Raw genomic sequence first — 64502 nt, forward strand, 5'->3', positions numbered from 1 at the left:
GGTCAGGGGCCTGGGCCCAACGTACCCCGCGAAGCAGTGCGCCGCGGTGAGCACCCAGGACGCCGCCACCAGGACGCCGCCGCACAGAGGCTGCCCTCCGAGCTGCAGCCGCACCAGCCAGGGCCAGGCCCCCGGCGGTGCAGCGCTACCCCCAACAATGCGGCCGTGGGCCCGCGTCACGTTGACGGCGCTCGGGCGCCTCTCCCCACACGGCCCTAGAAAGGTGGCATCGGCGTCACAAGGGACGAGTCCTGGCCGCCCTCCCCATCGAGGCCCCTCCAGGGTTCACCCTGCCCTCCTCGGCCCTGCCCCCTCGAGCCCTTTCGGCCTCACCTGGCTCAGCTGGATCCTGGAGGAGGGGGGCCTGAGGCCTGGGACGCCCGGGGCCTGCTGAGACACGCACGTCTGAGCCTCCCGGCTAGCCCCCCACCCTTCCTGCACCCCAGGCAGAGCCTGGGCCCTCTCTCTGCCCTACCGCTGCCCTCTTACACCACCCCCCCACCCCAACCCCCAGCAGTCGGGGTCGATTTCAGCAGCCATGCACCTCTCCCTGTTCACCCAATGAGCCCAGACTCTTCTTCCTGCCCTCCGCCTTTGCACAGGCTGTGCCCCCTGCCTGGCGTGCCCTTTCCACTTGGCGAGACCTTCATCAGCATTGTCTCCGTGGCAGCCCCACTTAGTTTCTGTCCCCAAGAGGGAGTCAAGCGTGAAGGGAAGGGTTGGGGTGGACGGGAGACCCGGCCCAGGGTAGCCAGGGCAATCTCACCGGGGCATGGGATGGTGTGGTTGGCACAGCCTCTGCACTCATGCAGCCTGTGCTGGATCTCCATCGCCACTCGAGTAACTGCCCACTGGGCGCTCCTCTGGGCTGCCTGCAATGCTTTCGTGCCCTGGGCTGACAGAGCTGCTGGGACATGGGGCACAAGTCACGCACGGCTGGGAAGAAGCTCAGGCTCCAGCCCTGAGCCTGCCTTGGGAGACAGGGGAAAGCAGGTGGGGCTCCAGGAGCGCCAGCGCAGATTGGGGAGGGGAGAGAGCCCCAGGGCCCGAGGGCCCAGCACTCAAAGCAGATGGCCCCAGATTCTCAACCCAAGAGCTCTCTAATTCAACTGAGCTGGGCTGGAATCTTTGAAAGGGGACTTTCCTTAAAAACCTTGAAGGAAAAACAGCACCCCAAAGGTAGAGACGTCACAAAACTCGGGCTTCTTGACAGAATAACGGTGGTCAAGCCGAGGAGATGCCACCCTGGACCCCGTCCTCCCGCTAAACCCAGAACCTTCCCGCAAGCACACCCTCTGGCGATGCGTGCCAGGTCCCCTTCCCTCTGCACCCTTGTCCACCCCCTTCCTCGCCCCCCTGTGCCTCAGTTCCTGGCCCCCCTCACCCGACAGGGGGGCTAAAGGTCCCCATGAGTGCGGGGGGCAAGGTCATGCTTCCCTGCCCCGGGACCCACTTCCTCTGTGCCCCTCCCACCCCGGCCGCCCCCTCAGACGAGCCCGGGCTCACCTTGCAGGGTGCTGGGGGGCAGGCGCGCGTACGGCGGGTGCCCATGCACAGACCACGGGTCTGGGAAGGGCAGTAACAGCAGCACGACGGGCAGCAGCATGATGGCCAGGAGCCGGGCCGCCCCCCCCCAACCCGGGACCCTGTCCTCCTTCCCCCTCAGGGTCCACCCTCCAGGTACTTATCCTTCGGTGTCTGCCTCCCACTGCCTCCTGCCTCCGGGCGCTGAATTCTTGTCCCCCAAATCACCTGACTGCTCTCTTACATCAAAATCACCCACTTCCCTCAGGCAGCCTCTCACCTGGCCCTTAACTCCCGGGAGCCCACAAGGGAACGGGGCTTGGGGGGCTATATAGAGGACAGACTGGGGGGGTACTCGGGAGGGGGGCCAGGGTTGGGGGAGGGATCGGGGTAGTGGGCTCGACCCTCACCTTTGAAGTTTCACGGTCCCGGCTCTGAGGCCCCCCTTCTGTCAAAGGAGCCCTTGTTCCTGCGGCTCCATCAAAGGGGGCTGGACAGGCCAGAAGAGCTGACGGTTGGGCTGGGGGCCAGGCAGAGGGGGGCCGGTGGGTAGGGGCCGGCCCCGTCTCCAGGGCTCGGATGGGGGGGTTCCCATCCGCCTTTACTCCCTGAGGAGTTTATGGCCATTCTGGGGACAGATCCTCCTGGAGGGAGGAGGGCAGGGGGTGTCTGAGGGTCCTCGGCAACCCCACCCCCTGAGGAGGTGCCCGAGCTCCCAGCCCCTCTGCCCCTAATTGCTTGGCAGTGTCTCTCCCCCATGTAGCCATTTCTAAAGATGATCAAAGCGCCCTAATTAGCGCGTAATTGCCGCACTGGGGGTAGTGGGGTGGGAAGAGGCAAAGGCAGGCCCCGAGAGGCAGGCGGACATGAAAGGCCCCCCCAGTGGCCCAGTTTGGGTCGGCCAGGCCCCAGCAGCTTCTGACGCTCTCCCAGACCCCCTGCCCCTATGCAGTGCTCGCTCGGCCTGTCCAGCATTGTTCTCAGTTGTTATGACCCTGATCTGGCAAGAGGGAATCTTCTGGAGTCTCACGGGAAGGGCCACAAATGAGCAGCTCTCCTGGGACCAAGCTCCCACCTGGGGCACAGAGGAGGTGCCCTTCTGCCCCACAGAATGTCCTGGGGCCAAAAAAAAAATAAAAAGAGAATCTTGGCACCCCAATTCATGCTGGTGATCCAGGGTGGCTTTGGCAGGCCTGGTGCCTTCCCAGAGTGGATTCTGTCATGATGTCGCCCCTATAACATGTTGTCCTTTCTTCTCCAGCCCTTTCTCTTTCTGCGCAAGTGGACGAGCCTCTGATGGGAACATGCCCCCCTTCATAAGACAGAGCCCCAGGCCTGCAGAGGTAGCCTTGAGCCAAGGGTCCTAGGGGTGATGGGTGAGTTGTGGGGAGCGGGGGGTGGGGGGCAGCCAAATCCAGCAGCTTCTCCAGCCTTTTCCTTCTATGCCACTGGGTAGCAGGGAGGGTGCATGACCTCTTTTTCCTCCCTGAAACTCTCTTCCCCCTTGATCACAGATGTCCCATCATTTTGGTTCTTCCCCGCCTCTCTGGGCACTGGCCACAAAGAGATTTCTGGAACTCCTGGAACTCCACTGGAGGTTGCCCCCCACCCAGTGGTGTGCTGGAGTCAGATCATCCTGGCTCCTGAGAGCTGAAGATTGGCATCTCTTCCCAAGTCTGCACTGGGTGACATCACATTGGTAGCTTGAAAGCAACCACAGTGGGAGTATTTACAACACGGAAATCACCACACACTATAAATCAGAGCCCCCCTGCCTTTCGCCCCCCAAAACCCAGCTCAACATCCCCCCAGCACACCACTGTATATGCCCCCTTTCCTCTCCCTGGTTACCACCGCCCCTCATGAAGATAATACCTCTGGTTCAGGCATGCCACGAAATAGTGTCTGAGTAAGGGTCACTGTGAGTGACTATTGTGAAGCTGGAAATTACTTGGATTCATCAGAATATCTATCCCTCCAGATAGGATGTATATCTAGATAGGGTAAATCTATCTTTTTATGCATGATCTCAGATTCTTGGTGGGGAGGGTGTTCACTCCACACGACCTGGACCTGAAGCATAAACACGCTTGAGAAAATGTCCAAAGGAAATTATTCGTGGTTCCAAGAAAGAGCCAGCAGGGTAGGGGACCCAGAAAGCAGAGAAGGTGGGTGGAAAGCCTCACAGGCCTCTGGCTGGAGAGGCCAACACTGCAGGCCGTCCGTGGAGCAGGCGTCCAAGCCGAAAGGGATTAAGGCCTGGAGCAGGCCCCTGTGGCCGCTTCCCGGGGCGCATGCCTCAAGGAGGAGCGCACTTCCTGCACGTTGGGCACCTCAGTCCCTCGGCTGCTCGGATCCTGCCGGAGCCAGGTGGGCCAGGCCGGAGCCTCTGAGCTGCCTTCCCCCGCCTTCGGCCTCCGCAGGTCGTCAAGGCATGCCGTGGAAGGAGTAAAAAGACCCGGAGCTGCTGGTCTGTCTCCTGCCCCTCCTGCCCCGGGTCCCCTCAGGGTGAGAACCCCATTACCGCCAAGGAGAATCAGGGGCCTTACAGCAGATTGTGAGTCATTCAACCCCTACCCCCCCTTTCCTCCCGTGACCAGGGCCAGCCGGGGCTTCTCCACCCCTGCACACACGCCCCACCGCAAGTCCGGTCAGCTTCATCCACTTCCTCAGGTCACCCCTTAAGAACCGGGTGTAAATCCACGTTTCGTGAAGCTATTTTATTTATTATTGGTGATTGGTAGTCTTGCTCTCTGTTGGCCTCTTCCTGTTCCAGCAGCTCCTCTTCCTCTTGGCCACATCCACTCTGGCACCTTCTTCAGTCCAGTCGCTTCTCTGTCGTAGGCTGTCTGGTGGGGTCTTGCCGGTTCCAAGGGGCTCAGGCTCCCACAGGCTGGTTGAGTGGCAGCGCCCCCAGACCTCCTTCCCCCCACAGGGCTCACTGCCGGGCCCACATCCCCCCCACAGGCCCTCCCTGGCGTGGAGAGGCGGAAAGGCTGGGGTGGGGGTGGGGGCGAGAAGCTGGGGGGGGGGCGCGTAGAGCTGTTGGCGAGAGCATCTTCCCTCACTTCTGTAGCAGAGCTAGAAGGAGAGGCAGGGTCCCCAGAGGGATGAAGGAATCCCTTGCCCAGGAATCAAGGGAGCCGGCAGGAGGGAGAGGATAGCATTTCTGTGTCCCACTGGGGCTCGGCTTCGCTAGAGGACTCACTGACCCGCCGGGGACTCCCGAAGGGACCGTGGGGTGGGGGCTGCTGAGGGAGAAGGGGCTCATACCCCCACCCTGAGGTTCCTGGTCCCTCAGAATTTACCGAGGGCAATCTCACATGAGCCCACAGGCTGGAGAGTTGGCCCCGAGTGCGGATGAGTCTGTGGCTTCAGGCTTTTGGGGACTGTGGCAGCACCGGGGGCAAAGTGGGGTGCGACATGATGCTATCAGCTGCACGCTGCTATAACATGCATGTCGGGCAGGCGGGACCAACTGTGGAATTTGCAGGGGTCCCAGTGCAAAACGAGAATGCAGGGCGCCGTGTTCAACGGTTATTAAGAATATCCAGACCAAGGCAGCAGCACATTAAGGCAAGTGGGGGTCCTTGCTGAGTACAGGGCCCTGTGCCCAGACGGGTGCCCCAAGTGAACGATCCATTGGCGGGCAAGTCAGACCCCCCCCCCCGGTGCTGTTCATCGAAAAGGCACTGTGGTTTGGGGGCTCTGTGGCCCAGTCACGTCAGGAGCAGGTGCCCCTTTCCCTCTCCCTACCCAACAGTGGAGAAGTGAGAGGGAGGGGAGCCCTCCGCCCACCCTCCCACCCCCACAGAGTTTCTGAAGCTCCACCTGAGCTCAGGGAGGCGAGAAGAATTTTGCATCAAGCGAGAAACCAAGAAACTGGAGTTTCGTGGGACACTGCCCAGCAAGAGAAGGTTCGAGCCTGGCAGGTGGAGAAGGCTCCGAATCTGGCCAGATGTTGGGCAGGGAGCTGCCCCTTGCTGTGGGGAGAGCAGCCTCCGCCCAGCACAGCCAAGGCAGTGCCTGGAGAAGTGAAATCATTTCAAACTATTTCCCCATGGGTCACAGCTGCCCCACCTTGACCCCTCCTGCAGGTGCGGGCAAGGCCACAGCCCCAACCTCCCACTTCAAGAAAAGGGAGGGTGGGGCGCATGGGTGGCTCAGTTGTTAAGCGTCTGCCTTCGGCTCAGGTCATGGTCCCAGGGTCCTGGGAGCGAGCCCCGCATCAGGCTCCCTGCTCAGTGGGAAGCCTGCTTTTCCCTCGCACACTCTCCCTGCTTGCGTTCCCTCTCTCTGCCAAATAAATAAAATCTTAAAAAAGAAGAAGAAGAAGAAGAAGAAGAAGAAGAAGAAGAAGAAGAAGAAGAAGAAGAAGGAGGGAGGGAAAGAACCTTGGGCCTCTTTGTTGATATCTCTGGAAAACTCCAGCAGGTTCATGTCTGGAGGCTCCAGCCCTGCAGCCTCCGCACCCCCCCCCCACCACAGAGCCTTCTTTTGTGTTCTGAGGACGACGATGGGGGGATCCTGGGCCTCTGGAAATGGGAAGGAGAGACCTGGGCACTTGCTGCCCTAGGGTCTGTACACTTGTCTTCTGGGGAGGACCTTCGTCTTCCTCCTCCTTCAGGACCCTCCTGCCACGACGTGCTCACCCCTCCCTCCATCCCAAACCACGCTGACCTCTTGAGCCCTGCCAGGGGAGTGGGCAGAAGGGCAGTGGGAGGGAGACTCAGCCAACAGCTGAGCAGGCCACCTTTGGGGGCAGGGTCTCTGGACAGGCTAGTGGGACCCACAACTATGCCAGCTCTCGGGACCAAAAGTGGCCTGTGAGGGACAAAGGTGGCCACGAGCCAGATTCCCATGCACTGAGGAGCGAGCGGAAGGCCGCAGTCCGGGTCTTCTCAGGATGAGAGGCTGCCCAGGCTATGATTCAGAGCTCAGGCCTGGGGTTCTGATTGCTTGTCCGGTGACCTGGGGTGAGTCACTTCCTGTCATGGGTTGAATTGTGTCCCCCCCAAAAGGTGTGTTGATATCCTAATACCCAGTACCTCAGAATGTGATCCTATTTGGAAAAAGAGTTGTTGCAGATGCAGTTCAAGGTGAGGTCACACTGGAGTACCGTCCCCACGGAAGAGCAGGGACACCTGCGGAGTGCCGGGTGCCTGGGAGCACAGACCGGGATCACGCAGCTTCGAGCTGGGAACTGCTGGCCGCACCAGAAGAATGGGAAAGCCATGCAACAGTTCTCCCACAGACTTTGAGAGAGTGTGACCCTGCCAACACCTTGGTTTTGGACATCTAGCCTCTAGAACGGGGAGCGAACCAATGTCTGTTGTCTTAAGCCAGTCTGTGGTAATCTGTGATGAGAGCCCCAGGAAACGAACACCCTTTGCCCTCTCTCAACCTCAGGCTTCGATCTGTGAAATGGGACGCCAACAGCCACCTGGCAGGGAGAAGTAAAGAACACCTGTGAGGCCTCCTGCGAAGGGCTGGCCCGGGTTGTCACACCATTGTTCTCGATCGGCTCCAGGCGACCGCGCGGGGAATGGATAAGATGCTATTTCCCTGCATGGATATGGTGACGGCAGCAAGGGCCTGATCCCGTGGGGCAGCAAGGGAGATGTGGGAGCCCAGAGAACAAGGGAGAAGGGGATACAGGGCAGCAGTGGGGGTGGGGCTCCCCAGGCTGTGTGTGTCCTGACGCTCAGATGGTGTCTGTGTAGGGGGCTCCTTCCTCTTGGATTGCTGTCTCCTTCAGCTTGTCAGCTTTGCTCGCTGCTGTGTGACCTTTCCCTTCCTCTGGGCTGATCTTGACTTTAAGAGGGAGAGGGTGCTGAGGCAGGGGCTGCCCCCTACAGGTTGAATGGGTCTCTGAGAATGGGGGGAGTCCTGGAACCTGCATCTAGGGCTCTCAGAGGTTGGGAGACCCCTGGCCTCCTGGCTCACTTTTCACCCAATATTCTGGGCAGGAGCACAGAACATGGATGCATCCAGTCTCCCCCCCCGCCCCCCACTTTCAGAACACATCCCACAGTCTCCCTGGGCTCCATCCCTTCCCACCACACTTACCTGTCAGCCTCTTCTGAAGTGCTTGGGAGGGGAAGGGGATCATCCCCACCACTCTCCCCTTCTCCAGGCCAGACAACCTTCTCCAGTGGGGCCACTCCCCCTACCTTGGCCGCAGGGATCCTTTGGGGGGGGGGGCTCTGCTTTTCTGTTTTAATCAGAGACCCCCAACTTCTTTTCTTTTCATTTAGTGAGAAAAGTTGGAGAGTTCAAAGGAATTTTGCTAAAATTTCCAGGAAAACAGAAAGAGAAAATACGACAGCGCAAGTGCACCTGAGTTTATAGAGCGTGCAGTGTTCGTTAGAACACTCCAGGGTGGGCACTGCTGCGGGCGGCTGGGGGCTGGGCGGCTCACCCCTCAGGCTGAACCAGATGAACTCGCCATTCTGTCCATCGAAAGGGTCAGGTACATTCAGAAAAGACCTGTAACAGTTTTATTTAAAAATGTCGATATTAGGGGCGCCCGGGTAGCTCAGTGGGTTAAGCCTCTGCTTTTGGCTCAGGTCATGATCTCAGGGGCCTGTGATCAGGCTCCCCGCTCAGCGGAGAGTCTGCTTCTCCCTCTGCCTCTCCATCCCCCTGTTTCTGCTCCCTGTCTCTCAGATCAATAAATAAAATCTTTTAAAAAATAATAAAAATGTCGATATTTACAACATGCTAGAAATCATTTTTTTTTTACCATTTAAACATGATGGAAACCTTTAGAGAAGGAGGGTGTTGAGGCAAAATTCTCTAAGTTGAAAAGATGCAAAATTTTGCATCCCACTGCTCAACCTCTTGATGAACAGGATGCAAACCCCTTCTCAGTTCTGCCTGGGCCCCCTCGCTTTCCGTGCCTATTGTCTTTTCCTGTGGTCTCTCTCCTAGGCTTCCCTTCCCTTTTCTCAGTCATGCTATCATTTGTGTTTCTTTGAAACTCGCTGATTGAACACCCTCAGTTTCGACTGTAATATGCATCTTTCTCCTCCTCTTACATGATAGATCCTCCCTGATCAATAATTTTTATTCTTATTGCTTCCAAATCTTTTTGTTACCACGAGATGATCATTTTAGAAAACACTATCTCTCTGACGAAGAGACATTTACTGGAGTCATGTGGTTCTCTTCAGTGTTCCTTCTGTTTATTTTCTTTTGTTATGATAAACCAAAATTAGATTTAATAAAGTATATTTAAAATATTCAATCAGATCCCTTTATAGCAATCCTTCTATCAATTTATCTCTCTAAACCTCTTATCCGCATCAACACAAAAAGAGGTTTCTGGAAATGGTGGTTATTCATTAATTACAGCTATTTCTGATAGGGAGATTTATTCTTATTTTGTTGTGCTTTTTCCTTTTTCCTTTGTGCTCTCTGCCTCGCTTGAATTCTCTAAAACCAGCAGGTAGCCTTTATACAAATGCAAAACATGAAGAGCATGAAAGAAAAGTAGGGACACCAGGAGGAAACTTATCAATGATACAAAGTTTGTGGCTGCAGTATTTCACCCAACAAATTTTAAAGTCAAAAGTCTGTTGGACATAGGTAATTTCATGTGGTTCAATGTATTACAATGACTTTTATCATGTTTGAGGCAAGTGTGATCAGACTCATTTTACAGGCAAGACCACTGAGGCTCAGAGAAGGTGAGTGGCCTGCCCAAGACCCCACCACTAGAAACTAGAGGAGCAGAGATGAAAATCGGTCCTGCTGGCTATGGAGGGCCACGCCCTTGACCGCAGCCCAGCCTTGCCTCCAGAGTCCACAGGTGCCTCCCGAATATGCTGACCTGCCAGGGTTTGCCCAGGGTTCAACACAAAGGTGGAAGGCTCTTCTTGAAGGGGTGGAGGGTTTGCCTCCCCCTACAGGAAGGGACGCCTGGCTGTGCTGGGGGGGGGCAGGAGCAGCTGTGATGACACCGGGGGGGGGGAGGGGGGGGGGGGTCTGGGAATGGCAGACAAAGCAGCCGGCAGAGACCAGGGGCCAGGAGGACTTGGAGCATGGAGGAAGAGAACTGAAGGCCGTGGATGCCTGCCACCAAGGTCCTTCCAGCAGCCACCTTGCATCCCCAGGGCCCCTAAGGTCTGGAAGGCCCTGTCAGGGGGGTCTTAGCCACTCTCCTCTTTCTGAGTCTAGCTGCCAGGTGAGGGCTCGGAGGGGAGCACGCAAACACCAGGGACCCTCCGCACCCAGGCCCCCTTGCACGGAGCCCCAGGCCCCATCCCTGGGGTTCAGCGGAAGCTGCCAGCCAGGGACCAGAGGCTGGGGAGGGGGGAAGGGGCCTGTGGAGGGGGGAGCCAATAAATCTCCTGAGGAAATTATGGAGGTAAGGCGTAAACAAGGCGCTTTGCCTGCTGCAGCCGCCCCCTCTCCTGAACACACACACACACACACACACACACACACACACACACACACACGCTAAAGCGCAGCCCATTTGCAGGGTAATGGCTTTGCGACAGCAAGAATTAGCAGCATTAGAGGCAGCCAGGCCTGGTGGGGTGGGGCAGGCAGGAGCCAGGGTGGGCCTCAGGGATACCAAAGGGAGGAAGCAGGTGCCCAGCCGCAGGGGTGGGAGGGCAGGGGTGGGGGCTGCAAAGGGCTTGGTGAAGGCCAGGGCCAGGTGGACGGCCCCTACGTCTGCTGCCCATGGTCCTTTCCTTTCTGCTTCCAAGGCTGGTAAGTGGACAGACAAGCAGGGGCACTAACTCAGCACCTGAAATCATGACCAAGCAGCCCCCTGCCCCTGTTCCGGCCTCGGCCTCGGGGCTACTCAGCCCCAGACTCCTGTCTCCTGCTGACAACCTACAGAAAGAGGCCAAGAGTGGCCAAAGGGAACCCCAGGAGGGAGGACGCGTGATGTAGGAGTGACGACAGGGGTGGCAGGCTTGGTGTTCGCTGGTCGGTTCCCTCTGTGATTGTCGTAGGAAGTGGGGCTAGGTGGCCCAGCGGTGCCAGGGAGGAGGGGGTTTCAGGAGGGAGGACCCTTCCCTTCCCCAGATCAGGAACCTGAAAAGAGCTACCACCTGGGTTCTAAGAGAAGGCCTCCGAATGCCTGTTTCAGGGTGAGGATATTGGGGGCTAATCTCCTGTCCCCCTTTAGCCAGCTGGCCTTGGTGGGGGCAGCAAAGCCCCAGGAAAGAAAGTGGGGCAAGCTGACTCTTCCAGGCTGCTTGGGATCCTGAGGTCATGGCGATGGGGGGGGGGGTGGGCTGGTCCTTGGGTCCCTCAAGTCCCAGCCCAGGGCTCAACCCAGCCTGCGGTCCGACGTGGGGGTGTTGGTGACCCCGCCTGCCAGCCTGACAATGAAGCCAGGGCTCCGTGAGTCTGGTGGCAGCAGAGCATCCTGCCCACCTGCGGGCACACCCAGATTGCATTTGCTGAAATAAATTGCTGGAGAAAATAAATCCTGCACACATGATTAATGGGAGGCAGGGAGGCAGGCAGCCGCCGCCAAGAGCCGCTGGGGAACAGAGTGACAGTCGGGCACAAAGCCAGCGCAGCCGTGGGGCCTCAGAGCAGGGGCTCTGGTGGCTGCACAGTCACGGGGGTCATCGTAGCCCTGGCACTGCCCCCGAACAGGGGGTCTGAGCCTGCAGGAGGACGAGGCCCCCAGGGGCTCAGGCCAGGCCCCGGCATTGCTCTCTGTCATTGCAGGTGGTGTGGAGGGGGCTGATCCTGAGCTTGGAGCTACCCTGACCTCGGTCCGACTGCTCCTGGCCACTGGGGGTCCCCAGGGACCAGAGTAGGGGAAAAGCAAAGCTAGGGTCTCCGGAGGAGGGACAAGGGCTGAGGAGAAGGGACTTCCCTACCGGCCAGTTGGGAGTTCTGGAGCAAATCACTTTCCGTCTGGGCCTCAGTCTCCTGGTCTGCTCAATGGACCTAGTACCTGTGCCTCCAGGGGGCCGTCCCGGCCAACAGAAGGGTATGCAGCATCATCTCTGATGGGCACACATTGTGCTGGGGACTGGGGTACAGTCTCTGCCGGCAGGGAGCTTAGAGGCAAACATTGAAAATCATCATCATCATAATGACATAATATGGAAGTCATTTCAAACGCACAAGGTGCTGTGAAAGGAGAAGGCCTGAGTACGCAGGGTGGGGGTGGGGAATAGGGTTACGGTCTGGAGGTCAAGGTAGGCTTCCTGGGAGCACTGAACACAAGAGACTTTGTGGCACAAATGCAAAAGTTTGGCAGTACGCTCTCTTGGCGAAGCTGCTGGGAAACAGTCTTGTCCCTGCCTGGGGAGGGCCGGATGGGACAAGCTCCAGGTAGGGCAGCAGGAAGTACCTGCTCAAACCCCTACCTGAATTACAGACGCTCTTATTCCGTAACTAGCTCTTCGCCGAGGGCATTTTATCCCACAGACATGTGCAAAAGCACATTTATGTAATGATGGATGTACGCAGATGTTCACTGCATGGTTGTTAGTGAGAGCAAAAAAGTAACAACCCAGGGCGCCTGGGTGGCTCAGTCGGTTGGGCGTCTGCCTTTGACGCAGGTGATGATCTCTGAGTCCTGGGATGGAGTCCTACATGGGGCTTTCTGCTCACCCGGGAGCCCGCTTCTTCCTCTGCCCCTCCCCCTGCTTGTGCGCGCGCGCTCTCTCTCTGACAAATAAATAAATAAATCTTTAAAAAAAAGTAACAACCCAGGTACTCATTGGAAAAGGACAGCGTCAGCACCACACAGTGGAATATTATGCAGCTATAAAAAGGGACAAGGAATCTATCGTTAGGGAAAGAATGTCAAGATAGATTTAGTGAAAAAGATACCCAGAACAGTGTACACGGTATGCTTCCTTTTGTATAAGAAAGGAGGAAAATGAGAACATAGATTTTTATTTTCCTCAGAAGACCACACAAGAAATTATAAAAGTAGCCACCGGGGTTATGTGGGAGGAGACCAGGTGCATGGGGACGGCGTGGCAGGGAGGCTTTTTACTTCGTATTGCTTCGATTTTTGAAGCTACTGGATGTATTATCTACTGCAAAAAATGTATTTTTAAAATAGTATTTTAAGGACTTTGTTTCTTCCTGGAGGGCATCGCAGTATCTCGAGACGCCGGAGGAGGGAGCTAGTTGGTTTTCCTGGGTCGGGCCCGCCCTCAAGCTGGGACGGCCCGCGACGGAGTCAGTACCGGAGCGCTGGCCTATTCTGAACGAACCAGGTTTGGCAACGGTTCGTTCGCACAACCAGCCTTCAGGGGATCTGAGGCTCAGCACGTGGGGCCCCCACAGGCCGGGACTCTCGGCCCGGTGCTCGCAGGACGGCCCGGGACTCCGCGGGCGGGGTCTGGAAGAGTGACCGGAGCAGGGGACCGCGGACGGAGCGGGGGCAGCACCGGGAAGTGTCTGGCGGGACACCCGGCCCCCCGATGGGGCTTCAGGAGACAGGGCGCACGGCTTTGCGAGGACCCGCGGGCTCCGGGGCGGCCCGCCCGGCTCTAGGCGGCGCGCTCCCCCGACCCCAGCCCGGGAGGAAGCCCCTCCTCCGGACGGGATCGGGCCCGGCGCCCCGGGCTCAGGAGGGCCGAGCGGGTGCGGGGCGCCTCCTGGTGGCGCTCCGTGAGAGCCGCAGGCCTCGAAGGACAGAGAAGCCCGGGACCAGGTTCCAGCACCCCAGGGAGGCGTGGGGGGCTAAGGAAAACCAAGGCGTCGCACAGCTGGGACAAGGGATTCGAACGCAGGCTTCAGGGAGAGATCTTCGGGCAACCGAAGGAAGATCTCCGTGACTGCGGCTGTCCCCAGTAGACCCCCAGCCGATGGGCCGATGGACTGTGGGAGCTGGTTTTGGAAGCACTGACCCATAGCCACGGCCTCCCTCCCGCCGCACCTCCCCCCCCGCCCTCTCTCAGGCCTACCCATCAGAAGGGCACAGCTGCTCTGCCTGGCGTTCTTCTGGGGAGCAGGGAGGCGAACCTCCTGCGTCTTCTGCCCTTCCATGATCTCTCTGCCTTGCCCCCCACCCCTTTTCCCAAGGCAGCACCTCTCTGTTTCCTGAATCACCCTCCCTGCTCAAGCCATAGCCCTGGGCAGCTCTGCCCACCTGTGTAATCCCTCGGGAGCATAATGGAGGATGAGCTGCATAATTTGCTGGGCCCCTTGTTTAACAATTATTAAGAATTTCAAAATGGTGATGCCAGAGCACTGAACCAATGGGGCATCTGAGTGCAGCCTCTGTGAAGCTGAGTGGGACTGGAAGCCAGGGCTGCTGGTGAAGGTGGTGTTGTAAGGGCGGGGTGCAGAGGGGCTTCCTACCTCTAATCCCTGGCACACGGGCTCCTAGGCCTGGGCTTGGTGGCTCCTCCTCACCTCATCCTTGTGTCTGAACACCTCCCAGATCTTCCCCGCTCCCCACCCATGTGCACACACATACATGCACACTGGGTCAGGGAGGTCCTCAGAGCAGAAGGCTGACCCATCTGAACCAGGCTGCTGTGGGCTTTATTAAAGTGCTTATGTGCACTAGCCCCACTAAGCCCAAGGTATACCCATTTTGCAGATGAACAAACTGAGACATAGGTTGATGGCTTACAAAGTCGAGTCAGAATCCCCAGGTCTGGGCATGGAGCACTGGGGAGACCCCTCTGAGGAATTAAAGGGGGTGTAGGGACTTGCCCTAGGTATCGTCTTGCTTGCACAGTCCTGGCTTGGGGGAAATAAAACAACAGTCATCTGTGAAGTTTGACGAACCATTAGCATGTGCCAGGTTCCGTTCTAGGCATCCTACAGGTCCTGACTCAGGGATCCCTCACAGAGCTTCCTGCAGAGGGGGCCATAATCACCCCCACTTTACAGACAGGGACTGTGTGAGCCACAGTCGGGTCACACACCCTGCTGGGGGTCACACAACAGAAAGGGTAGAGGCAGGATTTGAATCCAGGCAGGCAAGGTCTCCTGTCTGGGCCGGTACACGGCACACCTCTGAGGGTGCCAGGTGAGGCTGAACGTGACAGAGGGACAGGCTGCCCCATGGTCTCTCTGGGGTCCATCTCTGCCCCGTTGTGCTCTTTCTCGGTCCCTCAGCTCTGAGGTCAGCTCTGGACCTGGCTCCATCTTCTCCTCCAGGGGTCCCCGAAATCCCAAGCCCTGCGTCATTGGACCCACGCTGTGGGGAATGTGGGGTTTGACGAGGGAGGGGCTCCTCAAGCAGTGCCGGGGCTTGGAGGTGGAACCCTGGGGTCTGGTCCCCTCTCCCCCAAGAAGCAGGTTGCCCGGGGATGGGGTGCTATCCACGTGGCCAGAGCCCCTGCCCCTCAGCCTGAGCCAGTTCCGACAGGGCCTCTATTCACCCCCGCCCCCGGCCACGTCGCCATCTCCCACCAGCGCCTTCCCAGCCCAGGAGGCTCAGGATCAAGTAGAAGGATCTTAAAGACTTGAAGCCATATGGCACCCTTGCCCCGTATGAGTCAGACATCTCACCTCTCTGTCTGCCCTCCCCGAGTCCTTGTCTGTCTGTCTATCCTTGCCCCCCTCTGTCCCTCAGTGAGTCTGGGTCTCTCTCTATCACAGTCTCTAACACCCCAGCCCCTGTCTCTCTGACTCCCTCCTCCTCCCCCGCCTCTTCTGTCTCTGCTGTGTATCTGTGTCTCTCGTTCTTTCTCTGTGTGCCCCCACCCCCACTTCCCAAATCCTCTCTGGAACCACCCCCAGCAGCCCCCAGGCTTCCCAGGGCTCCGTTCTCAGGAATCCTCCTCCCCTCACCAAGCTCTCTTCCCAACCGTGTTGGGGCGGCGGGGGGGGGGCGGGGGTAGGAGCACATTTCTGCTCGGCCAGGCCTAATATCTTAATGCAAGGCCATTACTCACCCGGAGTCCAGGCAGGGCAGGCCTCTCCCCTCCTCGTTTGTCATCCAGAGTGAAGCCTCTGCGTTGTTCCTCGGGGATCAGATTAAGGCACTGACAGTCAGGATGAACAAATTTAGCTGCCGGTGCCGCCTCCTGACTCCCTCCCACCCCAGCCTCCCGGACAGGTCCCTGAACTTTGAGTAGGGGAGGTCTGGGGCCCCCAGAGAGTCCTGTTTCTCGCTTCTGCTCCTCAGAGTGCTTGGCAAGGGAGAAGAGGTTTTAGTAGGAGCTTTTCTCCTGAGAAAGGAAGAGAAAAAAAAAGGCTTTTACCTGGATTCACTCCTGTAATCCTTACAACAACCCTGTGTGAGGTAGGTACAATTATTATCCCCATTTTACAGAGACTCAGAGAGGCTAAGTGACTTGCCCAATGCCACACAGCCAGTGAAGTCTGTCAGTCATGGTGCTTTGTATTTTTGTTAATGTTCTCAACACAGTGTCTGTGGGAAAGGGACTAATGTCATCCCCCCTGTGTCCAGGTCTAGAGCACGTGGGCACGGCTCTGTTGCCCACCATGGTCCTGCCCTCCCTCCCTCTGGTCTCCCAGGGACAGGCTCAGCTCTGCACTGCTGTCTGCAGAGCAGGTCTGACTGTAGCCATGTGGGGGAAGCAAGAGTGGGAGGCTCCCTGGCCTGGCCTGTCTGCCCCTCAGTTCCATCTCTGGGACCCTGATCCTCCACCAGGGCTCTGGGTTTGCAGGGGCAGCGTCGAGGAGAGAGTCACCCGTTGTCATCACACCAATCTCTCTCAGGCCTCGTCATGAGCACCTTGCTGCCTGGAAGCCAGACTCCAGAGCTGAAAGCCAAGAGCTGCCTTCAGGGGAGGGGCAGGGAAGGGGCTGTGGAGCCCACCTGGAACCTTCCCACTGCTGCCTGAACACCAACTCTTTCCACTTTCCACATCTGCCAGGTTCCCATAGTAACCACTGGCTTGTTGTCTCCTAGCAACTGAGTGGTCCTCAGAGGGGGAGGCAGAGCAGTGGAGAGTGGCTGACATTTGAGGCCAGAGAACTCAGGTTCACATTTTGGCTCTGTGATGTCAGAGCTATGAGGTCTTTGGCAAGTTGCTTAAACTCTCTGAGACTTCGCTTTCCCTTCTGTGAAATGGAGGTGATACTGCTCAGGGATGAAGCATTAGGGACAAAGCTGACAATCCGCGAAAACCAAAGGGTTATGCAAAGGTGTGGAATTAATGAGAGAGGGCCAGTGGGGCACTGTTGGGCCTGGGTGCGAGCCGAGGGAGGCGAAGCCTGGGTCCTGGTGGGCCTGCGCCTCTGCATCATGAAGGACCCCCCCTTGCCCGGCTGGCACCCCCACCCAGACTCCTTGGCCCTAGAGATCACCACAGGTCTCGGTGTGGTGTCCCCAGAGACTCCGGGAGAAACCACACCCTGGTGATAGTCCCGCCTTGTCCCCTTATCAACTCCGAGGCGCTGGCTGCCAGAGTCGGATATGTTCTATGCCCTTGACACCTCACCTACAGCTTCATTTTACCCCCCGTCCCGGGCTAGGTTCGTTTGTTATTGTGGGGTGTCAGTTGTGGAACCGGGGGCTCAGAGAGGTTACGTTCTGTGCTCACTTTGGGCTCACGACAGGCAGGGCTGGGACTGGAGCCCCGACTCTGAGAGCCAGATTCTGGACACCTCTTCCTTTCTGTCTCGCGTGTCCAGGAAGGAACTAGTGTGAGAGGGAGGGGGGTGCGCGGGGAGGGAGGGAGACCCCGGGACAGGCCCGAGGCACCTGAGGTCGGGGACACGGGGCCCGGGGACACGATGGAAATCCTCCGGGCGCTTAACCGGCGCGGACAAACTGCCCGGCGGCTGCTCGTCCCGAGCCGCCCCCAAATGCGCTCTCGGGAGGGCGGGGTGACGGGGGCCGCCGCGCCGGGCTCGGGAATCGGCCGCGTTTCTCGGTACCCGCGGGCGGAGGCGAGGGTCGAAGGGAGGGGTCAAGCCCGAGAGGCGGGTGCGAGGAGAAGGGGAGCCTGCGGCCCGAGTGTCCTGGGCCGGGGGCGGCCTTCGGGAGCGAGAGAGACCCCTCTGCCCCGTGCCCAGAGGCCCGGGCCCCACCCAGCCTGTCAGCTCCGCCGGCTGGCGCCAGGCCCTCGGTCCCTGTCCTCTCCGGGTTGGGGCAGAGGCTGAGCCGGACCTCGACCAATAGTCCCGTCGGAGCTCCAGATCCCCGCCGCAGGCTGGGGAGGCCCCCTCCCCCACGCCGCCCTCCAAGCTGAGCCTTCCCCGCCGCCCCGCCCCGCTCCCCAGCTCAGCCCCAGGGCCGAGGTCGCCGCGGCAGCTCGGGCCGCTTGATTCAATTAACTAATTCCCGACAAGACAGATGTGCAATTCCCCGCCGCCTGCCGTTGGGGGGAGATGGAGCTCCCCGCGGGCGGGGGCGGGGCGATGACGTCACGCCCTGCTGCTGACGTCATGGGCTCCCAGCCAGGAGTCCCGCAGCGACCCGGCCCTCCCCCGGCCTCTGCAGTGAGCGCTTGCTTGCGCGTGTGGTGTGCACACCTGTATCTCCATGCGCCACCCCTCAGGGGGACGCCCCGGGGCTCAGAGGTCTCCACGGGGTCCATGGTTTCGTCCAACTAGGCTGACTCCTAAGGGTGCGACGCCCTCCCACCCCGCCCTTCTCCTCTTTGCCCTCTGAATTGGCCACCCTCCCCTGGCCCTGTCCCCATGTCTCTTACCTTGGTGGAGCTTTCTGGTGAGTGCGTGCACAGTGAGGTCCACGCGTGTGCATGCACACCCAGGCATGCACACCCGAGTGCACACCGAGCCTACCTGGACACACACAGCATGCTTCCGGACAGGCACACAGTAATACCCAAGTGCACACGCAGAGACACGGGGAGCCACACATGCCCACACATGCCCACACATGTGCCCACACATGCACGCCCTGCAGGCCCCCCAGTCCCTTAGCCCCTGGCCTCTGCCCCTACTCAGGCTCTTGGGCCTCCTGCGGGGGTTGAGGAAGGGGCAGCAGAGGGGGAAGGGAGGCCTTGTCAAGGACACCAGCAAGGAAAGGGAAAAAAAAAAATGAAGTGGAAGAAATAAAATCAAAAGGCTTTTAAGGCTGCTCTCCCCAAGTAGTTGATGTCTTGGCTGCGACTGCCGGCAATGAAATATTGTGCTCTATGATCGCTTAATGCACAGAGCCCAGCAACCCTCCGCCTGCTCAGAGGCAGTCCCCTCCCCTGCCCCTCCACTCCCCTCCGGTCTTGATCCTCCCTGGCAGATCTGCCTCCCTGTTCCCAAAGGGCCCAGAGTGTGTGGTGGAGGGGACAGCTGCTGCTCGCTTCCAGCCTGGCATTGACCCCAGGAGGGGCTCCAGAAGCCACAGCTGGTATGGGGACCTGAGCCCACCACCTGGGCAGGAGGGGGAGCTCAGCTCTGGGCTGGGACTCCTGCCCATGCCTGGCAGTTGTGGTGCTCAGGGCTTTCCCTGCTGAGAGGCTGGGTCTGGGGGCCTTGAAGCTGAGGCACCCTCAGCCAGGAGGGGAAGGTCATAGGATCCATGTGTGTCTCATAGGGATCTTTATCAGCCTGGAGAGGCTGAGACTCTTGGAGACTCTGTGTGTGTGTGTGTGTGTGTGTGTGTGTGTGTGTGTGTGTTGGGGGTGGGTGGATGGGGGGTGGAAAGGTGTCCTGGCCTAATTCTCAGCATTTAGCTAAAAGCTGATCCCAGTCATGGTTAAAAGCCCTGGCTTTCAGCCTCAGCTCACATTCAGCTCCATCACTTCCTGGCTCTGTGACCTTGGGCAAGCTCTGAGCCTGAGTTCCACACCGGGAATGATGGAGGGAATCATAGAGCTGGCCTCATAGGGTTATTGGAGGATTAAAAGAAAATATATGCAAAGTGCTTAGCACGGGGCCTGCGCAGGGGCAGGAGGGGAAGAGGGCCATAGCGGGGCTAATTACATAACTGCCCACTGGCTCCACCCCACTGGCCCGGGACTTGGAGGGGCCCGGCTGGGAGCAGCCTCAGTGGTCCCTTCCCCTGCCCAAGCTCTCTCCTCCCTGACCCTCGCTTCTACACCCCACCCCGCCCCCAGGCAACTGTTCACTCTCAGTGCCTTTCTGTCAGGGCTGCCAAATTGGCCAAATCTCCGTAATGCTAAAAAATTGGCCCATTAGCCGGCAGGGAACATTGACAGGAGGGGGGAGCAGTGTGCATTGCTGCTACAGATATGCCAAGGGGCCAGAGGGAGGGGGCTGCAGGGCTCCCCAGGCAAACCAGCAATACCCAGGGAACGGTCCATTGCCAGGTGTGTGTGTGTGTGTGTGTGTGTGTGTGTGTCTGGGGCCCCACTCTGTGCCAGAGAGTGGGGGCTTGCACGCCATCACTTCATATAAACACCCCACAACGGCACTGAGAGCTGGGCCCTGTCATTATTCCCAGGTGGGACAGATGAACAAGATGAGACTCAGAGACAAAAGGGCTGGAGCAAGGTTGCTCAGGAGAGGACTTCGCCCCGGTCTGAAATTCCACTGGCCTCCAAGCAGACCCCTTCCCGGGTGTCCCAGTGACCCCCAAATACCCCAGAGGCCTTGCTCCTGAAGTGTCTGCCCTCTGTCCCACCTCCTGGTTCTGCCCCCCTCGGGGTGTCCCACTGCGCTGGGCTAGCTGGCCAGGAAGTTGATCTTGTCGGGGATCAGCTACGCCCAGCTGCTCCATGGTGGAGAGAAATGAAGTGTGTGGAGGGGGTCACCAGGTGCCTGAAGGAGGATGGGGGAGGGAGGCTTGGGGCCTCTGGCTGGCCCCTACCCTCCGTGCTGGGGGTGCTTAGACAGGGGCTGCCCACCTGAGTCAATTCCCAGGCTCTTCCCTGACCTCCTTGTTCAGGATCTCAGATAGCCCCATTGTTCCCATTCTCGGGTAAGAAAACTGAGGCTTGAGGAGGCCCAGTACCTGTTCACAGCTGGGAAATGGTGGCTCTGGTTTTTAATCCAGATCAGTGTGACACCAGAGCCTGAGGTTTTAATCCTATTGCTCTAGTGATGGGGAGCGACCTCATTGGTGTCATGTCCTATTAGGGGACAGTTTTAATCCTGAAGATGTTTTCATTCATTCTTTCATCCCTGAAATGTTAAGCACCTCCCAATGCCAGCACTATGCACTGAGGTCACAAGATAAATAAGACCCATCCCTAGCCAGGCCCTGGTTGCTCCATGCAGTAGAGATCAGCCCTGCCTCACTCCGCAGACCCCTAACCTGGGCCTCTGCCTACCCTCCCCCCCTCTTTCTGCATCTACTGGCTTATAGATGTCACTGCGCTGAGCTACGTGGACATGGGGGTCTCCATGCCTGCCCTTGAGAAGCTGAGACACCTGCGAGTGGTCTTGGGGTCCCTCTGGTCCTTCCTCTGTAGTTCCCGACATCCCATCCCCCACTCCCAACAGAACTCAGGCAGGGTGGCAGGTACCTGATGATGCTGATGGTGGTGCTGATGGTGCTCAGGAGGTGGACATGGGGGTGATGAAAAGGATGGGGTGATGCAAGTCCAGGCCCAAATGAAGGGAAAAAACAGGCAGAGGGAAAGGGGGTGCATGCAGAGAGGTGCTGCTCAGTGACCTTTCACCTGTCCCACACAGCGAGGCCCCACTGCTGCTGGCCCATTTCCCCAGCCAGCTCAGGGGAAGGCAGAGGCCTTGCTCCTTTCCAGCCGGGGTCTGGCCGTGGCTCCTTGGCCCTGTCAGCACCTGGTGCATGTGCATAGGTTCCCAACAGACAGGGTGACCCCCAGCTCTCCTGGCCCAGGGGCCGGTCAGCAGGGGACCACGGGGTCCAGAGCGGCAGGCATGGTACTGGTGCATGGGCTGTGGGCAAGGGTCCCAAGGCTGTGGCCCTTCCCTCCTCTGAGGAGGGCGGAGGCAGAGTGTGGAGCAAGGCAGGCTCTGCAGGAAGGGACGGGTATGTGGGCTGGCGTGGGCAGGCTGACACAGTGTTTCTGAGTTTGGGGTCAGACTCCTTCAAATCCAGGCCCACTGCCGACAGGCTGGGGGGCTCCCTGTTTCTTGATCTCTCGGAGTCTCAGCTTCATCACTGTCCCGACACATGGATGATAATGCTCTCTACTTGGTCGTCGTGATTTTTGCAACAATTCTGCAAGTTGGAGGCTCAGCAAAATGCCTGGCATGGAGGAGGCGCTCTGGAGACGTCACTGACTTCACTCTTACGGCCTTTGCTGGCTCCTGCGGGCCGGGCAGATCCTGGCCAGCAGCAGCCTCCAGGTGCTCACGGCTGGGCAAGGGGCTGGGCTGGGGACTCCCGCCACTGGGCCTCTTGGCAGGCGGGCTGGGCTGGCAGGCTGGGCTCCGATGGCCCACCTCCCTGTCCCCTTCCTGTGCCAGGCGGCCCAACCCTCCACTGCCCCCACCTCCTGGCCTCCCCCTGTGCCCTCTCCACAGGCTGGTGAGGGCTCTGACGTGTGAAATAAAAAGGGATTTTAATTACCTCTCAGCAAAACAGCAATTAGAGAGAATCACAGCCCAACAGCAGTCCCCTCCTCCACTGCCCCCGCCAGATCTTTCTCCCCTTTTTCTCCAGCCCCCACCCCGATTCTGAGGCTGGATGGAATGGGAAGTCCTCTGATTCAGCTCAGGACCCCTGTGCCCCAGGTCTGGGGATGAGGAGCCAAAGGACATGAGTTGGTCTGTGCTAGGGACATGGCAGAGCGGGAGCAAAGGGCTGCACAGGGAAGCCCCCCAACGGCTGGGGGCTGGTCACTCGAGTGGGGCCTCCCCGTGCATCTGTACCTTGGAGACAGCCAGTACCCGTATCTTTGGGGTCCGCCTGTAGCCTGATACATGCCCATCCCTGCGTGTGTGTGTGTGTGTGTGTGTGTGTGTGTGGCCCGGGCGTGTGACCGCTCGTGTGTGCATGCAAGCGTGTCAGCACTCCGGGGCAGTGCAGCCCACAGGATGAGCCCTCTGCGCTGGGGAAGCAGGCACAGTTTTCAACAGGCTTTTAAAATAATTGCCTGTGACCCTGAGCTGCAGCTCTCTGTCCACGGGCCACCCCTGGCCCAGGCCTCCGCTGCCTGGGGTCACTTCTTGGTCCATCTGCATGGCCTGCAGCACCTGGGCTGCATTTGGGGAGGGGGCCGGGGAGGGCGGAGTGGGGTGTGCCCACAGGTGGCTTGAGGCTGGGGGCGGCGATGGTGGGGGGCTGATTGAAGAGGTAATTGCAGACAGCAGGCCCTAGCTAATGCATGTTATGATTAAGCCCCATTACCGAGGGAGGCCGCTCAAGCATGGGGGTTGGGGGCGGGGGGGCGGGGAGGCTGATTCTCGGGGGGGCCTGTGCCAAGGCTGACTGATAGCCTTTCTCATGGGGTGGGGGGAGCAGGCTGCCACTGCGGCCTCTGCGGTCCCCTCCCCCTCCAGAGCTGTCGCCAACGGGAGCCTGCCCAGCTGAGAGGGGAGAGCCAGAGTTTAGAGGTGGGAGAGGCACTCCCCCAGGACACACACTCAGCCCTGGGCAAAGGTCTGAAAGCCCTCATTCGGTGCTCTAAGGGGCCCAACCCGCTCGGGTGAGCAGCAATTTCCTGGCCATTAATCTCGGGGTTCCTGTGGCTGTCAGGGGCCCCCTGGCAACTATAAGTCTCAGTGCCAAGGGATATGTCACTGGGTCGCAGAAGCCAGAATGGCTGTAATTAGGCGGCTGACATCAGAGACCCCAGCCCCACACCATTTCATTGGGTGCCATAGGTGCCAATCAGGTGCCCCTCCTGCCCATCGGCTGAGGATGGGCCAGGCCAGAGCACCCTGATCCCCTGATTCCAGGGCAGGGTGGGCCCTGGAAGTGGGCTTACCTGTCCATGGGCCTCAGAACCTTTCATTTCACAGAAAGCCAGAGAAGTTATACACTTCCTCGAGAACGCACAGTAAGGGCTGGATCAGCCCCTGAATTACCCTAGTAACCTCGCTTGGCCGCTTATCAGCTGTGGGACTTTGTGAGTGTCCCCTAACTTCCCAGGGCCTCAGTTTTTGCCTCTGAGAAATGGGGGTAATAGTAGCATCTACTCCTAGAATTGTTGTGAGGATTTAAATGAGACAAATTAGCACTTAAAGCCCAAGATCTTTTCCAGAAGTCAGCTACCAGTAGTTTTTAGCATGGCCTCTGCTCTTTGAGCTGTATCCTTTGTGGTAGGCAGAATTCTAAGAGGCCCCCCAAGATTCCTGCCCCTGGTGTACACACACACACACACACACACACACACTCTCCCCATTTTTGTTCAATCAAACACAAGTCTGGGGTACCATTATAAAGGGATTTTGTAGTTGTAATTAAGATTCTGAATTAGTTGAACTTAAGATAGGAAGCTTTATTAGACCTAATTACTTGGGCCCTTTAAAGGCAGTTTCTCTGGCTGGTTGATGAGAGGAAGATAGATTCAAAGCGTGACACGGATTCAGTGCCAAGGAGATTGTCCACTGATGACTCTGGAGCTGGAAGGGCCACCAGGCAAGGGGTGCAGGTGACTTCCAGTTGCTGAGAGCAGCCCCTGGTTGACAGCCAGCCAAGAACAGACACCTTGATTCTGCACCAAAGGAATTGGATTCCAGCCCAACCAGTGAGCTTGGGAGAGAAGCCTGAGCCCCAGGGAGAGAGCCCAGCCCCCACCCACCCTGACTTCAGCCCCGTGAGGCCCTCAGCAGAGACCCCAGCCCTGTGCAGCCTGGACTTCTGACCCACAGAAGCTGAGATCATAACCGTGCTGTTTTAAGTTGCTGCACTTGTGAAAATTTGTTACACGGCAGTAGAAAACTAACCCTCTTCGGTAGTTCTGAGGGAAGGCGGGGGTGGGGGACATCCTGCCTGGAGGGGAGCTCGGCGCTGGGCTGAGGGCAGCCCCAGGCGAGGCCAGCACTCTCAGACGTGTGGATGGACACGGCTGCTGGAACCTCTGGGCAGCGGGGGAGGAAGGCAGAGATTGGCAGCCAGGCTTCCCGCTGGGGGGGGGGGGGGGGCAGTGCGGGGCTGGGGCCTCTGGTATTCTGCTGGCTGTCCTCAAATCTGACCTGTCATCCGCAGGATGTCTGTGGGGGCCCCTCGCCATCTGCCGCCTCAGCCCACACCCCTGGGTGGCTGGCCGTAGGTGAGGTGGACATGGATGATCCCGGTGACACACAGGTGTTCAGTGGGAACTCTGATTCTGGCACTATTGTCCTCTATGCCACGGTTCCTCTTCAGGGAGTCTCTGACAGTGCCCCCCTCCAAAACACACAGTCTAGAGGGAGGTCCCCCCCAGGGCCAGGGCCCTAAGCCTGGCCCCCTGAGGCCCTCTGAGGCCCTCTGTCTCCTCCCCGCCACAGCCCTGCTCTGCTCTAAGGGGCAATTAGTGGCCTCCATTTTAATTAGCTAACGATCCCCTTCAGCTCCAATCACTTGAAATGATGATGGAGTGCAGGGGGGAGGGGACCTCGGGTCCAGTGACCCTGTGAGGCAAGGAAGGGGCCCTTCAGGTCAGGTCCTGCTGGTTTCTCTGGGCTCTGCCCACCCCCCCCCCCCCCCCCCCCCCCCCCCCCGCTTCTTGCAGTCTCAGGCAACGGGCCCTAGGGATCCTGACAGGAACTGCCCCAGGCTCTGGGGTCCACCTTTCTATATCCCCACAAACACCCCTGGCTTTATCTGCATCTTGTAGTAGGAGCTGAGCTCCCCGTCATGGCCGGTGCATCAGACAATAAACCCAAGGGGCGTGGTTGTCAGAACTGGAGACCCACAGCCGTCAGCCTCTCTACTGCCTCCCTGCCCCCCACTTCTACCACCCTGTTTTGACTGCCAATCTGGCCTCCACCCCCAGTTGCACTGTGGTCAAGGCCTTGACACTCAGGCTCGGCAAGGGCAGGGTGATGGGAAAATCTGGGGTCCCCACAGAGCTAAGGAAGAGAGACCAGGAGAATGCCAAGTCACCAGATAGTGTCAGGTGGGGACAAATGCTGTACAAGATGTGCCCACGGTAACAGACAGAAAACAACTGGGTGCTTCAGACGAGGAGATCCAGAAAGAGCCCTTGGAGGTGGGGCCATCGGGAAGGGAGGCCAAGGCCTGGCTGCAGGTCTCTGAGGTCTCTGGGCAAAGCCACCTCGGCACGTGCCCGGTCCCGCAGGGTCAGCACTTCCCACCCGACACAGTTCCTGGGCTGAGACCACGGCTGGGCCCCTGGCTGTGTCACCTTCACCTGGGTTCCGCGTGCCCTGCCTGTCCCCTACAGAGCCGTCGCTTCATCCCCGGGCCCGTAGTGTACGTGCCCCCAAGACGCTGAAGGCAGCAGACGGGTTTAAAGCTCAGCTTCAGGGCTCGGGAGCTGGGTGAATGGGGGCAGCTTGCTTTCCTTCTCCGGGCTCCGTTTGCCTGCGTGTAAATTGGGGCCAATGCCAGGGGCCCCTCCTGGGGTTTCTAAGGCTCAGTGTGGGGCAGCAGGGAGAAGGCCTGCACAGAGCATGGCACTTAGGACGTGCTCCACACGTTTTATTATGGGGTTCCACCCACAGCTGTGGGAGGCCCACGCAGACGGGGGGCAGGGGCCTGCTTTCTTTAGCCCCGTCCATGCACCGGGTTCCAGGCTGGGCACGGAGGGGCACAGATCTCTCCTGCAAGGAGAGGCCCTCAGGGAGGGACCTGCCCAGCCAGGGGGACCGTCAGGACACTGCAGAAGCTGAGAGGGAACAGGAGAAGGACTGGAGGGCTGGGCATGAGGCTCTCGGGCTGAGGGGATGGTGACAACAAAGGCACAGAGACAGGGGTCCTGTGCTCTTGAAGAGGAGGGACGTTTAGGGGAGCATGATCCAGGAGGCTGGAAGGGGGTCTGAGGCCAGACTGAGGAGGCCCCGGGAAGCCACGACGGGGGGTCACAGAGGGTGTGGGGCAGGAACGGGCAGGATGCAGCAGCACCTGGGTGAGCGAGCGGAATGAAGACACCACCTTCCTCCAGCAAGGAAGGGGGAACGAAGGGCCAGAACGGAGACAGGATGGATGCGAAGGAGATGAGGAAGTAAGAGACCGGGGGCTGGGCCCTGAGGCAGCCAATGAGGAAGAGGCGGGAAGGTAGAGGTGAGCTGGGTTGTGGCAGCGCAGTGAGCCTCTGGGGCCCCCGGCAGGGGCAGGGGCGGTCCGAGGGCCTGGGAGCCGCCAGCCAGGCACAGCCTCCAGGGGATGGAGAGCAGCTGGAACCAGGGAGGGCTGGGCAGGGTGGGCCGGGAGGGAGGGCGGAGAGGCAGGGAGGACGTCTGTGCGGGAAATGTTGCTGTGGGCCCATGGGTACAGGGCACTCAGCCACACATTTTGGGGCGCCTGGGTGGCTCAGTCGTTAAGCGTCTGCCTTCGGCTCAGGTCATGGTTCCAGGGGCCTGGGATCGAGCCCCGCGTCGGGCTCCCTGCTCAGTCGGAAGCCTGCTTCTCCCTCTCCCACTCCCCCTGCTTGTGTTCCCTCTCTCGCTGTGTCTCTCTCTGTCAAATAAATAAAATCTTGAAATAAAAAACTGACCCGGAGGTTGGTAGGTGATCCGAGAGAAGAGCCTGTGCACAGCAGGATGGAAGCCTACCACACAGTAGGATAGAAGTGAGGGGACCATGGCAGGGGAGGAACAGCCCCCTCTGGTCGTCTGATGGGTCCCAGGGCTGAGGAGAAGCATGTGTAGGATCTGAGAGCCTGGGCAGGTTTGGGGGGCGTGTGTGTGTGTGTGTGTGTGTGTGTGTGTGTGTGGTGCTGTGCCTGGTGTGAGGCTTGGTAGGGGGAGGAGGGATCCTGCGAGCTGACCACAGCTGTGTGAGATCTTTCCATTTCTACCAGCTGTGTCACCTGTGCTGGGCTCTGGGCTCCACAGCAGAGTAAGATGTAGGCAGTATGGTTGGGGCTCAGGGGGGCAGGCCCCCAGCCCATCAGGGCACCTGACCAGACAAGAGAGGGTGACATCCCAAGGAGGATGAGTGACAATTGGGCAGTCTAAGAGGCGATGGGAGAAGGATGCTTCAGCAGCAGCAGAACAGCAAGTGCTAAGGCCCTGAGGTGCATGAGAGGCAGCTAAGTTCTGGGAAATGAAACTAGATCAGAGTGACCAGAAGAAGAGAGGTAGGAGGTGGGGAGACAGAGCGGGAAGGGCAGAGGTTGGGAAGAGGTCGCTGCCTCACGGGCACACTAGGTGTGGGTTTTTTTTTTTTTTAAAGATTTTGTTTATTTATTTGACAGAGAGAGACACAGCACGAGAGAGAACACAAGCAGGGGGAGCGGGAGAGGGAGAAGCAAGCTTCCCGTGGAGCAGGGAGCCCGATGCGGGGCTTGATCCCAGGACCCTGGAATCGACCTGAGCCGAAGGCAGACGCTTAACGCCTGAGCCACCCAGGAGCCCCTAGGTGTGGGGGTTCTATCATGAGAGGTGAGGAGGGGCGCCGGGAGCCCGGGGCCAGTGGGGAGGCTGGGGCAGCGGTCCAGGTTGGAGCGAGCACACCATGGGGTTGGGAGCTAGCAGAGGAGCTCAAGAGAGGGGCCTGCCCAGGGGAGGTTCTTGAGTCCAGCTCAGTGAGGGCCAGGCAGTTTGGGGAGGAGATGCACCTCCCTCAAGGAGGCCCAAATATCTGAGGTAAGTGGGGTGCAGGGTCCAGCCCTCCCTACCCCCCTGCCTGGTCAGGTGGCTAGCCCACTGGGAGCTCAGGCAGGAAAGATGGGCAGCCCCTCATACCACCTAGTCATTCCACCTAGTCATGGCAACAGGGCAGAATGAAGGCACGGACTGGGTGCTGGGGTATGTGGGCCTTTGGGGCCCCCCAGGCCTGCTATGGGCACCTAGCTTTCCCACAAAAGTCTGCGTCAGCACCGTGGTGGCTGCCCAGAGGCTCCGGCCTTCCCCCGCCCCCTCCCCATCACCCCGGCCACTTGGGAGAGTCATTTCATTTCTCAAATTAAAAATCCATTTTGTGCTGTGAATAATAGATGGGATGAGCACTGGGAGGCTGGGCAGAGGACAGGAAGCTGGTTGGGGGGTGTTTTCCAGGATACAGAAAAGACTGCAGAACGGACTGTGGTGCGGAGTGGGAGCTCGCTGGGTAGGATGCAGCCTGGGGGGCATCCCAGCCTCCATCCCAGAGCAGAGGCAAGATGAGGACCCCCTTCAGCCACTGTGGGGCTCCGAGGCCTGCCTGCTGGAGTGGCAGGCAAATGGGGGCCCAGTCTGTCCCCACTTATGTGCAGGCCAGAGGGGTACAGAAATGGTTCTCACCCTCAGATGCCTGGCTTTTCAGGTAGGCAGTCCCCTGCTTTGGAGGGAAGCAGTTAGCACTTCCCTTGGTTAAAGCTCAATAGACACGTCATCGTCATCGGTGTGAGAACTGTTGTCCCAGCGAGTGGGGCTGCTCTTTGCCTCTTCCCCTGAACCCAGACCTGGTGACGCCTCACCCGGGCGGGGTAGGCTGGGATCTGGCCCAGGGTCAGAAAGGAGGCTGAGTTGAGGGTTTCAGGGCCAACCCGCACCCCTCACCTCTGCTCCTGGCACCCCCTCAGGCCTTCTCTCTCCAAGGCAGCTCTGACGGATGCTCCCCCAACTCCTGCTTCCCCGGCCCCGGCCCCGGAGCTGGGCCTCCAGTTGCCTGGCTCAGGGCTTGGCTGGGTGCTGCTGAGTCCCGTCATTCTCTTGTTCTTCGGTTAGCGGGTCACCTTGACAATTGGGGGCGGGGTGGAGGAGCACTGGAACTGGATGCCTCAAAGAGAGCACAGGGGCTGGAGGCCAGCCCCCTGGCCTCCTCTCCTACCTGTGCCCAGCTTCTGTTTCTGAGAAGGAAGGAGCCAAGGACCTGGTCACTCTTTACCGGCAGACTGTCTAGGGGGTCTAGGACTGAGTGCTTGTGAGCCCAATGCCCAGGCCACTCTGGTCACCGTGCTCAGGCCTGGGGTTGTCCTGGGAGCCTCTGGGGCTGGCTGTGGGGGGTGAGGTGCTGTACAGAGCGGGCAAGATGGAGCGAGGCAGGCAGATAGGGCGGCCTGGCTGCATGGGGAGGCAGAAGACCCGATCGATGACAGCTGGGAGCATGGGAGAGGGATGGCCAGGAGGGGTCCAGCAGCTGACCTGGGAGGGAGCCGCGGCTGAGGGCTTGGGTCCCCCACCCCCTAGTGGCTGGGACAGCGGGGTCCCCAGGGAAGCACGTTTGCCTTTGTGCCTTTCTGTCGGAAGAGAGTCGGCTCCCTGAGACAATATCCATTTTTATATTTCTTGGAAATTTCACGGCATTCATTTCAGGGAAAATAAAAGCTGTCATTGCTGGAGAAATGATACCAATCAGGGCCCGAAAAGGCTGGAAAATTATCCTCCTGGAGACGGAACGTTGAGGGAGAAAATGCAGATTAAAAGCACAAAGAGCCACTTTGCCACCGCCCTGCCCTCCCCTCCTCCCTTATGGAATCACCACATTTTACATAATTCCCCTTCTCCTCAGTGGAATTAATTGGACCCACGAAGAACGCGTGGGGCAGAGGAGGACCCTGACGTGGCTGGAGGTGGAGGCAGAGAGGATCCAGAGTGGTGGCGAACAGACCGGCAGGTGGATAGACACAGGAGAGGCAGAATGGGGGCCGAGGTGGCTCCTAGGGGGCCAGGGGCCAAGCAGCCAGGCTGCCGAAAAGCCCCGGGGAGGGGACAGGGTGATGGGGCCTTGGAGCCCTTGCCTTGTTGTGGTTCCTATGAGCTGGGGCTCCATGGCAGTCTCGGGCTGTCTCACTGTCCAGGCCAGTCCGGCATGCTAGAACGGGCAGGCCTGGGAGCAGTGGTGCCCGGTGGGGTCCCCCGCTAGGGACACCGGAAGCAGAGAGGGTGGGGAGGGCAAGACCAAGAGAGCAGAGGCTCCAGAAACAGTAGCATTGGTCCCAGAAGCCCCAGGTTCCCTGTGGCCCACAGGGCCAGGCCCTGTGGGGGTACAGTGGTGAGCCAGGCAGAAGTGGGCCCTGCCTCAGGGGCTGGGGATGTGGGAGACAGGTCCCACGTTCAAAGAGCAAGTTGTATGGGAAGAAGGTGGCGGGTGAATACATTCAGAGACACCCATCCCCGCGCCCACCCCCTACCTAGCTGGTCCCCTCCACCAGTCCATATAGCAGGGGCCTGAGGCCTGCACTCCCTGTCTGAGGGCTAGGGCTGCAGGGCAAGGCCGGCAGGCACCCTCCCTCCTTCCCTCCTGGTCCCCAGCGGGGAGGGTCTCTTGCACTACTCCTTAGTCTTTTTCTCTCTTCCTGACCAGGGGCTTCCGGAGCAGTGGGGGCTGAGGCCAGCCGAGGTTTGGGGGAGGGGTGCAGTCTCGACCCTCAGGCCACCTTCCTGCAGTAGCCTCCGAAGCTCTTTCTCCACCAGGGTGAAGGCTGCCTGGCCAACCAAAACCCCAGACGCCCTCGCGGGAGTGCTGGGTAAGGGCAGGGGCTAATGGGGGGGGGGCAGAAGCCCATTTATTGAAGGCTGCTCTGTGCCAGGCGCTGGGCAGAAGCGCACAGGCGCTATTTCAGCACACCCCACGGCCTCGCTGGGAGTCAGCCCTGGGCGGTGCTCCAGTCCTGTGGGCTCGCCTGGGACAATCCACGCGCCTCCTCAGCTATCGCTTGAGCCCCTTTCGGGCGGGCCTGGTAGGCGGCCCCAAGTGGGGGCATCGGATCAGAGGGGAACCCTTTCCCGGGAGTAGGAGGCGCCCTCACTCTGCCCGGGACGCAGTTGTACCTGGAATCCCCGATCCCCGAGCCCGTATAAGCCCCTCGGAAGCGAGTCCCGCAGCCGCCGTCCCCGCCCCCGAGCTGCCACCGAGCTGCCAGGTAGCCGGGATGAAGGGTGGAAGAAGGAGGGGGCGCAGGGGGCGGGCGGAGGAGGGTGGAGCCGCCGGCGCGCCCCCTCCCTCGGGGCCGGCGGGCGGCGCGGCGCGGCGGCAGAGAAGGCGGCGGGCGCACGGAGAGAGCTCCCGCCCGCCCGGCTCCGCTCCAGCTCTGGCTCCGGCTCCGGCTCCGGCCCGGGCTCGACCCGCTCAGTTCCCGCTCGGCCCGGGCGCGCACCTGCCGGGTAAGTGGCATCCGAGTCCGAGGCGGCCGCGGCCACCATCGCAGCCACATCCGCCGCCGCCGCCGCCGCTGCGCCGAGCCTCCGGGCTTTGTCTGCGTCCTCGCAGCTCCGGCTGCGGCTGCGACTCCCGGGCTCAGCTCTCGGGCTCCGCGCACTGCGCGGCGAGGCGCGGGAGGCTCCGCGCCCAGAGCCATTGGGCGCACCGGGCCAGCTCGCTCCACGCCGGGGGTGAAACTTCGCTCAAGTTTGGGTTCCGGGAAAAACCTGTTGAAGCCGGGAGTGGCCCACGGCGGGGACGGAGGAGCGGGGAACGGAACCGGTTCCAGGTTCTTAGGGTCGTCGGGGTTTCTCCCTGATTCGGGGCCGGTTGGAGCGCGCCGCTTGGGAAAGGGGCTGGTGGGCATTCTGGCTACTGAATAGAAGACGGGGCTGGGGGTGGCTCTACGCACATCCTCGAGGACAAAGTTTGGTTCTTTAGCCGCTTTCCTGAGCGTCTAGTTCCAGTGCGGCTTCTGGGTCGGCGTAGACTCGCCCTTGACCGCACCTCCTTTCTCCAGCCTGTCTTCCCCCTCCCCCACCTGGCCGTGGCTGTAGCAGGTCGCAGATGAGAAAGGCAATGGGAGGAGAAACAGCCTTTCATTGAGGGCCTACTATGTGCCAGGCCCCGTGCACGATGCTCCCCTACTTTATATCAGGGCAAGTCTGCGGCAGGCATCTGTGTGCAGGGAGAGAGGAAGCCACTGTGCGTGCGGGAGCCGGCGGCCACTCTGAGCCTTCCCCTGGCCTCATTCTCAGACTGGCTGAGGGAGGCCAGGCCCTCGGCCCGCTCGCTGGTGCAGTCACGGGGTGGCCTCCAGCCTCTGGACCTAGGCCTCTGCCCCTCCTCGTCGTGCTGGTGGGCCCCGTCGGGCCCCTGTGCCTCTCTCAACCGGCGTCTACCCTTCCCGCAGCTGCGGCCCGGGAGCCATGCGGAAGCCCGCCAGGAGGCCGGCGGCCCGGCGCATCCTGTAGCTGAGATCGCCGAGGGCTGCGCGGCGGTGCCAGCGGCACCATGGAGACCCCATATTCGATGACGGCGCACTACGACGAGTTCCAGGAGGTCAAATACGTGAGCCGCTGCGGCACGGCAGGTGCGCGCGGGGCCTCGCTGCCCCCCGGCTTCCCGCTGGGCGCGGGGCGCAGCGCCACCGGGGCCCGGGCGGGGCTGCCGCGCTGGAACCGGCGCGAGGTGTGCCTGCTGTCGGGGCTGGTGTTCGCCGCCGGCCTCTGCGCCATCCTGGCCGCCATGCTGGCGCTCAAGTACTTGGGCCCGGGCCCCGCGGGCGGCGGCGGTGGCGCCTGCTCCGAGGGCTGCCCGGAGCGCAAGGCCTTCGCGCGCGCCGCCCGCTTCTTGGCCGCCAACCTGGACGCCAGCATAGACCCGTGCCAGGACTTCTACTCCTTCGCGTGCGGTGGCTGGCTGCGGCGCCACGCCATCCCCGACGACAAGCTCACCTACGGCACCATCGCGGCCATCGGCGAGCAGAACGAGGAGCGCCTGCGGCGCCTGCTGGCGCGGCCCGGGGGTGGGCCGGGCGGTGCGGCCCAGCGCAAGGTGCGCGCCTTCTTCCGCTCGTGCCTCGACATGCGCGAGATCGAGCGGCTCGGCCCGCGGCCCATGCTCGAAGTCATCGAGGACTGCGGGGGCTGGGACCTGGGCGGCGCCGCCGAGCGCCCCGGGGCCGCGGCGCTCTGGGACCTCAACCGGCTGCTGTACAAGGCCCAGGGCGTGTACAGCGCCGCCGCGCTCTTCTCGCTCACCGTCAGCCTGGACGACAGGAACTCCTCGCGCTACGTCATCCGCGTGAGTGCGTCCCCCTCCCCAGTTACCCCGCCGGGGCCCCGGGGGTGGGGGTGGGGCGTCATGGGCGCGCGGGCGCGCACGCTGTCCCCGCGCAAGGCGACCGGTGCAGAAGGGGAGGGGAAGGGAGGGAAGGGGAGCGCGCACCAGCATAGCGCGGGAGGAGGGCGCAAGTAATTTCCCTCGAGTAATTGCGGTGTTTAGTGGAGCCGCGGGAGCCGCAATTTCGCAGTCCTGTGGCAGGCTGTGAGCGCACGGAACGAGGGGTGTGCCAGTGGCCTGGGGTGGGCCAGAATGCCAGGGGCCCCAACTCTCGGGTTGGGCCCCAACTCTCTGGGTGGGCCCTGCGAGTGCCTTTTATAGGTGGGGAAGGTGAAGGCTTATGGGAAGAAAGATGGGGGCATGGGCTCCCGCCTACCCCCGGATCGCCAGGCCAGGCTGGTGAGGGGTGGGGGTTTCTACCAGCTTCTCTGGAGGGAGGGAGGGGTAGGGTTTTCGTGCTCCTGGGGCTTGTGACAGTGGATATCTGGCCCGTCCTCTGGTCAGTCTGTTTGCAGGAACCTGGCACGCTGACCTCTAATCTCTGACCTCTGACCCCATCCCTCTCCCCAGATTGACCAGGATGGGCTCACTCTGCCGGAGAGGACCCTGTACTTAGCTCAGGATGAGGAGAGTGAAAAGGTGCGGGGTTGTGGGGTGGGATAGCAGGGAAGGCCTGCGGCTCCAGGAGGGATAGACTGGGGCCTGACACTGACCTCCACCCTTGAAACGTCCCCTCTCGGTGCAGATCCTGGCAGCGTACCGGGTGTTCATGGAGCGCCTGCTCAGCCTGTTGGGAGCCGATGCTGTGGAGCAGAAGGCGCAGGAGATCCTGCAGCTGGAGCAGCGGCTGGCCAATGTGAGCAGGGGGCCGGCCGCGGACTGAGGGGAGGGGACCGCCAGGCACGGCTGGTCCTCCTCACTCACCTCCACCTCCAGATCACAGTGTCGGAGTACGATGACCTCCGGCGAGATGTCAGCTCCATGTACAACAAGGTGACGCTGGGGCAGCTGCAGAAGATCACCCCCCATGTGAGTGCAGCTCACCATGACGCTCGTCCCTTCCCCAGGGCCACAGATGGGTTCCTGTGTCCTCCTGTGCCTCTCCCAGACTCCCTCCCTGTCCTCTGTGGTCCCTGCCACACCCAGCCATACTGTCCCCCCACCCCCACCATGACAGCTGCAGTGGAAGTGGCTGCTGGACCAGATCTTCCAGGAGGACTTCTCGGAAGATGAGGAGGTGGTGCTGTTGGCCACAGACTACATGCAGCAGGTGTCCCAGCTCATCCGCTCCACACCCCGCAGGTACTGCTGCCAGCCACCCAGTCCTGCCCACCTGCCCCTCCGGGCCCCTCCCCTGCACTCCACACCCCTTGCTTGGTGAGCTTTGAATTCCCATTTTCACTCCTGTTCTGTAGCCACCCTGGGGAGGAAGGTGAAGAGCACTGGAACAGGAGTCCAGATCCCCAGACTCAGACGTGGCTCTCGCCTACTCCCTGGGACCCTGGGCAGGGCTTGTGAGCTGCCTGAGCTGCAGCTCGCTCATCCCGGGATAGTGAGGCTGAGTGAGTCCCGACTTCAGAAAGGGAGGGTGTGGTTGTAGCTCCGCTGCCCCGTGGTCACCGAGGGGAGAGCCTCCTTGGTCTCTGGCCTCCTTGGGGAGGAGCAGAGGCCTCTCAAGCCCGGGCCTGAGGCAGACAGTCTCCTTGAGCGCCCCACAGCAAGTTAGCATCTGGCACTCTGCGGGGGGCGGGGGAGGGAGGCGGGCAGAGGTGTGTCCGGCTGTGTGGGGGCTCAGCCTTTTTCCCTGCTGGGGTTCAGGCCACTCCAGGTTCTGCCCCCACAGATCCGGGATGACCCTCACGTCCGTGTGGGTGTAGGTCTAACCCCAGGCTGGGGGGTTTGGAGGGGGGTGGGGTGGTGCCCTTGGCTGGCCCTGGCACGGGAGCCCGTCTGGACATGCAGCTGTCTCACCTCGTGCTCAGGATCCTGCACAACTACCTGGTGTGGCGTGTAGTGGTGGTCCTGAGTGAGCACCTGTCACCACCATTCCGAGAGGCGCTGCATGAGCTGGCCCGTGAGATGGAGGGCAGTGACAAGCCACAGGAGCTGGCCCGTGTCTGCTTGGGCCAGGCCAACCGCCACTTTGGCATGGCGCTTGGAGCCCTCTTTGTACATGAGCACTTCTCCGCTGCCAGCAAGGCCAAGGTCAGGCTGCCCTGGGCTTGCGGTTTGGGTGCGGGTGCTGGGCTGGGCATCGAGTCCTCCCATGGCCTCGGAGAATGGGGAGTCCCACACATCCCCTTGCAGACAGGGGCTCAGCCCTCTCTGGGGCTCCGGACTACTTCTCACCAGGCCACCTCCCCCAGGAAGCCTACCTGGTCTACCAGCCACAGGAGGGTTTCCCCCTCAGGCTCCTGCCCATCTTTCTCTGCCATGCTCAGTAGGCATGGCCTTGGGGATACATGATCGTTGGTGGGGTGGCTTGCTTCCAGATTGTGAGCTTTTTGTTGGGGCTGCAGGGCCTGGATCCCCACCTCCGAGGTCTCCCCTCGGTGCTCAGCACCAAACCTTAGGCCGAGGAATTGGTACTGAAATAGTGGTACCCCTCATGCCAGGTGCCGGGGGGTGGTGCCCAGAGCTAAGGCCTCCGGGGTTGACCCCTGATCCCCGACCCCTGGCCCTGCAGGTACAGCAGCTCGTGGAAGACATCAAGTACATCTTGGGCCGGCGCCTGGAGGAGTTGGACTGGATGGATGCCGAGACCAAGGCAGCTGCTCAGGCCAAGGTGAAGTGGACCCTGTCCCCATTCGTAGGTCCCACAAACACTTATTGAGTGCCAACTGTGTGCCAGGTTGGGGTAACAGAAGAGGCAAGATGCCCCTTGTGGGATTCACATCACCTGGTCTGGTCTCCTTGAGCCCCATCTCTGGGCTGGCCCTAGAGCTTTCTCCCTTGGGGGGTGGGAGGCTGTTTCCCGAGGCCCTGGCCCACTCTGGCCACCGTCTCGCCTGCAGCTCCAGTACATGATGGTGATGGTGGGCTACCCGGACTTCCTGCTCAAACCCGAGGCTGTGGACAAGGAGTACGAGGTGGGTCATCCCCTGGCCCTGCCCTGCCTGACCGGCTGGGCTTCAGTCCCTTGGTCAAGACCCCCAGGGAGGCCCACCCTCACCAAAGAGGAGGAGCCACGGCCCTCAGCTGATGGCCCCTGGGAGGACATGGGGCCTGCACAGCCTCGGCCTGGCCACACCCCTCGCCTGCTGTTGAGTGCTGCCCATCCTCCGTGCAGTTTGAGGTCCACGAGAAGACCTATTTCAAGAACATCTTGAACAGCATCCGCTTCAGCATCCAGCTCTCAGTCAAGAAGATCCGGCAGGAGGTGGACAAGTCCACGTGGGTGCCTGGCCCAGAGCTGGGGAGGGAGGTGCTGTGGGGAGCGGCTCCTTACCAAGGCCAGGAGGCTGCTGGGGCAGACCGCCTCACAGCCATGCTGGTGCAGGTGGTGGTGGGGGCACTGCGGTGCGGGGGGGACTCAGCCTGGGGGAGGCGCAGGACATGGCTACAGGCTGGGCCACTCCTTAAGAAGGAGCCGGCTGTGAGGTGGGGGGGGGCCTCCCTAGCTGACCCCCACCTCCCTCCACAGGTGGCTGCTCCCACCGCAGGCCCTGAATGCCTACTATCTACCCAACAAGAACCAGATGGGTAAGGGGGCGTGTCCCGCCTAGGGGCCCCGGATGGAGGTGGGGCAGGTCTCCTGCTGACCCTGCCCTCTTTGTAGTGTTCCCTGCAGGCATTCTGCAGCCCACGCTCTATGACCCTGACTTTCCACAGTGAGTACCCAACCTGGCACGAGCCAGAGCCAGCTCTGCGGTCTTGTCTGCCGGGTGCATGAAAGCTGCTCAGAGTGTCCTGACCCGGGCTGGGCCCAGCAGTCATGGCAGCTACAGATCCTGGGGCCCCATCGTCTTCAGCCTGGGTTATTTAGAAAAATGTGTAGGTTTGTTTGTTTTTTTTTTCTTTCTTTCTTTCTTTTATTATGTTTTCTTTTCTTTTTTTCTTTCTTGTGTCCTGAGTTCCCCCTTACCTGGTTTGAGGCTCCTTTAGGTGTTTCAAAAGTGGAGTGATCCTAGTGATGAGGAAACAGGCCAAATCCTACATGGGGTGCCTCAGTTTCCCTCATGTCTTCCTCCAACCCGCTCTCTTCCCCCGTCCCAGCGCTGTTAGATGTGATTTCCTAAAAAGCAGCTGCAAAGGTATCATTGGTCCCTTTTACATATTGTATGAGGACCCTGAGGCATGAGTGCCCCAAGACTGTGAGGACTCCAGTATGGCCTCCCCGGGCCACTTTGGCCTGACAGGGGCATTCCCGGGGCCTGGGCAGCAGCGTGCAGCTCCCAAGAGGGTGGGTGAGGCTGGGACCTGACGCTGCTGCCGTGGGCCCAGGTCTCTGAACTACGGGGGCATCGGCACCATCATCGGACATGAGCTGACCCACGGCTATGACGACTGGGGTGAGGCCCACGGGTGGCCGCAGGCGGTGCTGGGGGAGGGGAAGGACAGGTGGTAGGGGGCAGGGTGGTGATGGGCTGATGAGACCCCACAGCCCTTCTGTCCCCGTGGGCCAGTGGGCGGGTGGCGGAGGGGGCCTTGGGGCTGAGAGTTGGTCCCAGCCTCTCTGCCCACGGCCCGCAGGGGGCCAGTATGACCGCTCGGGCAACCTGCTGCATTGGTGGACAGAGGCCTCGTACAGCCGCTTCTTGCGCAAGGCGGAGTGCATCGTCCACCTGTACGACAATTTCACGGTCTACAACCAGCGGGTAAGACCCCCTGCTGCCCCTGAGGCCCGGCTGGGCGCAGACGAGGAGCGTGCACACCCACGTGCACACACGTGTGCCCCGCTCCCTGTGCACATGCTCGGGATCTGCATGCACACTCACTTGGGCGCATGAACAAGTTCACACGGACTCATGGGACATGGGGCGCACAGGGGTCAGAGCCTCATCTAAACCCTCTGGGAAAGGGAAAGAGGGGGGCCGGGGCCCAGGGCGGCAAGGCCTGAGGAAGGGCCGCAGTGGGCCGCAGACAGCCCCTGGCCTCTTCCCTTCTCGGCAGGTGAATGGGAAGCACACGCTTGGTGAGAACATCGCGGACATGGGTGGCCTCAAGCTGGCCTATTATGTGAGCTGCCCCTGCCTGGCCCTCCCTTCCTGTGGGGGGAGGGTAGGGGCTGGTGAGGACTCAGCCAGGGACATAGGCACCCCTGCCTCCCCACCACATGGAGCTGTGGCCTCTGACTGGCACCGCGTCCTCTGGAAAAGGAGGGACTCCCAGCCTGCTTTCAGGGAGAGCACAGAGGGCTGCCTGGAGGGGCCGAGGGCTGTCTGGGGTTAGCCCTCCCAGGAAGGAGCACGCGGCTCAGGGAAGGTGGAAGGCCGACATGGTGGGCGCTATGCAGAGCAGGGGCCAGTGAGGGGCTGACTGGGTGGAGGGTGAGCCAGTCTCCACGCTGGGGGCACCACAGCTCCACACCGTCACCCCCAGGCCTATCAGAAGTGGGTGCGGGAGCACGGCCCAGAGCACCCGCTGCACCGGCTCAAGTACACGCACAACCAGCTCTTCTTCATTGCCTTTGCCCAGGTGGGGGTCAGGTGGGGGCCATGTGGGAGGAGGCGGGCAGGGGCAGGGACGTAGCTTCCAGCCTGTCTCTCACCAGCCAGTCCTCAGAGGCGATGGCCCGGTGGGTGGGTTCGGAGAAGGGATTAAGGCCTAGTGTGCTGGGGGGAAGGTTGGCAGGGTTTGCTCAGTGGACTCCTTGGCTTCATCTTCCCCTCTCCTCCCCTTCTCCACCACGGGGCCCAGAACTGGTGCATCAAGCGGCGGTCACAGTCCATCTACCTGCAGGTGCTGACCGACAAGCACGCACCTGAGCACTACAGGTCTGCCTGCCCGCCTGCCCTGTGCCTCCTCCCCTCCCTGTGTCTGGGGTGGGAGCAGGCGGGAAGGGGGAGGGGCAGCTGGGGGGGGTCTTGGCCGCTGGGACCTCCTCTAGGTGGGTCTCTCCTCCTCCAGGGTGCTGGGCAGTGTGTCCCAGTTCGAGGAGTTTGGCCGGGCCTTCCATTGCCCCAAGGACTCGCCCATGAACCCTGCCCACAAGTGCTCCGTGTGGTGAGCCTGGCCGTCCGCCCGCATGAATTGTCTCCCTGCCAGCTGCCGGGGCAGGCATGCACCCGGCGCTGGTCTGCTCGGGGCGCCACTCGCCTTCTCAGCCCCTCCGGGACCTGGCCTTCCTGCCGTCCCTCACTTCAGGAGGGGCCCGGAGCAGGCGTGAGGTTGGGCTCCAGGAGGGCCTGGGGCAGAGACGCCGGGGTCCCCAGCTTTGGCGCTAAGGAGCCAGACCCGCCCCCCCCGCCCGGCCAGGCCGGGTTGTACAGGTCCCACCTTCACTATGTTCTTGCCGCTGAGTCTGGTCAATAAAGTGCTGTGCTATCGCCTTGTTTTCTTCGGGGTCCCCAGAGCAGGTGGGGCTGGAGGGGCCCCTTTGTGGGGAGGCTCAGGCCCTTCACACAACGGGGACCCTGGACAAGACCTTGTCCCTTCCTGTCCCACCTCCCTGGCTCTTCTGTCTTTTCCCCCAACCTCCTGTTCCTCCCTCCCCCCTGCAGTCCTGCCTAGGCTCCTATCCAGTTCTGGGGGTACCCCCAGACCAGGCTCATGGGTGCCAGGACACCGAGCCAGTGGTCTGTACTCCCGTGTGACCCTGGGACTCACTTCCCCTGCGGGAGCTTCTGCAGTGTCCCTTAGCCAGTCATGAGCCCAGGCCTTGGGCTCAGCATGTCCAAGAGAGGGGAGCCGGGAGTTGGGGGGCCAGTCCATGCAACATTGAGTCATCCTCCAGTCTGAAGAGGAGGCTCCAGGGATGAGAGAGAAAGGAGTGTTCAGGGGCCGGTGGTGACGCTCCAGGCGTGGCCCGTGGCGGGGCGGGAAGAGGAAGGGCTGCCCCATTGTGAACAGAAGGGTGGGGGTGCGGGGAGGACATCTGTGGAGCAGCCCCACTGGGTTATCCTAAGGTGTCCACGGTGAGGGGGGACCAATGGGCTTCCTGCCTTTCCTCCTCGGGTCTGTTTCTCTCACTTCAGGGACAGCCTAACCCCCCCCCATCCCCCAGCACCGCCTGGTGTGGCCCGTCCCCATTTCCCACTGCAGTGGCACATCTCTTGCCAGCCCAGCTCCTGTCAGGCTCAGGGAACGTCTGTCCCCATCTCAACCTGGAGTGACATTTAAAAAGCTCCCGAATCTGAGCCTCGGGCACACCAACCTTGGGTTGTGAGAGAAAGCACACGCACGCCACCGCTGATGCGGCCAGAGTAGAGGCAGGGAATTTTGTGGCCCCGGGGGTGGGGGCTCTGCAGAGAAGAGGCAGGAACCTAGAAGGACCCCATGGGAACAGGCTAGTTCCCCAAGGGCCAGGGGCTCTTCAGGAGACTGGGGAGGCTGCACTAATCAGGGCAGAGCTGCCCCTCAAGGGCGGAGGTGAGGCCCACAGGGACCGGGATCCTGGTGGAGGTGCTGTGTTTACGGACTACCTTGGTTTCCCCTCAAAGCCCCTTTCCCTCTGTGCTGGGCACGTGTGTACCGGATCCGTCAGCCGCTGCCGTACTACAACGTACCTCTGGCAGCTGGGGCAGGACGGTTCTCTCCTTGCCACCACCCGGGTGGGGCCTGGTGCCTGGGACCCTCCACACCCCGCGCCACACCCCAGCCGGCTGACGGGGGATCCTGGCGGGAATCAGAATCCCCGGGCCCAGCCCTTTTGCCCCCAGTGCCCCAGGGGCTCTCCCAGTTTCCCGGCTCCACCCAAGACCCATCCCTCCTGTCTCCCATCCTGCTCAGGGGCGGCCTGGGGGTGGGCGGGGCCTGGGGATGCGCCACCAGCAGGCCCACCAGGGTCACTTCCGCTCTATCTCAGGAAGGGGTGTGGAAGCCCAGTGCTGCTGGGGATGAGTCCCTCCTCCTTCCATCTGTGCCCAGCTGAGGGGGCCAGAGGGGCTTGGGCTTGGGGGGGGTGGATGGTGAGCCCCTGGGAGAGGATGAATCTCCTGGTCTGGAGGCTGGTTCAGTGGGAAGCCAGAGAGCCTATGGGACTTGGCCACTGGCCGGGAGCCTGATGCCCACGGTGTGTTCCAGCCAGGGGGCCCCCAACACACTGGCAGGACTGTGGTCTGGTGGCCTGTGAAGCCACCAGGCACTCCTCAGCCCCATGACTCCTTGCCATGACTAGGGTCACACTGCTGTGTTAGGTGACGCAGCTCCCGAGCCCCTGGTGGCTATCCTGCACTCAGCGTCAGCCCTCTCTGTGTCCTGTTCAGAAGCCACACATTTGGTGCGGGTGAGGGCCGTTCGCGGTCTCGCAGGCCCCATGCTAGCGGCCACACCGAGGATTAGCGGACTAGTTCTGCCGGAGTGCAGGAGCCCAACCGGGTCTGCACGGCTGCCCGCTCGGCCTCAGTTTCCCAGGGTCTGTGTTAAGTGAAGGCCACGAGTGCAGACAAGGTGCTCCGGGTGGTAATGGGGCAGGTTGTATGGGGCTGGCCCCATCCATCCCCCGGGGTGGGGCGGGGAGGGCGTCCTCAGCGCACGGCTCCCTAAGCGGTTAATAGCAGGGAAAGAAAGGAGGACAGTTCGCAGCTGCGTTGAAGCTTCCAGGTGTCTCCCCCGGGGGCCCATGCGCTGAGCGCCTCCTGGTTCCTGCCGTGGCCCAGGTTCTGCCATCCATGGCTTTGAGACCTTGAGCCCAGGGGTCACTGCTGGGTGACCTGGGCAAGTGACTCCCCCTCTCTGGGTCCCAGGAGCATCATGGCCATGAGGGGTGGGCCTGCCTGTGATGGATGGGTTGCTGTGAGCCGACCCTGCCCGCCCCCTGCCAGGCCTGCACTTGGATGGGTTGCTGTGAGCTGACCCTGCCCACCCACCCCACCCCCCACCCCACCCCCGCCGCCAGGCTTGCATGGCTGGCTGCCTCAGTGGTGTCAGCCAGACTCCAAGGCTTTGGGGCCAAGCAGGCTGCGAGCACCCTCAGTCTGGGGCACCCAGTCTGTACACATCTGGGAAGGACTGGAAGCCAGCTGGGGAGGTGTGCCCAAGCTTCCCTGCCTAGGGTCTCTGAGGGAGTGTGGCAGCCCTGGGGTTTCTGTGGCACCCAGGAAGGGGCATGGGGTGCCTGGTGCCACTGAGCAGCCATAAGCCTCAGGCCTTTCTAACCAGCTCGGGGGAGCTGGATTCAAGTTTCTGCTGTCCCTGTGGCTGCTTCTGTGCTGACCCAGATGCCCAAGGCTCTGGGGAGCCCCGGGGGCCCCCACTTGTGAGGTGCCCTAGATGCAATATTATTAAATGGCTTGAGCCCCCATTCTAAAAATGTTGCGAAGCCCAGGTCCTCCATATGCAGATACCTCTGGGGTGGGTTCTCAGGGGACTTAGGTTTCTCCTCATGCCTCCTTTCCCACCGCTAGGCCCCCTCTGCTCCCCGTTCCTTCCCCCCCAGGGGGCCCACATGAGACTGGGTGGAGTCACAGACTTTACTGAAGCTTTGGGGTGCCCGAGGGGCCCTTTCTGTGCCTCCTCTCCTTGCTCCCCTTCTGGATGCTTCCCCCTCCCCCAAGTGGGCCTGAGAAACCCACTTCCTCTGGTTTTGTTAAAAAGAGCCATTTCCCCTTCCCCCTGCAGGCTCCAGGCTGGTCAGAGGTGTCCCCCTGGGCCACCCAGCAGCAGGACAGGGCAGGCGGCAGGGTGTGCCAGCCCAGCAGCCTCCGCTGGCCCCACAGCTTCTGTGGGAGCCTGGACTACTGGTATTTGGACGGCACGTCACTGAGCCAAGTCTGTCTGAGGAGAGCGCCTCCCCAGCAGCATCCACCGGGTCACCGGCCTTGTCTGCAAACTGCCGGGGATGGGGACTCCCAGGTCCCAAGCCCCCCTCCCTTTGGGGGAGGTCCCTGCCCTGTGACTGCCCCGACCACAGGGGGCTCCCCCTTCCGCTCTCCTGGCCAGCCCGCGCAGGCCTGGCGGTGCCCAGAAGGCTGCATGGGCCCAGCGTTCGTCCCCGAGGCCCAGGTCCCTCTGAGCGGCCCCAGCATGAGCTCATCAGGTCGGAGGCGAATGAGGCGGCGCCTGGCTCGCCCGCCCCAGCGGCCGCCCGCGGGGGCCCAGCCAGTGGCTCAGGCTGATTCACTGGGCGGCAGGCAGCTCGGATCCCCGAGCCACTGCTACATGATGCCGTTACGCCGCAGTTCGCCTTGTCTAGAGTTTGCATAAATAATAATAAAAGAAACCCCCTCCCACCTTCCTGCGGGACCAGAACGTCGCAGGGACTGCTGACGGGGATCTGCAGGGAGGGGCCTGCACGCCGCCATTTCTCTCTCACCTGAGGAGCCGAGGGCAGGGAGGGAGGGGAGTGCCACACTGGCTGGTAAGGGGACTTGCAAGGCTGCTGAGCAAAGGAAGGGCAAGGACAGGGTGCCCTGCGGGGCCTGGATGGTCCCGGGGAGGGGGTGGACGGTGGGTGGCCTCACCCTTTGGGACCGGGGCGGGGGGGGGGGGGGGGGGGGGCAGCTGTTTCCTCCCTGAGGGGCGGCTAGGGAGCCTCACAGTTGGTCCCTGGGCCCTGCGCCCGGCACGTTGGCATGGCCTGGGCTTCCCCAGGGACGAGGTTACACCAAGGGGACCCCCGGCTGCCTGCTGTCAGTGCTCTGGCCTGCTCTGGGCAATGCAGCAAATGCTGAAGCTCTGTTCAGCTGGGGTAAGCAGGCCCTGGGCTACTTTAGATCCGAGGGTGCCGTTGAAAATACCGCACAGCTTCCTGGAGGCCTGCGGGGGGGGGGGGCACCCGGAGACAGGGATTGGGGGTGGCAGCCTCACAGGGACAAGGGCCTGGCATGCAGATGCTCCCCAGGTGGGGACACTTGTTTCTGGAAAGGGGAGGTGGGCGGCTCACAGCATCAGATGGGAATGTCAGCCTCAAGGTCAGGACAAGGGCACATCTGGCATCCTGTCTGGGGCCTCCTGAGAGATGGCGTGCCTGTTTCTCCCCAGCGTGACACAGCCTGGAGCAGCCGCCTGAGCCGCGTTGGGCTGGGTATGGGGCACTCCAGGAGCGGGGGGCCGTGGGCCGAGGGGACTGGACCTGTGGCATCCTCCGGGCCCCTGTCTGAGCCCTGCCAGTGGAGACGTACCTGTAGCCAATGGGGGCTGTTTAGCCTGAGTTCTGTCCGGAGTCCCTCATCTGCTTAAAGGGACATTGGGCCTTCCTGAGCGCCTGTCGTGTGCTGGGCGCTGCTATCCTTAATCCATCTGCGGCCTTGCCACGACCCTGAGCAGGACCACCCTAACGCGAGAATCAGTATGTTCATATTTAACATTGAGTTCCCTGCTGGCACTCTGTACCCTGTCATCTGGGCACCCACCCCTGACTTGGCTGCGGATGTCCTAGGGGACGAGAATGAGGGTGTTCAGGGAGGGACACCCCCTCCAATGAGGGGCATCCCCTCCCCGTTTGCTCACTGCACGTTCTTCATGATGTATTAGAGTTTAGTGTGTCTGCCTAAACGGATTTATGGATAATGCGGTCTCGTTTTATTTTATTTTTTTTAAAGATTTTATTTATTTATTCATGAGAGACAGAGAGAGAGAGAGGGAGGGGGGCAGAGGGAGAAGCAGGCTTCCCGCGGAGCAGGGAGCCCGATGCGGAACTCGATCCCAGGACCCTGGGATCATGACCTGAGCCGAAGGCAGATGCTTAACTGGCTGAGCCACCCAGGCGCCCTATGTGGTCTAGTTTTAAACAAACAAATCCTCCAAAAACAATCAAGCAGCTTCCAAAAGAGTCCTGTAAAGAAATTGCAAATAATGCAGATAAGCCCCACGGGGTAAGCAAGCCCCCAGAAGTGGCAGCAACGACACGTCCTCCCTCCTGACACAGTCTCGTCGCCATTACCCACGGTGCAGACCTGATGAGAAATTAGCCCCCAATATACAAAATAAACAAAACCGAGCCAGGCTGCTGGTGCCTTGAGATGCTAGTCAACAGCAGCATGAAGAAATCCTCGTGGACAGCGAGGCATTTAAAAACTAAGCTTTCAGAATATGGAGACAAACCCCCGCAATTCTTTGCCCAGCGATGTTTAAAGTGAGGTGCTTTTCAACTCAGTACTTTTTGGATGTTTCCCTAAGCAATGATAAATATTTGGAAAGCTCTTTTAAAGTTTCTTGCATAATAGCATGAGACAAAAAACACCTACCACCAGGCACTTAGTTTTTTTTTCTGCCGCAGTAAAAATGGCAGAAACAATGAACAGAAAATGATCTGTCGACAAACCGAAAGGCATTTCTTTGTCAGCAAATACTGTTGAAAGATGTAGAGAAAACACTACCACAGATTGGAAGGAAGTGTTAGCGCAAATTACCCAGTGTGGGAGGTTTGCTGCATGGTTTCCACACATCTCAGCTTAAGGTATCTGCTGGGTTCTGGTCCAGTAATGAAATACACAAACCGTGTGTGTGTGTGTGTGTGTGTGTGTGTGTGAACCAGGAAAGGAAAGATATAACAGAGAATATATGTGCCCAACAGTGAATGCCTTGTTTACTAGGAACAATTGCAAACAGGGGAAAACAGTGTCAGGGTACTCCCCCGCCCCAATGGAACACCTACCGGGGAAGGAGTTTTTAGAGGATTCTGGATGAGGGAAAGGTATAGTGATAGCAGCACCTCCAAAACTCATGCACTGGCCCATCCTGTCAAACCACTGAAGGAAAGAACCAGAAGCCAGAGGTCAAATAAAAGGTTACAGGAGCCCTCAGTGGTGTTAACTTTATAAAGTCAAGGTTCTAGCAGAGTAGAATCTTTGTGATACTAGGCAATAAGATTGGGTGTGACCAGGAAATCTTCCAGACCACACAGAACGAGTCATCTTTTTTTTTTTTTTAAAGATTTTATTTATTTATTAGAGAGAGCGCGTGCACACAAGCAGGGGGAGTGGGAGAGGGAAAAGCAGGCTCCCCACTGAGCAGGGAGCTCCATGCGGGACTCAATCTCAGGACCCTGGGATTATGACTTGAGCTGAAGGCAGACGCTTAACCGACTGAGCCACCCAGGTGCCCCAGAACGGGTCATCTTTATGGCAAAGAATTGAAAAGGGCTGTCATGAATCCCCCTCCCTCTCTTTCCTCTGAGCTTCCCCTCCTTTTGAAGGCCAAGGTGCTGGCATTTCTTGAGGAGACAAGAGCTAACAGTTTTAGGCACCCAGGAAAATTATTGGAAAAATAGATTCACCTTTGCGGCAGCTGCCCCTCCCAGGTAAAGATGTTGACACAAATGTTTGAAAATGTTTCCATGGACACACAATTTTGTGGCTAACAATGTGTTTGACTCACAAAACCTACACATTAAAAAAAAAAACTTGGGGGCGCCTGGGTGGCTCAGTTGGTTGGGCGACTGCCTTTGGCTCAGGTCATGATCCTGGAGTCCCGGGATTGAGTCCAAATCGGGCTCCCTGCTCAGCGGGGAGTCTGCTTCTCCCTCTGACCCTCTTCCCTCTTGTGCTCTCTCTCATTCTCTCTCTCTCAAATAAATAAATAAAATCTTTAAAAAAATAAAAATAAAAATAAAAAAGATTTAAAAAAAGCTTGGAAGCAAAAACGATTTTTAAAAAATTTAGTTGTAATTTCCATGCCGTAAAATTCACTCATTTAAAGTGTAAATTCAGTGGTTTTCAGGATATTAAAAGTGGTGTGCAACCATTATCACTAACCCCAGAATAATCTGTTTTTTTAAACCTGTAGAGTTTTACATTTTTAAAATTTCATTTTTTTTAAGTAAACTCTACCCCCAACGTGGGTCTTGAACTTACATACTTACGACCCACAAATCAAGAGTCGCATGCTCTACCCACTGAGTCAGCCAGGTGCCCCTAAACCTGTAGAGTTTTATTTATTTATTTTTAAAGATTTCATTTATTTATTTGAGAGAGGGAGAGAGAGAGAGAGAGCATGCATGAGAAGGGTGGAGGGGCAGAGGGAGAGGGACAAACAGACTCCCTGCAATTCGGGGCTCCATCCCAGGACGCCGGGATCATGACCTGAGCTGAAGGCAGATGCTTAACGACTGAGCCACCCAGGCGCCCCAAACTGTGGAGTTTTAAAATGTAGTTTCCTTGGGTTTTGAACCCATTTATGAAACATAAACATGCAACACCTTCCCATTGGCTTGTAAGACCAAGTAATTGACAACAGGGAAGACAGAATTATAGCAGCTGGATTTTATCAAGTCCTTGCATGACTGGTGGATGGAGTTTAAAAATGAGTATGATGCATGAGAGACTATGGACTCTGAGAAACAAACTGAGGGTTCTAGAGGGGAGGGGGGTGGGGGATGGGTTAGCCTGGTGATGGGTATTAAAGAGGGCACGTATTGAATGGAGCACTGGGTGTTATACGCAGACAAAGAATCATGGAACACTACATCAAAAACTAATGATGTAATGTATGGTGATTAACATAATAAAATAAAATAAAAATAAAAATGAGTATGATGGCTTAGCGAACCTAGCTAATGATGCCCTTTTCCCATTCAGCTCCAATATTTTTGTGACAGCTACTAAGGTCCAGAATTGAAATAAACTGCCCCGAGGGCCATGTCTTCAAATCGATGTTTTACAGTGCAAAATCAAGATTTTAGTAAATAAGAATTGTAACGACTCAGTATGGTGACAGATGGTAACTGGACTTACTGTGGTGGCCATTTCTTATTGTACATATATATCGAATCACTGTGTTGGACACCTGAAACTAATACAATTTTGTATGTCAATTATTCTTCAATTTTTAAAAAGATTTTAGTAAAGAAGAAAGCATAATCATATTGATATTTCTAGTGAGAGCAAAATGCTTTTTTTGCACCTTTGCAAATGTACAAATAAATTTGTAATTTTGTAAAATTTATTTAAAAAATAGCTGATTTAACTTTCATAAGTTCTTTTCAGTGTTCCCCCAGGGTGGGTTAGCTACTCAACGAGTGCGACTATATTGGAGTGGGTGCTCCAGAATATTTTTGGATGGAGGTCAGAAATGTTTGGAGTCTGCACCTCCCCTCTGGTGTCCCAGCTCCCACCCTATACCCCCTTCCGGAAAACAAAACAAAACTCTTATCCCTAAAATAATGAGTGATATTTTCCAAGATTCAGGTCATGTTATGCCCCTGCTCAAAGCCTTCCAATCACATACCACACAAGTTCAAACTCCTCACCCACCTGCTCCCATTGTTATGTCTCAGGTTTTACCCACTCCCCTACTCCACCCCAACTCTCTGATCCAGCTATAGGCCCGGAATAGCACTTACTGATTGCTGCCTCAGGGCCTTTGCATGGCTCTTCCTCCTGCATTACTCGAGCCCTCACTTCCCTGTCTCCGCTCCACTGTCTGCTCCTCAGGCAGCCCCTCCCTGGTCTGAATGATCCACCCATCCCCTCACTCACAGACATCCGTCTGTGCTCCCATATGCCAATGATTTTTCTTTCTAGAACATATCACTACTGGCATTACATGGCATAACAGTTTATTTGATTATTGCTTTGTCTCTCTCAGTAGAATAGAGGCCCCCGGAGGAGAGGGAATCTCCTCTCTTCACAGATCTGTGCCCAGCACCCAGATGGTCTCCCGGAGGGAGCAAGGGTAGCTCTAGGGCTGCCTGCTCTGCATGCTCCTTGGGTCTCCCAGCCTGGAATGGGCACTGGGGGGGTGGTGAACATCAGCAGCTAAGTGACTTGGGACAAGTCTCTCCGTTCCGTGTCAGCATCTCCTCTCTGTGTACCGCTGGCCCTCAGGAGGTGCCCATGGTGGATGGTACGGCACCCCGGCCCCAGCAGCCTCCTCAGCCAGCAAGGTGGCTGCAGGGACGGTTGCAGGGGTGACAGGAAGCCACCTTTTTCCGGGCACCCTGACATGCCCGAGTCCTCGGGTCCCCAAGGTGCTGTGAAGACTGAGGCCAAGAAACGGGTGTGCTGCAGGGTCTGGGCGAGTCGTGGCCCTGCCGGGGACGCCTCTGGCATGGTGCCCGCCTGGTCCTCGGGCAGAGCCTGGTGGTCGGAGCCCCCCGCCCCGTCCTTACCCTGGCGCTGAGGTTGGGAGTGGAGAGTCGAGAACAGCCAATGGGGGGCCGTGGCTGCCCCGGAAAGCCGCCACCGCGGCCCCCGGGGCGCCCGGGGCCGCCCGCGCCATCGGGCTGAAGGTCTGGGGAGGGGCCCGCGCTGGGGGGCTCCGGGGGCGGGGCCTAGGACTGGAGGCGGGGCAGGGCGGGGCCTGGGGCGGGAGGTGGAAGGGATGGAGGGGGTGGGGGGGGCGGAGGGGGCGGAGGGGAGGGGGCGGAGGGGCGGGGGCGGGGCCTGGGGGTGGAGGTGGGATGCGGTGGAGGTGGGAGGCGGAGAGCGGGCTGGGATCCTGGCGGTCAGGGCGCGGCGCCCGCCAGCAGCCCCAGCAGCAGCGTCCCGGCCAGCAGCGGCAGCGTCGGCGGCGCAGCGGCCGGGCCGGGGAGCGCGGCGTCGGTGGGAGAGGCCGAGGGCGGCAGGCCGCAGTCGGTGTAGGGCTCGAGGCAGGCGGCGAAGGCCATGACGTGCGCCACGAAGCTCTGCTCCTGCACGCCGTGCACCAGGTGCGCCTGCGGGCCGCGCGCGAACACCGCCACGTCCTCGCCGCCGTGGGTCTCGGACAACAGGGGCGCCACGGCCTGCTGCTTGTACGCGGGGTCCGCTGGCCGGAGGGTAGGGCTTCAGGGCCGGCGGGGCGGGCGGCCTCCCCCTCCCGCGAGGTCCCCACCGAGCCCCCCAACCCCTCGCCCCCGCAACCCCCCGACCGCCCCGCTGGCCCCCGGCGCTCACTGCTCTGTGCGTCGCTGACGTTGGGCCGGGAGTTCCCGGTGAGCGCGAAGTGGGCGCCGGGGCCGTTGCCGTAAAGGATGGAGGTGTAGGTCTTGTTGTCTACGGCTATGCTGGGGGCCAGCCCTGCGGGGAGGAGGGCCCTGCTGAGCACACCGACGACAGCTAGGGGGCCCCCTGCGTGCCCAGCCCGGGTTGCCTACGCGCTGGCCAAATCCTCACACGCACCCGACAAGGCAGTGGCTACTACCCCGTTCGACAGGCGAGGAAACAGACTCAGAGCCATTTCTGCCATATATTTTGGGAAACAGCACCTGCCACCGCAGATGGAGCTCCCTGCCTACCGAAAATGGAGCTCCCTCGCAGTGTGTAGCCACCAAAAGAGAAGACGTGAGAGTGGTCAGCGGTGACAAGGGTCAGGGTGTCCTTCTCGTTTGTGATCTGGCTGGCCTTGTCGATGGCAGAATCGAACATGACGGCCTCGGTCAGTGCCAGATAAGCCGTGCCGTCGTGATGACCGTGGTCGATGCGGCCTCCTGCAAGCAGGACGCTTGGAAGGTGGACAATGCCCAAACGCCCTGACCATTCCCACTCCTCTGCTGGGCAAGGGGCTGCCACTCACCCTCCACGAAGAGGTAGAAGCCACGGGGGTTCCTGCTCAGCAGGCGCACGGCCACCTCTGTCATCTCCATCAGGGACGGGTCCTGGGTCTGGTTTCGGTTGACCTCGTATTTGGTGTCTCCTGGCTCAAAGAGGCCTGTGGGAAAGGGGGCTGGTGGTGACTGGCTGGGGAGTGGGGAGGGTCCGTGGCCTGAACATCTGTGTATCTGCTTGGCTTTCTGAGGACCCGGGAGGCCCGGGCAGGGAAGAGGGGGGTCTGGGGTCATTACCCATGAGGTGTGTTACAGAGGGGTCCCGGGATGCTTCCATGAGCGCTGTGCGATTCCACACATACCGGGCACCCTGGGAGGGATGGAACCAAGCCTCAGTCCATAGCCCTCTCATCCTTGTCTCTGTGTACCCCTTGCACCTGCCAGCCCCCATCACCTGGTACTTGGCCTGCCACTCCTGCACCAAGTTCCGCCCATCCAACCTGATTCCGTTCTGTTTGGTGTCACTTGGATACTCAGGGTCTGGAGTCCCCTTGGGGAACATGTACTTTCGGCCTCCGCCCAGGATCACCTGTAGCCAAAGGATTAGGCAGGTGGGCTCGGGCTTGGCTGGCCCTTTGCTCCCTTCTCAGACAGCGCCTAGCTCCCCTGCCAGGTCTGTGGGTATGGTCTGGCCCCAGCTGTACCTTCTCCACCACCACCCTCCTTCCCCAAGCTCCTGGAGACCCTGCCAGGCCCCAGGGCTCAGGCTGTCAGCCGCCCGGGACTGTGGCCAGGGCCGGCACCCCACCCCCCTTGCCCTTCATGTCTCACATCAATATCCATGTTGGAGATGAGCTGCTGGGCGATGTCCTGGCATCCCTCCTCCCGCGCCTTGTCAGGCATGTTGGCGTCCGAGTACCAGTTGCGGTTCACTACGTGTGCGTAGGAGCCTGCTGGCGACGCATGCTGCACCCTCGTCGTGGTCACCACCCCCACCGACTTCCCTGAGGGTGGTAGAGGTCAGGGTGAGCCCCCGAGCTCTCTCATCCTGCCTCTGCCCGCCAAGCTGGCCCCAAGCCCACCTGCTTTCTTGGCCCGGTTCATCACAGAAGTGACCTCATTGCCACGTGTCGTGTTACACTGGTTCCAGCGGGCGGCTGCGCTCACGCCAATGGTCTGGTAGTTGGCCTTGACCCCGCACAGGTAGGCCGTGGCAGTGCCTGCGCTGTCTGGCACCTGTCTGTCCACGTTGTATGTCTGGGGACAGAAACACCCTCAGCTCCCCCCATGATACTGTCAGACACCCAAGATCCCGACCCAGGCCCCGGGGCCCACCCTCACCGCCCTGGTGCCCTTGACTCAGGCTCCAACCCTCCTGCGGTTTCCCCTCCTGCAGCCCTCCTGAGCCCCACCCCACCCCTCTGGTGGGGAGCACCCTGAGGCTACCCAGCCTTTACCTTGGACAGAGCCAGGTACGGAAAGTGGTCCATGGCCAGGGGTGTCTCAGGTCCCAGGTGCTTATTCATTTGCCCCTTTAGGATCCGAGTGGCTGTCACCGTGGGCACCCCCATCCCTGAAGGAGCACACCTTGTCAGGCCCGAATCCGCAGGGTTCGGTGCCTGGGTGCCAGGGCTGTGGGAGCCACAGGGCATGGCCAGGCCTTGCACACTCACCGTCCCCCAAGAAGAGAATGAGGTTCTTAGCAGCCGTCTGGATGGGCTGCAGCTTCTTCGCAGTGTCCAGGGCCTGGGCCGCCTGGCGGTTCCAGAAGGCTGGGTCCTCCTCCTCAACTGGCCGAGTGGAGAGGGGAGGCCAGGTCAGTCTCGGGGGAATGCCCCGTGTGTGGGGGGCAGCTGGGAGGTGCCTCATTACCTGGGATGACGCCGAGGGCCAGCCACGGCCTCAGGCCCAGGAGCAGCAGCAGCACGCAGGCCCCCTGCATGCCTGTCGGAGGGCGGAGGGCGGCAAGGCCAGGACTCCAGGCGGGCTGGGGCCCCGGGGGTTCCAGAACGTGGGCACCGGCTGCTGTACGAGCCACCGGGGCTTCGGTCCGGGCAGGACTTTGGCCCGGGCTGTAAAAGGCTCCGGGTCCCTCCCCTTGCCCCGCGTGGCCACCCAGACCCCGCCCCGCCCTGTGACTTGAAGTCCTGCGGGCAGAAGGGACATGGCAGGGTGTGGCCGAGCAAGCCCCAGGGCAGGGGGCCTGGAGAGGGCAGGTCTGTCCAGCACAGGATAATCCCAGCTGTCACCCTAAGGGAGCGCGGGGGATCGGGGGCACGTCCCCTTTGGGGAAGGAGCATTTGTCGTGTCCCCATAGGGGCCAGTCCCAACCCTTTGCTCACAGTCTGGTGGGAGAACTGTTACTCCTACGTTCACCTCATTTGTTCAGTGCTGAAAGCCAGCTTTGGGCAGCCTCCGTCGGGGTGGGAAGCACGCAGCCTGGGCCAGGGGCCTGGGTCTGGCTTCCTGATGCTGCGAGGCCCCGAGACAGGGCAAAGGAGGCATGTGGTGCCTGGTCCTTCTGACCGGGCTTGGTGTGGGCAGGTGGGGAAGGGGTTGGGCTCAGAGCGCGCCCAGGAGCCTGGACCCAGACTTCTTGTGCTGTGGAAAAGGGTAGGACTGGTGGTGACGGCACGGAACCTCATCTGTGTGTTTGAATACTGAGAGCCAGGCCGGCCTTGTGGGGTACGTGCATGCGCGCGCGCGTGTGCATGAATGTGGGGCAGGCAGGGGTGGGGCCCAGTGTGCATGAGCTTGATCTCTGCTCCCTTGGACGCACAGGTAGAACCCAGGGTGAGTCTTTTCTCTCCAGGGGCCACGCATACCCATAGGTGCAACTTCTGTTAGGGGGCTAAGAGGTTTCAGTAGCCAGGCTGGTTCAAAAGCCTTCCTCCAATCCAGCCATCACACTTTCTGGGTGTCTATCCAAAAGAATTCAAAGCAAGGTCTAGAGAGATATTTGCACCCTCATGTTGATAGCAGCATTGTTCACAGTAGCCAAAAGGGCCAAGCAACTCAAGTGTCCATCACCAGGTGAATGTATAAACAAGATGCTGTCCATCCAAGTAACGGAATGTTATTCAGCCTTAAAAAGGGAGAGCATCCTGTCACACGCTACACCACAGATGAACCCTGAGGACATGATGCTAAGTGGCAGAAGGACAAACGCTGAGTGACTTGACTTAGACTAGGTATCTGAAGTTGTCAAATGCACAGAACTGGTTGCCAGGGGCCAGGAAGAGGGGGCCCCGGGGGGGGGTTGTTTGGTGGGTACAGAGTTTCAGTTTTGAAGATGGAAACTTTCTGGAGAGCTGCTGTACAATGGTGTGAATACGCTTACCTCTACTGAACCAGACAAATGGTTATGATGGTAACTTTTATGTGGTGCTTTTCACCACGATTTTTAAAATATCCAAAGAAGAAAAACCTTCCTCCCGGCTCTGCCCACCCCAGCAGACCATGTAGCTCTGTTCTGTGCTCTGGCCTCCTCACCACCTGAGCCGTGCGTTTGGTCCCCAAAACCAGGGCGACCGTCCTGGCCACCAGTGTCTCCCTGCCCAGCCCCCTTCTGCTCAAGCAGCTTGCCAAGCACACTGACCTGGCTGTCCTCTAAATCTGGGGAGAGATATCGCCTTGGGAGGCATCCTTCCTGGCCCCTGAATTGTCCCCATAGCTCCTTCTGTCCCCTGGATTGTCTTGCTGTGTTAGGGAAAATCTTGGCTAAAGGTCGGGGGAGACTAACTTCTGGGCAGGTCCTTAATTAATTAATTGGTTCTTCCAACAGGCTTTAGGTGAAAGGTTTGTTACTCCAAGATTAGTCTTTCTTCCAGTAAATTCCCCATACCCTTTCTCAATTGGATTATTTTTTTTTTAGAGAGGGAGGGAGAGTGAGCAAGAGAGCTTCTTGTGCAAGCCGAGGGGGAGGGGCAGAGGGAGAGAGAGAGAATCTTACGCAGGCTCCACCCCCAGTGCAGAGGCCAACTGAGGACTCCATCTCAGACTCTGAGATCATGACCGGAGCCAAAACTAAGAGTCAGGCACTTAACCGACTGAGTCCCCCCCGGGCGCTCCCCACCAAACCCTTTTTCAATTGGAATTTTTGACATAACTTATAGACTCACATGCAGTTGAAGAAATAATACAGAGATCCCCTGTATGCTGCCCAATTTCCCCCAATGGTGCAATCCACAGATTTTCAGATTTCTCTTCGGATTCCGCCCCCCCCCCGCCCCTTCACATGTACTTCATTCGCGTGGGTGTGTAAGTTCTACACTATCTTGTCACGTGTGTGGGTTCATAAACACCACTGTGGTTGAGATACGGAACAGCTCCAACCCCACAGACAGGAACAGATGGTTTTATAACCGCCTCACCTGCCCCCCACACCCCTACTCTGTCCCTAGCCCCTCTCCTGCATTTCTAAAATGTTGTCATTTCAAATAAGTTACATAAATGGAATCCTGCAATCTTTTGGGGTTGTTTTTTTTTTCACTCAGCGTAATTCCCTGGAGATTCATCCAAACACGGATCAATAGTTGACTCCTTTGTATTACTGAGTGTCTTCTGTGGGATGGCAGACCACAGTGTTTAACTATTCCCACGTCCAAGGGCAGACATCTAGGCTGATTCCAGTTGGGGCGATTATGAATAAGGCTGCCGTGAATATTCATTCAGGTTTTTTGGGGGGACATGCGTTTTCATTTCTCTGTAATAAATGCCAGGGGTGCAGCTGCTAGTGCTTCTTACGGTGACATGAAGTAGTCATCAGTTGTGATCGGCCTTGGTTTCTTGTGAATTTTGTCGTGTGCCTGAGCGGGACTGGAGATCGAACATACACGACTTGTCACTGGTGGTAAACAAAGTCTGTTTGTCCACATTTGCAGCCTGCTGCCCTGACGTGGCTGCACGGGGCCACCGGGGCACTGTGCTGTGAGTCAGGCAGGCACCTTTGGGCCTGAGTCACCTGTGACGCATCTGGTTATAGTCCTTCCTCTGGGTCCCGGGATTACAAGTCAGCGGGCAGCAAGCTCTTTCTGGTGTGGAGTAAGAGATGATGCCTCTGGGGTTACTGTCACCCAGGCCAGGGGCTGCCTGGCTCTGTGCAGCCGGCAGTCTGCTTGTCCTGGTCTGCCTGCTCCCTGGGAAGGAAGGGCTTGTCCTGTAGGGCCCCATCTGGAGCCCCAGCACCCTCCACCGTTGTCCTCGTTCACCCCCAGAGGCTGTCCGGCCGTGTCCCAGCCCCCAGTGCAGGGTGCATGTCGGCTTGGCCAGGGGCAGGGTGATGCGGAGCCCACCCCCGTAGCAGCTGCCGCCCACCGACCCACGGAGGGATGGCCTCTTGCTGCCTCCTGCCCTCCTGATCTCACAATGACACTCCCTGCCCCAACTTGGGAAACGTAGTGAGAGCCCTGGGGGGGGGGGCGGGGGGAGGATGGCAGGAGCTGGGAACAACCCAGCTGGGATCAGGTGTGAGCCCAAAACAAGAGTCGGATGCTCAACCAATTACACCCCCCCGTCGCCCCTCTCCCTGCACTTGTGATGATATGTGTCCCCTCTCCCGCTAGGCAGTTCTGGGGCCAGGACAGGAGGCCCCCCACCTGCCTCTCCCGGCCCAAGCAGGGGGCCATCAAGAAAGTGCCGGGGACTGCCCTCCTCACGGAAGTTAGCTGCATCGTGGCCTGGGGACCGGATGGAGCGCTCAGCGGAGAGCAACAGGCAAGGCCAGGGTCACGGGCTCAATGAGAGAGATCTTAGAGGTCACCGGAAAAGCACTGGCTGCAGGGGAGGGAGGAGCCCCTTGCCTCTCTCTGTAGCTATGGTTTGGGCGTGTCCGTGGTCCCCGTTGCAGGCCCAGAGACTGAGGCTCTGCCCTTCCCCCCCGGAGCACATGGGCACTGACTGGAGAACAGCCCCAGGGATGGGGGGGGGCTTGGAAGGAACCAGAGACAGCACGGACTCGCGGGCATCCACGGGGCCGTGGAGTGGAAAAGTTTGCCAAGATACATTCTGGGGCCCAGCGGAGGTGAGTGCATCTAAGGCCTGAGCTTAGGTGCGTACTGGGGTACACCCGGGAACCCCAGGGGTTACACTGTACCAAGTCACTTGGGAATTCCCTCACGCTGGGAATTCTGACCTGCACAAGGGTCAGCACCAGCTCTGTGTTTGGGGTCAGAGAGAGTAAAGCCCAAAGGAAGGCCCCAGAAGGCAATCTAATAGCGGGAGCCCATTACACCAGCCTTGGAATGGACAGACGTGGTTCTGGAGGGGTGGGGGAAAGGCGAAAACCTAACTTCTGAAAAAAGGTCTTGGACATAATTAAAGCGAGCTGAAAAAATAATAATAAAAAAAAATAGAAGCTGAGTGTTTGAAAGCCAATTGGCCAAATGTTAGACAAAGTGGTTTATTCTTAGAAAGCAAGTATTTGTAATTAAGGTCTGTGTGGGCAAGGCTTCCTCCTGGGCCATTCTACCCACCTGTGTGGGAGGAACATCGAGGCACGGCCCTTCCACAGGGGAACTTGGGTCACATTATCTTCGGGGAGTGCAGAAAAGGGGACCGTCCACCAGCAGGGCAGGAAACACCACCATACCCCCTTCCTCATATAGTTCCCGGGGGCTCAGCCTGCCCCAGGCTGGGGGTGCAGCCGCAGGGGCAGGGACGGGCTGGGCTGGCAGCCATGGCTCAAGGTCGTTCTCCTTAGGGTGATGCAGGCGTGACACCTCCATGGCCGACAGGGCGTTTGGCCATGGATGTAGAAGATGAGGGAACGAAAGCTTACTCCTGGAACTGCATTCAGTACTTTAACTCTGATTTTTCTATCCCAAGAACCAGGAGGGCAGTCTTATTCCAACAGCAGCTTGGTTTGAAAATCTACGAAGGTGAAATCTCCTCAAGGAGACATTTTGCTTCACGTCTGTCTTGCGCTTGCGTATGTGTTGCTTCTTCAGTATTTGGCTCAACGCTTTCCAGAACTGAGCAATGAACAATTTATGAACATTAAAGAACACAACACAGTTCGCCAAAGTGTTTGAGTAAAACAACTTTAAGTAAAATAAATTATTAAAATGGGACTCCACCCCCCAAAATTGCTTTCTATATATTAAAAAAAACAAACCACCAAACCATAAAAACTCATAAAAAGATTCAAAGAGATGATCTTGCAGAAGGCTTTAAATATGTAACCTGACTCAGTTAACGCGCAAATTCAAACTCATCATTCCAAGTACTTCATGTACCCTACCCCCCATCTCCAGAATCTTCTTTATTGTTGTGAAAGGCATCTTTCTCCTCCTTCCATTCACCAGGACTCCCGTCTTTCGTCTACTTCAATACCCCTCTCACCTTCAACTGACCCTGAAATCTGTGATTGGGCCCATGAACTGGGCATCTGTAGTCAGAGTCCAGCTGGGGCCTGAAGTTCAGCCCTCCTGCAGACTCACATCACACGGGGAGGCCCACAGCCTCACCCGTGGTTCTGCCCAACACCATCCCCCCCCCACTCACCGCCACTGCTTCCTGGCTGGTTAGCTGCCCAGGGCCTAGTCCCTTGCCCTGGACTCCTGTACCTTGGCTCAGGTGGGGAGCGACCAAAGCCCCCAGGGGCGTCCCCGCCCAGACTGCCACCTGAGTCTTTTAAGTAGAAGGCCTTAGGCAGCATTTGAACTCACTGGGATTATCAGGCCACCTGTCAGCAGGAATTTTATCTTACTTACTGGAATGATGGACTGTTTAATATCCCTGTTGCTGAATGTACAAAAAGCCTTTTAAGCCTTTTAAAAGAACTGTAGATCCATTCCTGCTAAGAAAAAAGATTTTTTTTTTTTTTTTTTTTGGTGGGGGAGGTTGTTTGGGTTTTTATTCTGATCCAATTTATACATGACTATAGTTTAAATTACCAAATAGCTCTGTGAGGTTTGTTACGACAGAACAAAAACTGCAGTTCCCGGTCTCCCTCCCTGCCTTTTCCCATCTCTGAGGCAACCACTTTCCTCTCTTTTGGCTTTCTGTGTTGATATTTACCTCTGTTTCTAAATCACTTCTTCGTTCTTCAATCGTAAGCTCTATCTATTGACACATTCTACTGATCTTCTCTTCTTGGTATCTATAATGGTTTATATAATGAACCAGCCCCAGACCAGCTCACACATTTCTTGGATCACAAATCTGCAATCTGGGCAGGGCCTGGAGGGGACAGTGTGTGTCGGATCTATGGGGCTTCGGCGGGGATGGCTGGATGGGACCTGGGGGGTCCGCTTCCGAGATGGCTCTGTCACGTGGCTTAGGAACTGGCTCCCTTCCACGAGGGCTTCTCCACAGAGTCGCTTGAGCATCCTCACAACATGGCAGCTGGATTCCCAAGAGACAGGGAGTAGAAGCTGCCGGTTCCTTAAGGCTGGGGCCTCGAAACTGGCCCTAAGTCACTTCTGCCACATTTCTGCATATTAGCAGCCATTGAGCCTGTCCAGATTTAAGGGGGAGGCACATAGACTCCGTTTGTATTTATTTGTTTATTTAGCAGCTTCACCAAGGTATAATTGACAAATAGGAATTGTATATATCCAAGATGTACAACCAGATGTTTTGATATATGGATACATTGTGCAATGATCACCACCAGCAAGCTACTTAACATATCACCTGAGAGTGATCATATGCTTTCTGTGGTGAGCACACTGCAGTTGGACCCACTTAGCGGCTTTCAAGTCCACAACACAGAATTGTTAACTACACCACCATGCTGTACGTGAGATCCCCCGAACTCGTTTATCTTACAACTGAAACTTTGTCCCCAACAGCTCCCCATTCTTCCTCCCTGCCCTGGCCCTGGAAAGCAGCATTCTCCTCTCCTTTTATGCGTTTGATTCTTTTAGACTCCACGTATAAGTGAGAACATGCGGTATCTGGGCTGCAGGGGCATCTGGTGCTGTGTCTCCCCAGTGGCCTAGCCTCTTCCTGGCACCTGCTCCCCAGCTTCTTGCCCATCCCTCCCAGCTGCCAGGGACCCCAGGAGCTACCATTCTGTACCATGACAGCTCTCTGATGGGCCAGGGCTGGGCAGCTGCCCCATTCTCTCCTGGGGTCTTCTCTAACTAGAGCTGGGAGAGGGTGTCAGTCTCGCTCCAGGAGGGTGGACTGCAAGATACAGAAGGCAGATGGTTCCAGAAGGTCACCACAGAGGAAGTGATCTACACCAGGAGGAAATGAAGCAGAAACAGAGAAGGGGCACAGGCTCCCCACCCCTGCCAGGTGACCTGGAGGCGTGGTGCCTCCCTGCCTCCCCCAAGGCGGGCTTACCTGCCCTCCTCTGGTAGTTCTGTCCAGCCTTCCTATCAGTTCCCTTCCTCCCAGAGCCACTTCGCACTGGGTTTCTGTCCTATGTAATCAAAAGACAGGAGTCCTCCTGAAGCCTCAGGACCCCTCTCTCTCTGGCTCCTCCTTCCCAGGCTCCTTGTACCAGCTCCTTCTCATCTTCCTGATCTGATCTTCAGTCCTGAGTCTTCCCAGTCTTTTAATCCGGGCTGTGTGCTGAGGACACCCTGCCCGAGCACCACTGTCCCCTGCACCTCAGGGCCCAGCCTGGCATCCCCCAACCCCCAACTGCCCACCACCCCCTGCTGCTGCGCCCCACACCCTCCACTCCTGGCCCCTGCCTCTGTACCGAGCCCCCGGGTCTGTTCTCAGCACGAAGCCTGGGGATGCTGGCTTGCACCCCTCATCTGTCCCCCGCCCCCCCACGGCGAGGAAAGCCCTCGCTGCCCCAGCTCGCTGGCCCTCCTGGCTCACCCGCACCCACGCTCTGGCCTCCCGCTTCTTCACTGCCCAGACAGCGCTGGGCCTCAGGGCCCGGGCCTGCAAACGGCCACCAGGCTGCTCCCTGAGGATCTGCCCCCATGGGACGCCCCCCTCTCCGGCTTCCCCTTCACGCCATCACCGCCGCCACGCGCGCTAGTGACCCCACTCCCCCGCTGGACAGCAGCCCCGAGAACACAGGGCATCGCCGCCCCCCTGCTGAGTAAAGCGGTGAAGGCACAGGGGCCGGATCTCGGCCCAGCCCCGCACGGCCCTCGGATAGAGCGCAAGCTCTCAGGCCAGCTCAGAGGGTCCATGCGGTCTCCCTTTCCAGCATCTTCTTGTGCGTCCTCTGAGCACTCTCTGATCCTAGCGACCTTGACCCTCACAGCTCGGGGTTAGACAAGTACCTTCGAGCCTCAGTTCCTTCACCCCCGTGGGGCCCACGCATCATCCTCTGGCCCCGGTCCCTTCGGAGCTGGGGATACCCTCTCCAGCCTCCAGGAACTTTGCTAAGAGCCTCATCTCGTAGGGACGTTATTTGCGTCTACGGCTCCCTCGCCATGGGGATCCGAGGGGGCCCCTCGAGGAAGACAGAGCCTTGCTCTGGGTCCTGGGCTTCTGCCGGTACTTGTGTGCAGCTGCAGGGATGAGTCTTCCTTTTTGACGAGGTTTTGTGTCTCGTCACCCTTTTGTCAACAGTTCCGTCACATTGGGACACAGAAGGGGCCGGCTCCTTCAGTGGACCTCCGCGTGCTGGGAGAGCGGATGAAGACGGACCCCGTTTGACGTTGGGGGAGAGTGCTGGGCCGCCTCCTTTGGGCAGTGGGGTGCAGTGGAGGGCAGGTGCCTGAGCCCGGTCCTGGCTGGGCAGTCTTGCTGTGTCACCTTGGCCAGAGGCCTGGCTTGTCCTGAGCACCCACCAGAGGCTTGGCTCCTTTCTGGGTGCAGTTTCCACTTCTGTCAGATGAAGCGGGGGTGGGCTGGGGTGGCCATGGCCCCCGTGGTTCTAGGGTGCATCAGGGCGAGACCCACCTCTGCCCAAACAAGTCCTGGCGGCAAAGATGTTCCTTGCTGACCGAGCCGGCTATGCCTCATCGGGGCTCAGGGGGCACCGGGGCAGTGAGGACTGGGGTCCGGTCTGAGTTCATGCTGCTCAAGAGAGGGCCCGGGGGCTCTGACCCACTGCCTCCCTGATGGGTGTCACGCCACGGGGGCTCAGCTCCCGGGCTCTGTGGGAGGCCGGCAGGGGACAGCCCCAGGGCAGAACGGGGCTCCTCCTCAGAGGGTGGGGCAGTCCAGGGGATCGGGACAGGGTTGAGATTGTCCTGCCCTTGGGCTCTGTCGGGCTGCCTAGGTCAGGAAACACCCAGAAATCTTCTCCTCATCCAAATACCAAACCACCAGCCCCTCACACCTAACTTCCCTTCAGATCCTTGGTTGCAGGAGAACGCTCTGGGGACAGGAACAGACAGGGGGTTGGTGGCCTCAGGGACATCTTGGGGGTGGCGAGATGGACACCTGGAAGGCTGGCTGAGGTGCTGGAGCAGGAGAAAGGAAGGCAGGACGGTGGCGTGTCCTCCATTCCCCTCCGACACCCGGCCCGGGGCTGGGCGGATGATGAGCCACGGCCTGCCCGTGGGGGACAAAGGCAGCCACGCCATCGGTCTTCTGGTCCCCACGAGGCCTTCCGACAAGGTCCTGCACCGAATTTTTCTTTGAAGAGGATTCACTGCAACCAGATCAAATGGGCTCGTTAATACTGACACGCAAGGAAAAGCACGGTGGAACCAGGGCCGGGGTCACTGTGGTTTGCACCCTCGTTTCTGGCAGCCCTTGGGGAAGCCAACTTGTGGTTCCCTAGTCAGGCGGGGCAGGAGGGCAGGCTATGGTCAGGCCAGCTGGGGAGAGAGCACGGCCCAGGAGCCCTCCATCTCGGGCCCTGGGTCCCCAGGGATGGTGCAATTGGTGGGTGCTCAGGATGATGTCAGGAAGGTGACGAGGCCAGGGTAGGGCCACCAGGCACCCCTTTCCCCCTCCCTGGTCGGGAAGGCCAGTTTGAGGGCCTTCCTCGTCTCTGGCAGGCCCAGGTCCCCTCTGTCCCCCGGCTCCCTCAGCGCCACTAGGGTACAGGACTGGCACTGGAGGGGCTGAGGTACCGGCTTGTACCGAGGGGTGTGGACAGGGCTACTCAGAGCTCTGGCCTAGAACCTGATGGTGGGAGTGGGGATGGACAGTCACTTGCTGCAGGGTGATGGGTGAGCCCGCTGTCTTGCATACTAATTACATTTCTAATCAGCCAGAATGAGGCATGGGCATCAATCTGACAGGTGGCCAGCTCTGTGAATCATCCTGGAACTGACAGGAAGGTTCTGGGGGGTGGCAACCCCAGCTCAGCTGAGAGGGGTGGAGCCGGAGCCAGGTCCCTTGCCCTGGGTCCAAGGGGCACCCTGCTGCCCGGGCCTCCCAGCGGTGCCCCACACACCAGACAGCAATTCACACTTGATTTTATTCCATGACACTGATTTGCTGAAAGTCCCCGGTTTCCTGGGCAGGGGAAGGCAGTGGGTGGCCTGGCAGAAGGGGGGCTGGCCGGCCTTCCCAGGAGGACCGGGTCCCATTCTGCTCCGGTGAAGCACCAGCCAGACCTCAGCCTTCCGTCCAGCCCCGCCCTCTCCTCTCCAGTTTGTTTAAAAAACTGAGCTGCAAAAATAAAATAGAATGAGGAAATAAAAACAAAACCCTGAGTTGTTAAAAACCAAATTAAAAATCCCCTTTGGTGTCGAAAGGTCCTATTCCTAAAAGCCGGCGGGTGGGGCAGGGGTGTGGGCGGGTGGGGCAGGGGCGTGGGCGGGGTGCGGCTGCGCAGGAGGCCTCAGGCCTGCGGGCCACCGGCCGCTGGCTCCTTGTCTTGCAGGCCCAGGAGGCTCTCGGTGCCCGGCCGCTTGAGGATGGCGCTGTACTTGAGGGCGGTGGTCTCGGCCTGCAGTACCACCTCCACCAGGCTGAAGATGGTGACAACCTGCAGCAGAGCAGAGCCCAGTTTGGTGACACGAGTGGGTCGTGGGCGGGCTGGTCTGGGGGGTGGGGGGTGGGGCAGGGCCCAGCCCTGCCACTGTCCACCTGGCTGGGCCCCAGGACCACTTGCCCTCCCCTGCAGGCCTCTGTGAGCTGAGCCTGCTCGGATACTGAGGCCCCAGGGCCCCGGTGAGAAGTCAGGGAGCCGGACACGGCTGTGTGCGTTGCCTGGTGCACAGTGAGTGCCCAGGGTCGGGGTCTGGGGCTGGCCTTCAGAGCACGCTGTAGGTGAAAACCATTATATGCAAGTTCCTGGGCAGGAGATCCATAGTTTGCATGAGATTCCCCAAAGGACCCCAACGGTTAAAACCCTGCTTTAAAGAGACAGGCAGAGCCCCCTGCCTCTCCCCACTGGGGCGGCGGGGGGCAAGGCAGGGCAGGCAGTACGGGAAAGCTCTGGCCCAAAGGAGGGCATATGGGGGAGCTGCAGGTCTCTGCGTATAGAATCTGCAATCCCACGGGGGAGCCTAAGTGCCGGGGTGCGGGGAGGGGCAGCAGGGCCAGCAGGGGAGGCCTGGCAAGTGTGCCCCAGGAGGCAGGAGGAGGGCTCATGAAGAGCAAGGAGGTGGACGGGCACGCAGTGGTACTCTGGAGAAGCTGCGCCACTCCCGGGGTCTGACCTGCTGCACTTGCTCCTGTCCTTCGGCCTCAGGCTCCCAGACGAGCGTGAGCTCGGGCTTCTTGCCCACCTTCTGGAAGTGGTGGGAGCGCAGGGGCAGAGCCTGGGGGCACACACATCTACGTCTCAGGTTGTAAGCTCCTAACCTTGGACCCTGCCCCCCCCCCCCCCCCCCCCCC

At 59.5% G+C, this 64502-nt stretch overlaps 4 protein-coding genes and 2 long non-coding RNA genes across 12 annotated transcripts in view; 1 reads left to right on the top strand and 5 right to left on the bottom strand.

Moving 5' to 3' along the window:
* PRSS56 (serine protease 56) overlaps positions 1 to 830 on the bottom strand; it is a 4815-nt gene extending 3985 nt beyond the window's left edge. The window contains exons 1-2 of the mRNA XM_073903876.1: positions 767 to 830; positions 26 to 215 (exon numbers count right to left, since the gene is read on the bottom strand). Of these exons, the coding sequence (XP_073759977.1) occupies positions 26 to 215; positions 767 to 830 (254 nt within the window). The remainder of the gene's footprint in view (positions 1 to 25; positions 216 to 766) is intronic.
* Positions 831 to 14514: 13684 nt separating this feature from the next.
* Positions 14515 to 15721, bottom strand: LOC141374606 (uncharacterized). The gene is made up of 3 exons (XR_012381619.1): positions 15690 to 15721; positions 15381 to 15449; positions 14515 to 14680 (listed from the first exon to the last, which is right to left on the bottom strand). It is a non-coding gene; the product is annotated as an uncharacterized lncRNA (long non-coding RNA).
* A 15596-nt stretch (positions 15722 to 31317) lies between these two features.
* Positions 31318 to 39809, top strand: ECEL1 (endothelin converting enzyme like 1). Its single transcript, XM_025886708.2, has 18 exons — positions 31318 to 31449; positions 32400 to 33292; positions 33902 to 33970; positions 34077 to 34187; positions 34268 to 34360; positions 34509 to 34633; positions 35314 to 35536; positions 36018 to 36116; positions 36346 to 36420; positions 36621 to 36724; positions 36975 to 37033; positions 37110 to 37161; positions 37775 to 37842; positions 38024 to 38148; positions 38444 to 38509; positions 38873 to 38968; positions 39191 to 39267; positions 39401 to 39809. The coding sequence occupies exons 2-18, from the start codon at positions 32501 to 32503 to the stop codon at positions 39498 to 39500; spliced, it is 2334 nt and encodes a 777-aa protein (XP_025742493.1). The 5' UTR covers positions 31318 to 31449; positions 32400 to 32500; the 3' UTR covers positions 39501 to 39809.
* An 8517-nt stretch (positions 39810 to 48326) lies between these two features.
* ALPI (alkaline phosphatase, intestinal) lies at positions 48327 to 52896 on the bottom strand. Its single transcript, XM_025886724.2, has 11 exons — positions 52710 to 52896; positions 52511 to 52627; positions 52295 to 52410; positions 51920 to 52094; positions 51669 to 51841; positions 51292 to 51426; positions 51135 to 51207; positions 50867 to 51001; positions 50589 to 50780; positions 50248 to 50370; positions 48327 to 50119 (listed from the first exon to the last, which is right to left on the bottom strand). The coding sequence occupies exons 1-11, from the start codon at positions 52777 to 52779 to the stop codon at positions 49818 to 49820; spliced, it is 1611 nt and encodes a 536-aa protein (XP_025742509.1). The 5' UTR covers positions 52780 to 52896; the 3' UTR covers positions 48327 to 49817.
* Positions 52897 to 57198: 4302 nt separating this feature from the next.
* On the bottom strand, positions 57199 to 60556 carry LOC141370029 (uncharacterized). Its single transcript, XR_012373709.1, has 2 exons — positions 58179 to 60556; positions 57199 to 57808 (listed from the first exon to the last, which is right to left on the bottom strand). It is a non-coding gene; the product is annotated as an uncharacterized lncRNA (long non-coding RNA).
* A 2759-nt stretch (positions 60557 to 63315) lies between these two features.
* The window catches only part of DIS3L2 (DIS3 like 3'-5' exoribonuclease 2), a 346332-nt gene continuing 345145 nt past the window's right edge, over positions 63316 to 64502 (bottom strand). For 6 of the 7 annotated variants that reach the window (XM_073877261.1, XM_025889509.2, XM_073877234.1 and 3 more), the window contains 2 exons: positions 64325 to 64426; positions 63316 to 63648 (listed from right to left, as the gene is read on the bottom strand). In XM_073877261.1, coding sequence (XP_073733362.1) covers positions 63502 to 63648; positions 64325 to 64426 — 249 coding nt within the window. In that variant the 3' untranslated portion in view covers positions 63316 to 63501. The remainder of the gene's footprint in view (positions 63649 to 64324; positions 64427 to 64502) is intronic. The other variant, XM_025889524.2, reaches the window with a different exon arrangement.

The sequence above is a fragment of the Callorhinus ursinus genome, unplaced genomic scaffold, assembly GCF_003265705.2.
Source record: "Callorhinus ursinus isolate GAN/ISIS: 27379988/994484 unplaced genomic scaffold, GSC_fseal_2.0 scaffold2, whole genome shotgun sequence".
NCBI classification, from domain to species: domain Eukaryota; kingdom Metazoa; phylum Chordata; class Mammalia; order Carnivora; family Otariidae; genus Callorhinus; species Callorhinus ursinus.

Bases quoted from the DNA above. Each gene is read 5' to 3' on its own strand.
- ECEL1 (XM_025886708.2), top strand. From the start codon at position 32,501: ATGGAGACCCCATATTCGATGACGGCGCACTACGACGAGTTCCAGGAG. The intron at 34,188-34,267 runs GTGAGCAGGGGG...CTCCACCTCCAG, and splicing joins TGGAGCAGCGGCTGGCCAAT to ATCACAGTGTCGGAGTACGA. The intron at 38,510-38,872 runs GTGAGCTGCCCC...CGTCACCCCCAG, and splicing joins GCCTCAAGCTGGCCTATTAT to GCCTATCAGAAGTGGGTGCG.
- ALPI (XM_025886724.2), bottom strand. From the start codon at position 52,779: ATGCAGGGGGCCTGCGTGCTGCTGCTGCTCCTGGGCCTGAGGCCGTGG. The intron at 51,427-51,668 runs GTGAGACATGAA...CTTTGGCTACAG, and splicing joins TCTCCAACATGGATATTGAT to GTGATCCTGGGCGGAGGCCG. The intron at 50,120-50,247 runs GTGAGCGCCGGG...CCCTCCGGCCAG, and splicing joins CGTCAGCGACGCACAGAGCA to CGGACCCCGCGTACAAGCAG.